At 38.7% G+C, this 72,089-nt stretch overlaps 2 protein-coding genes across 2 annotated transcripts; both read left to right on the top strand.

The window, feature by feature from the left end:
* The first annotated feature begins 53,940 nt into the window (after positions 1–53,940).
* On the top strand, positions 53,941–58,907 carry LOC113304590 (polygalacturonate 4-alpha-galacturonosyltransferase-like). Its single transcript, XM_026553731.1, has 10 exons — positions 53,941–54,476; positions 55,412–55,440; positions 55,531–55,590; positions 55,675–55,809; positions 55,973–56,042; positions 56,134–56,180; positions 56,337–56,671; positions 56,787–57,144; positions 57,297–57,884; positions 58,316–58,907. Exons 1-10 carry the CDS (start codon positions 54,335–54,337, stop codon positions 58,589–58,591), a joined length of 2,040 nt encoding a protein of 679 aa, XP_026409516.1. The 5' UTR covers positions 53,941–54,334; the 3' UTR covers positions 58,592–58,907.
* An 809-nt stretch (positions 58,908–59,716) lies between these two features.
* Positions 59,717–61,341, top strand: LOC113304591 (leucoanthocyanidin dioxygenase-like). Its single transcript, XM_026553732.1, has 2 exons — positions 59,717–60,546; positions 60,630–61,341. The coding sequence occupies exons 1-2, from the start codon at positions 59,816–59,818 to the stop codon at positions 61,201–61,203; spliced, it is 1,305 nt and encodes a 434-aa protein (XP_026409517.1). The 5' UTR covers positions 59,717–59,815; the 3' UTR covers positions 61,204–61,341.
* Positions 61,342–72,089: the final 10,748 nt, after the last annotated feature.

Genomic DNA, 72,089 nt, shown 5'->3' with positions numbered 1-72,089 from the left:
CTCGATGAAGGAGTCCTTCGTCATTTGGAGGACCGTCTGTTTCAGCTCCAACTCTTTGGACAGCCTTTCGACCTCCGCTTCTTGTTGTTTGACCACGTCTGCAGAAGGACCTTCGGTCACCTTGGCCTGCAACTTTTGGATCTCAGAGAAACCCTAACGCCTAGTTCCTCGTGGAATCAGTCACCTACCCGTACGTACCTACTTTGTATAATAACGATTACCAGTCACTATTCATGAGGTAGACGACACTACTACAGTGATATTCGAAGAGAAGAACAATATTTCTACAGATTCATGGAAGGAATACCTATGGCTAGGATTTTCCCCAAAACAAGAAAACAATTTGAAAGAGAAACGCTGGAGTACATAGCTGGAATACGTTTGCCCACTTTATTGCTATCGCGCTACCGCAAACACCAGGACATGAGAACGAAGATACGAGATAAAAAGGAGAGCCAACCCCTTTCATACGCATAACACTTTTGGAATTTGAATAAGGAAATGATTTCCTATTTGATCTACGTATGGAAAGAGGCAACTGGGCCCGCAAGAACAAGTCTGCGCCATGCCAAACAAGCGTCGTGCGAAGCCAACGCCGTGCCAAGCCAACAGTCCGCGCCATGCCCAGCCAACAGTCTGCACCATACCAAATCCAATCCAACGCCCATTCCAAGCCGATCCAGCGCTAACATCTTGCAACTTTCCAGCGCCAGCAACTCGCATCCTTTCAGCGTTTCCTTTTGAACGCCCAGTAGAAGGGAATCAGCAACCTAATTTTATCACACGTAAAGATCAGGAACGACTTCTCCAAAATCGAAGCAAAGAAAATCAGCAACCCCCCTGAGTTCACAAAGACTCTCTTCCTGTCAGGAGCTGCATGATTTCCGGGGACTTCGCCCACAAAATCGTGCAGTCTATGATGAAACACTTATGTGAGATTTTGTAGGCGCAACGTCAAGACATATTCGCAGCCCTCAACCGCACTGCATCAGGGAAGCAACTGTTTCCAACCAGAGAAGCCGTTCTCAAACCCCAACCTCTCCTGGAAAGCACGATTGATAGATAAAACTGGGGACTCTTAACCATTGTTCGCTTGAAGGGTGTCCAGTTTGACAGCATACTGATTAAAGTAGCCGCTCCACTTCAACGTCCTCCATTAGTGACTCCGCTTTAACATTCACTCCGACAGCCGCTCCGCTTCAACGCTCGCTCAAGCAGCCGCTCCGCTTCAGCGTTCTCTCCATAAGCTGCTCCAGAATCCGAAGCCGAAGCTTCAGCGATTATCTCCTTAAGTTTCAACATCCTTTCCAAGAGCCGAAGCTGCTTCAACGCCGTTTCTTCCTGCAAAGGGTCGTACCACCGCGCTCCCCATGTCAAGGATCATGATCACAGCCAGCCAACCTTCGTAGTCATGACCGCCTTTTGATCCATCTCGCCAAAACTCGTGATCATGGACAGTTTGCTCGCTTACGCGTCCAGCCAATCCTTTTACTTCCATGGATGCCCATACAATTCCAGCCAACCTACTTTGTTACCACGACAATGTAGTCTCTTCTGATTACATCAGCTACCAAGAATTGTTGCCGCTCATTTGTTGATACCAGCCAGAGCTTCACCACAGCAGTAATCACTACAAAAGTAACCTATACTCCTCCATATTTTAAGTTCCACGTGGAAGAAGTAACAAAATCACCAGTACGAACGCACGATGGTGATGTCTTTATCATGGTCAACCCACTGACCATACAAGATGGAAACATGTAAACATACTTGGGGATTGAGGATATACACAGAATCCCTTCACTGTGAAAGCTCAGAAGACACGTTCAACCAAAAGGTCATAGCCACAACAAGGTCATCTACTCTTCAAGGGTGCAGCGCAAGAAAATCATCAGATATCTATCCAGAAGACGCCTTCAACACTTTACAAGGCCGCGGAGGATCCCAAGCCTGCTCAGAGGAAAACAACTTCAGAAACTGAAGAAAAATGTGGCTGGGGACTGCTCATCGCAGTCCATCCCAACGACCATCAAAGACTCATGAGATAACTCCAGAGACGCGGATGAAACATTTTCTTGAAGAAACAGAGGGAGCCATGATAAACAACATAACTCTCTCATTCCTACCACTTCACTATCCAGGATATTTCATCATGTGATATTCTGATCACCCCAGCGTCACATCCAGAAGAGTACGATAAGCTTATATCAAATCTCGTGGACGTGGATTCAAGGAGATGCAATGAAAATAGGCTAAACATGGGGACTACCAACATGGGACGCTTTCACTCCCCTCAACCAGGTTATTTCTGATTTCAACATCATCACTGTCGAAGTTTTACGAGCCGCGGGAATTTCTCAGCATGAAGCCGTACATGTGCATCGAAGACTCCAAATGCACGCCACAAAGATACATTCATATATTCGGCTAAGCCATCGGATCTAACAGAAGCATAACTGGGGACTGCTAACCACATCCCATTCCACACGATAGTCCAAGATTCGGAAGATGGTTCGAAGGATGCCACTTGGAACCAAGTCCTTGAAGACTTGATAGTAGCACATCGCCAACGAAAAGTCTCCCTACTCATCTATTTCATCCAGTGTCTCCGGAAGATTCGACCAATGCAAGCATCCACAACATATTTCCATCACGATCAGAGGGTCCAGGCACTGAACAACCTAAAATCAAGGATGGACCAAAAACGCAACCACATCCATCCGTCCCAAGAATGCAATGGAGTTTGATAAATTTTGGAATCCACTGGAGAGACACTGCAGACGAAAGCACGGATCCGGACGAGCAACAGAAAGCAGAAGAAGGTCAATAACTCTTTTCATGCGGAAGGAGTTTCTAGAGTTTGAACAAAATAAAGATTCCTTCTTGCTCCATGAAACGGATGACTGGGCACGACTATGCCACCTCGGGCCCGCAACATCCCTACTGAGTTCTTCCTGAATTTTAATGGCGATCTGTTTTCACCTCCCGAACGAGATCAAAACCTAAATATTCCCGCGTTAGGAGATAGGAAATTCTTTTCCGTTCATAATGGAGGGTCGGACCGTCAAAATCCGAGTTCGTACGAGAATTCTACAGCGATTCTAGTAAGGGGCACTAATTAGGGTTGCAGCATGCTAAAATCAGAAGCAAGTTGTTACTTTCCCGAAGCCAGTCGTCACCTTCCCAGGGAACTGAAGCAAGTTGTTATCTTCCTGAAGCCAGTAGTCACCTTCCCAGGGAACTGAAGCAGGTTGTTACCTTCTCGAAGCCTGTCATCACCTTCCCAGGGAACTAAAGCAAGTTGTTATCTTCCCGAAGCCAGTCGTCACCTTCCCAAGGGACTGAAGCAAGTTGTTATCTTCCTAAATCAAGTCATCATCTTCCCACGAAACTAAAGCAAGCTTCCATCATTCCACGGGCCCGCAATTCTTCCTGAATTTTACTGTCGAGCTGTTTTCACCTCCCTAACGAGCTCAAAACCTAAATATTCCCGCGAGGGGAGATAGGAAATTCATTTTTGTTCAGAATAGAGTGGAGGACCATCAAAATACGAGTTCGTACGAGAATTCTACAACGATTCTAGTAAAGGACGCTAATTAGGGTTTCGGCATGCCAAACCCTAATTCAGACAAAGTTTCCATCATCCCATGGAAATGAAGCCGGTCTTCATCCTTCGACGGAACTGAAGCCAGTCGTCATCCTTACAAGGAACTCAAGCTAGCTCCACTCCAATCCGAGCAACGCAAGCAGCTCCATTTCAAGATGACCAATGCTGACGGCTCCCATTCCAACCCGACAAACGCCTGCGGCTCCCATTCCAAGCCGACCAACGCCCGCGGCTCCCATTCCAAGACGACCAATGCATGCGGCTCCCATTCAAAGCCGACCAACGCCTGCGACTCCCATTCCAATCCGACCAACGCCTGCGGCTCCCATTCCAAGCCGACCAATGCCTACGGCTCCCATTCCAAGCCGACCAACACCAGCGGCTCCGATCAAGCCGCACCAACACCGACAACTCGTTAATCCAGCACCTCCGCGTTCCCTAGCCCAACCAAGATGATGCGTGACCAATCCAAGCCGACCTCTCAACCAGCAACCGCCTCTATCAAGGTCTAACCAGCAACACCACGAGTAGAATTTACGCAAGGCCGCCAACACAAGAATCACGAATTCTCCTTACCTCTCGAAAAAGGTTAGTCGGTTCTTCCTGACCATCTTTTCATGACTTGCCATTTCTATTTTGTCCTGGCCTGTCACCATCTTATGCTTACCTCGATACAATGCTCCTGTTCCGAGCTAAGCAGGGGACTTAATGTTGATGGTGGTTTTTAGATTAGGGTTAAAATCGTAAAACCATACATCTGACATGATGTCACTACAACCACTAGCGCATTTATTGAATCATTCAACATACCTACGTAAGAATTACCAGGGTACCTTTTTTTATACATGTGTCATGTTCCACGGCAGAACCCTTAGTATTGACCGACATCATCTTCGTACATACCAAACCCTAATTCTCATGCTACCGTGCCAAGGCATGCCAACCATGCCAGCCGCACCACTGTGCCAATGGAAAACCATGCCAGCCACATCTCCGCGCCAAAGCATGCCAACCATGCCAGCTGCACCACTGTGCCAATGGCAAACCATGCCATCCACATCTCCGCGCCAAGGCATGCCAACCATGCCAGCCGCACCACTGTGATAATGGAAAACCACGCCATCAACATCTCCGCGCCAAGGCATGCTAACCATGCCATCCGCACCACTGTGCCAATGGCAAACCATGCCAGCCACATCTCCGTGCCAAGGCATGCCAACCATGCCAGCCACATCTCCGCGCCAAGGCATGCCAACCATGACAGCCACACCACTGTGCCAATGGAAAACCATGCCAGCCACGTCTACCGCGCCAAGGAATCCCAACCATGATAACCGCACCATGCGCCAATGGCATGCCAAACCCTTGGCCCCACCATGCCAAGCCAACCACACCTTTCCTTGGCCCAACCATGCTATCCGCACCATGCGCCAATGGCATGACAAACTCGTGGCCCCACCATGCCAAGCCAATCGCACCTTGCCTTGTCCCCAACCATGCTAGCCGCACCATACGCCAATGGCATGCCAAACCCTTGGCTCCACCATGCCAAGCCAATCGCGCCTTGCCTTGGCCCCAACCATGCTAGCCGCACCATGCGCCAATGGCATGCCAAAACCTCGGCCCCACCATGCCAAGCCAACCGCACCTTTCCTTGGCCCCACCATGCCAAGCCGTCCGTACCAAACCCTTGGCCCCACTATGCCAAGCCATCCGCGCCATTGGCCTTGGCCCCACCATGTCGTCCTTCCCTATGCGGCTACCAAAACTAAGGAGCGCGACGATCAACAGCCACCCTTCCATCATAGATGCAAATCCTAGCCATCCAAGATCGCCAAACAGTGCATGGTAACCTTTGGCCGAAAACCCTAGTTTTGGCCACGCCAAACCGCGCCAAGGCATGCCAACCACCTTGTCGCGCCATACCATGCCGGCCTTCCCCATGCGGCTACCAAAACGAAGGCGTGAGACGATCAACGGCTACCCTTCCATCCTGGATGCAAATCCTAGCCGTCCAAGGTCGCCAAACAACGCATGGTAACCTTTGGCCCAAAACCCTAATTTTGGCCACGCCAAACCGCGCCAAGGCATGCCACGCCACATGTGCCACTGGCATGCCAAGCACCTTGTCGCGCCATACCATGCCGTCCTTCCCCATGCGGATACCAAAATGAAGGCGTGCGACGATCAACGACCACCCTTCCATCCTAGATGCAAATCCTAGCCGTCCAAGGTCGCCAAACAACACATGGTAACCTTTGTCCTCAAACCCTAGTTTTAGCCATGCCAAACGGCCAAGGAATGCCATGCCACATGTGCCAATGGCATGCCAACCACCTTGCCACGCCATACCATGCCGACCTTCCCTATGCTGCTACCAAAATGAAGGCCTGCAACAATCAACGACCACTTTTTCATCTATGATGTAGATCTTAGCCGTCCAAAGTTACCAGCTAACGCATGGCAACCTTTGGCCCTAGTTTGGTCGCGCCTAAACAAAGCCGAAACCCTAACTTTTGGTCGTGCCTAAACTGGGCCATATTAAAGCCATACTGATCATACTTCCATGCCACTGGATACCAAACGAAAGGTTGCAATAATCAACGGATACCTTCCTCTTAAGATGCAAAATCTCGACGGTTGAATGTCACCACCGAGCCGGAAAGTCTCCCAAGCTCAACTTGCCAGATAACAACAACATGCTACATGTTTTCCACGAAAACACGCGAGACATGAACACATGTCACAAACTGGGGTATGCTCATTGGGTATTGGTTTGGTGGTTTACAACATGCGGTGTACACTATGCTCGTTATTAGAAAGTGGCATAAGGATGAGGTGGTTAGTAAATACAGGGAGTAATGGTGAAACGCTTTCTTTTATGGAACATCAATTCCAAGCGTTACCGGTTACCACCTCCTCCCATTTACTCACCCGTTTTCCATTTCTTAATGAGATCAGAGTACGTTTCACTTCCACTTGTATAAATAGGCATTACCTATTTCCACCGAACAACAAGTTCTGGTCAGGAGCATACAACACTCAGAAAACCAACCCATTTGTTAGCTTCCCACTTTCTGATACAAGTCACAAAACAACTACTCTTCCAGAATCAACTATTCTGGTCTCAACACTCTCTTCGCTTCCCTCCCCAAAACCAACCCTTCTCCTCCACTTTATGACCGAAGCAAGTCTGGAACGACCATTTCTTGGTTTAGGCCGGACTTGTACAGATTGATCTCTCGAATCTAAAGTACTCCCTTGTAATACATTTTTTAGGGTTTAGATTTGTTTCCCACCCACATCACACCAAATTACCGAAACCAGCAGAAACTGTTTTCACCCTCAAACACCTGGTTGGAAGGCTTGGATTATTCAATGGGTTATTAGTGAAGTGCTAGCGCGCCCACAGACGGGCCCACCAGTCATCTAATTGATCGAATCCCATGTTGCTCATTCACGAGCGCTTCAAACGCTGACCCAAACATGAGCGATTGCGCAGCATAAAACCAAGCTCAAACGAGCTAAGACCGTAAAAAGCGGTCTCAAAAGCTATCGTATCTGTCCAACTTCGCCAGCCTAGTTGGACGGCTTAGATCTTCATGCAAACGATTTAAGAAGTGTCAACATGATCATTAACGACCCCACTTTCCACTTGAAAAACGACTTGCCAGCGGAAGGCATATAGGGCACTAAGTCGATCGCCCAAACTCGAGTAAACGCGTCATGAACAAAGCCCTAGTTTGGGTTGCGACAACACATAGCTGTCGCAGATCGATCGTGACCGTCCAACTTTGCCGGCCTAGTCGGACGGCTTAAATCGAATCTTAAGCATATCATCATCGCAATCAGAAAGAGAAAGATGACTGAAATAAATCATCAAGCAGCCAATACATGCTTCTTAGGGCAAGCGTCATTTCTACCCTGAAGTGCAGCTGCTTCAATGACGAAACAACCTCTCAATCAACATCCCATTGTGCCTAGATCCCAGAAAGAAGTTTCGGCATCTGTAATTTTCATATTTTGGGAAATCCCTTCACGGAATCAGGAAGCAGCGAGCTAGTGCACGCGGTACTCCCAGATTGTGATTACTTCTTCAGACGTGTCTAACCACATCACACGCACTCTGAATTTGAGATAGAGCCTCCACACCTAACAAATACGACTCCTGGATCTCCTATTCACGGGAGCACAACACACGTGATACAACAAATGGAAGTTACAGCATGAATGAGGGATTATTATTCGATCAAGCCCTGGCTCCAGCCACATGAAGCAAAGACTATTAAACATCAAATAAGTGTCGTCAACGCCAGGGCCAATGGTGCCTTCACTAGAGTCCTTTACAGAAGCCACTTCGACGCCCTTCTCGGAAGCTAGATCTCCTATTCACAGAAGCTGCATCAACGTTCTCTTTGGGAGATGCTTCAACATCTTTTTTCAGAAATTGCTTCAACAGCCTTTTAAGGATATTCCTCATGATAGGGCTCGTTCATATCAGAGTCGAGGATTACGATATCATCATGAATAGTTTGAGATCCCAACCAACCATATGCCTAATCTACCTGAGGCCAACCGACATCATGCTAGGGGAACTCTCACCTGGACGCCTCTTGAATGTGACATGTTCCAAAGACAGGACGACCCATCTCTCCTGGTAACATCTAACTTTGTCTGAAAAGTTTTATCTTTATTTGTAACCATCAAGTGCTTACCCCACAATAGTGTATCTATTACGTGCTAAGCAGGGGACTTACTGTTGATGGTGGATTTTAGTTCAGCGCTAAAATTATAAATACAGTATTTAATGCGTTGTCACCCTGCAAAGGGAAAATCCGTTTAAGAAGTGATGAGTGAAGAAAACATCTTCGCTTTATCTGAAGCAATTTAATATATATATGAAACTCAGAATGGTGCGTGCAACAGTAATCCCAAATATTCTGTGAATTTTGTTAGCATTACCAATTAGTGCATGGCTTTCCTAGTGTTTTCCTATGTTATGTTCCCCAGCGAACTCTCAATATTGGCATGACATGATGATTAAATGATCGCTCGCAACAGAGTATCATGAATCTCCCGAAATGTCAGTATTAAGACCTGCATGAAAACACTCAATAGGATACACCACCCTCTGACAAAGAGATCAGCGTGTTCGCACACCTTTTAATTAAAAGTTGCGTGATTGAACATGTTTAATTTCCTTAAGGGAAATCTAGACTATCCATATCAGTCTCAGAAACGATCATGGCCACACAATTTGGCCGCGCGATTCAACAAGCCTGGCCAGGCTTTGGAGGAAATAGGCAACCATCATGATGACCATCAACGGGCCCACCAATGCCCCAACTGATCGTACCTTGCCTAAACGCATCCCAGAGTTGTCGAACGCCAACCCTAAGTAGGGTGGTTGCGTTGTGGAAAGAAGCTCGAACGAGCATAGACTATCCAAAAGTCTTAAAAGCGTCACAACCGTCCAACTTTGCCAACCTGGTTGGACGACTTGGATTATTCCATGGGTTATTAGTGAAGTGCTAGCGCGCCCACCGGCGGTCCCACTAGTCATATAGTTGATCGAATCCCATGTTGCTCATTCACGAGTGCTTCAAACACTGACCCAAATATGAGCGATTGCGCTGCGTAAAACCAAGCTCAAACGAGCCAAGACCGTAAAAAGCGGTCTCAAAAGCTATCGTATCCTTCCAACTTCGCCATCCTAGTTGGACGACTTAGATATTCTTGCAAACGATTGAATAAGTGTCAGCATGATCATTGGCGGCCCCACTTTCCCCTTAAAAAACGACTTGCCAGCTGCAAGCCTATAGGACACTAAATTTATTGCCCAAACTCGAGTAAACGCGTCATGAAAAAATCCCTAGTTTGGGTTGCGGCAATACATAGTTGTCGCAGATCGATCATGACCGTCCAACTTTTCCGGCCTAGTTGGACGGCTTGGATTGCATCTCAAGCAACCAAAGAAGTACCAACGTGTTCACCGTCGGCCCAACTTCTTCTTTGGGCGATCGACCTCTCCATGGCAAAACCGGAACACACCAAATCGTTTGCCCAAAGTAGTTTGAACGCGCTACTTTGAAAAAACCTAAATTACATTTGCGGCAGAAAATCGATCACAACCATCCAATTTCGCCAGCCGAATTGAGTGGTTTAGATTTAATCTTAAGTGGCCCCGAAGATGTCAACGTGATCACTGCGGACCCACCTTTACACATGATTGACCGGCCTATGCAAACTAGGGCTCAATGCCTCGAAACGCACGCCCAAAGAGGGATGAGCCACATTGCTCCCTAAACCCTAAAGTTGCGTCAACGGCAGTATGAAACTGCCGCAAACGATCATGACCATCCAACTTCGCCAGCCTAGTTGGATGGTATAGATTCATTTTTAGAAAATGAGCAAAGCAACATTGTGAATACTAGCCATCCTTCTTTCATATAAGGTGATCGACCAAGTGATGACTTGACCGTGGGGCCCTCAAACGATCACCCAAAGGTGGTCGATCATGCTTCCTCCTTTAAGACGCCTATCCGCGACTTATTCAATCAGGCTCTAAAACAATGATGATTCATACACATCGATTAGTTTGAGCTGCTTAAATGCGATGCTTCACATGCATCGAATACGTACAATATTTTATATTGGCCTCATAAACAACTTAGTTGTTTCACCTAGTATCACCATGATATTCTCCGCGGTGGGTCCCACTACTTGACCCACTTATTCGAGACATCAAACATGTCACAAACTGGGGGATACTTACTGGGGTATTAGTCTGGCGGTTTACAGCGTGCGGAGTGCAACGCGTATATTACGAGAACGTGTCAGGAAAGATGGGCGGTTAACAGTAGTGAGAGTGGTGGAAGAACGTGGGATCAGTTTTCCCTTATAACGGAAACGCGATGATCACTACCTTCCGCACAAACCCACTCCTCAATTACTTCATTTTCCTCAACTTTCTAAGAGATCAGAGTGCGTGCGCTCAATGACTTGTATAAGATTTTCAATCTGTTTCAAAAAAAAACCAAGTGTTGTTAACACAGTATCCAGAAAACACCCATAACTGATAGCTTGCATTATGAAAGCCAGTTCCACATTCTGATACAAGTCATAAATAGCCACATCTTCAAAAATTCAACATTTTTGATCTCAACACCTTCTTCTCTTCCCTACCTAAGATCAACCCTTCTCCTTCACTTTGTGACCGAAGCAAGTCTGGAACGGCCATTTCTTGGTTTAGGCCAGAATTGTACAGATTGATTTCTCGAATCTAAAGTACTCCCGTGCAGTGCATTTGTTTAGGGTTTAGATTCGTTTCTCATCAATACACCCAAATTTACCAAAAATAGCAGAATTAGTTTTTACCCTCAACCAGTGTTGATGGTGGATATTTAACCAAAGAGAAAATTGTGAAATCGCCTTTATCCGGCTTTAGAAACATAGAAATATCGGAATATTGGTATGTCTCTGACCCGACATCAAAAGTATAAAATTCGTATTTTATATTCCGTAAGAGAATTAAAATACAAAACTCTTGTTGCATGCATCTCGTGTTAATCCTGTATCCTCTTTACAAGAAAATTGCACAGGTCATAGATTTACAAGAAACCTTTAGTATTTTGGACAACAAGGAATTTCTAAATCAGAAAATACTAAAGATATGCAATAAATGTCTATTTTCGGTTTCGTTCTAACTGTGGTCCAACTAACATACCGAAATCTCTTTTGGATGACAACTCAATATTAGCTAGCATATAAAATATACTTTACTAATATCAACCAGTAATCCACTGGGATATGAACGAGCTTCTGCATTCTCCAAAGCAAATTAACAACGTGTCTCTAATTGTTTTTTTTTTTTTATTTTCCGATGCAATGATTAACTGTTATCTTATGCATAAGTGCACAAGGTAACAAAACCCCTCTCATAATAATCTATAATGGTGATTTTATTGGGGGTACACAACAATTGATATCTTTGACGGGATAATAAGATTAATTCAATGGGTATAAGGATAAAGGGGCACTGTTACTGTTCTTATGTAATTTAATCACAAAATTGGTCAATTAGCACTAAAACTACAATTCCTATGTGAAAAAGACATACACAACTTGATAGTGTTTAAATGGACTGGAATTGAAAAGATACTTTTCTATTAACCATTCTGGGTAATTTTCCCAGAATCATTAGAAAATTTTAATTGTAACTGACGTAAATGTCCCGGAATAAGTTTATATGTACGCTCAATTTTTCTAAAACAAAAAAATTTGGTTTCTCTATGAATAGAAAAGGAGCTTCTGTTTTGAGATATAGACTGAAGAATATGAGCTTTAATTTTTTGTTTCAATCGTCGTTCGACTTACTATTAGACTTATCTCTAACCTTTGTACAAATCGGTAAGTTTGATTCAAGTATTTTAAATAAATTTTGATACATAGTTGGATCGAACCAATCGAATTTGATTTCTTCCAATTTTGATTATTTTTCCTTTTCGTTTATTGTAAGTTTGGTACATATTGTATTTCTATTACTTCTTTGATTCATAATTTGAAGTTACAGTATGTATCTTTATGTTGTTTTTGTTAATTTGGGTTTTTTTTGTGATTATCTAGGGTTGTCTAAATTAAATACTCGATCAATAATATTAAAAAATCTCTTAGTGTAGCTTAGTTTCGAATCAACTTTCGTTTTAATAACACTTGAGTTTTCAACTGTCCATTTGTTCTTTGTGAACTAATGTATTTTATTTTTTTTCAGTTTTTAAAGCATAAGTATATCCTCATTCATCCATTGTAGCTCTTGATGTTTGTATGTTTTGGCTTTGTTTTGTTTTGTGTTTCAACTGTGTGATAGGAGTCCAAAATTTGATTTTTGTGGGTATATATAGTGTGTGGTGAATGGTTAGGGATGAGTGTTGTTTGTGGTGCATCATTTAATATTGGGTTTGAGTGGCAAACACTGGTGATCTGTGGTGGGGTGTGAAGGTAATGGGGGTGGTGGATTGTGTTGGTGGTTAGCGGTGAAGGTGGTTGAGGTGTTGGTGCCTGTACATGACATTCACAGTATAAATTGCAGTTGGTGGTTATGCGAAAGTGTAAGGGAAGAAGTGGCTTAATGGTGAAGATAGAACTGGGGTTTGCTATATTAACTGAGTTGAATTAGTTGGAACAGTTGAGGTCCGGGTGATGATTGAACATGAACTGAAAATGGGTTTTGAATGTGTTAGAGCATTGCTCGGTCGAACTCGCATGCGTTGATATCTTAAGCTTGTTTGTCAATATTAGTGATCAAAACTATTGTCTTGATTTCAAGTTTACTTATGACTAAGTCTCAGTCTAGGATAGTCAAGTGTAGTTGAAGCTCCATACTCCATGGCGATCATCTTACGAAGACGAAGAACTACTCAAGGAACCGGTGGAACTTCATCCGACTAAAAGGTATGTGGAGACTTGAACTTATCTGTCACTCAAAAGTCTATTTTATCTCCTACTCTTGAGACAAAGTCGTATAAGTATGATAGTTTTCATATATACACATTTGCTATTTCGAGCCGAGTTTACTCGCCTATCTTTTTCTCGAAATATGTGTTGGTAAGATTTTGCTTTAACCATTTTCATCTTTACCCGTGACGAAATTCTTGATGACGTTTCAATCTTGAAAATAGCTTTGATGTCAATAGTCGTCAATAACGATTGTTACAATATTATAGAAGAATCTTTCAATGATTGAAATGTAGAGTTGAGATTACCATCTATGGATATAAGCATATATAGTGTGTTGGCACATTAGTGTATAAATCCATGTGCCGGAAGTCAAGTGCGTGCATATGTGTGCATGCGGTATTGGTGAAGGAGACAGGTTGAGTACGCGTACCCACAGAAGTTTTCATTCCGAAAATTTCTGATGGAGTTTGTATGTTTGCAAACTAGTAAACCAGTCACCTTAGGCACGCACAAAAGTTTTCGAACCGAAAATTTCTGCTGAGTTTGTAAACTCAAATCCGGTAGCTATGGTACGCATACTCGTACGCGTGCTCAAGCTGGTGATATCTCAAATCGGTAGTTCATGAACTTAAAACAATAAATTATAAGTAATGCAATCTTTGCAAACCGTGGCTATATTGTTCCGATTTTGCTTCAATTGTGTCTAGGAATAAAAACGTAAGCAATTGAACAACTCTTCAACTAGTTCTTATGAGTCGTTTGAACTAGTTATGAGAAAGATGAATACGGTTAATATGAAAGTGCTCATATGGCTAATCATTGGTTAACTATTTGTGAACCAACTAAGTGGACACGTTTAGGTACGGTTACTCAAACCTAAATGAATGCATTTCATTTGTATGTGTGACAAGCTAAGTTTCGATCTAACGGTTGAAAGATATTAGCTTGATTGAATCAGGTTTTTCATCTAACGGTGAATATTGAATGCTTTGTTACCAAGGTAACTTAGACTGCAAACCCTGATTTGAAAACTATATAAAGGAGACATCTAGCATCTGGAAAAAACTAATCCCTACACCTCCTTTGTGATACTAGTTGGTTTGCTAGAGTCGATTCTCCTTTAACCTTAGGTTTCTTCTCGAGACCCTGTAGGTTAACGACTGAAAGACTTCATTAGGATTGTGAAGCCAGACGAAACTACTTTTCTTTGTAGTTGAGCGATCTGATCTTGCCATTTTCTATCGTACGAGTTCAATTGAATAATTGGCTTGAGATTATATCTCCGATAGGGAAAGATAAAAAGAAATCACAAACATCTTCGTCTCATCGTTTGTGATTCCATAATATCTAGTTTCGCTACCATATGATTTAGATTATTGTGAGGTGATTGATAATACTAGGCTGTTCTTCGGGAATATAAGTCTGGTTTATCAATTAGTTCCTGTTCACCTTGATTTATCAAAAGACGGAACAAAAAATCTTGGGTATTTCTGTGGAAGACAGATTTATTCAATTCTATATACGTTTCTGTGTGAGACAGATTTGTTTATCAAGTCTTCGACTTTTGGGTCGTAGCAACTCTTAGTTGTGGGTAAGATCAACTAAGGGAATCAAGGTGTAGTATACTGCTGGGATCAGATATGTAAGGAGCGCAATTGTACCTTGAATCAGTGTGAGATTGATTAGGGTTCAACTACAGTCCAGACTGAAGTTAGTTTGTAGTAGGCTAGTGTATGTAGCGGCTTAATACAGTGTGGTGTTCAATCTGGACTAGGTCCCGGTGTTTTTTCTGCATTTGCGGTTTCCTCGTTAACAAAACTTCTGGTGTCTGTGTTATTTATGTTCCGCAGTATATTTTGTTATATAATTGAAAATATCACAGGTTTTGCGTTGTATCGATCAATTGCGAAATCCAACCTTTGGTTGTTAATTGGAAATTGATTGATCCTTGGATATTGGTCTTTTGTACCATCCAATTTTTTATCCTTGTATTTGATAAAGACTCGCAGATTTCTATTTGCTTGAGTAGAGATCAAATCAAGAGATTGAGATATTAACTCCTCGATATAATTTTCTCTAGATTGAGTCTGACTGTCTAGTTGATTGCATTCCTTATTAATAAATGTTTAAGTTCATGTACACTACCTATTTTAGAAAGTAACCACTCAAGTATGCGTACTTAAGTAACCAGATTTGAGTTTGGTTTGGTTTTCAAACTCAACAGAAATTCACGGACGTGAACTCTCCGCCAGTACGCGTACTTAGGTAACTGAATGAGTTGGTTTTGAAATTCCAACATCAACAGAAATTCATGGACGTGAACTTCCGCCAGTATGCGTACGGGTACGTATACTTATCCAGTCTCCTTCAACCATTTTGTATACACACAAGTATGCATACTTTAGGTTCCCGGTTTTGGACTTATACAAAAATTTGCGAACACACTCCATGCTTATATCCAAAGAAGGTTGAACGATTCTAAACTCTTTATTTCAATCATTGAAACATTGTTCTATAATGACAATAGCCGTTTTCACACACTATTAGCATCAAAGTAATTTTCAAGATATTAAAATAATCATTATTGAAACATTCCAAGTCTTACGCCAAATGATTGTATCACACAAACCATGTAAGATGTTACTCGGCAATTTTCTCATGATATAAGATGAACTTGGTCGAAGCGAAAGCTTACCAACACATATTTCGAGAAATATGTAAGCGAGATATACTCAGCTCGAAATCTCAAATGTGTATATTGAAAACTATATCATAATACGACTAATGTCTCAATATAGGAGATAGAGTAGAAATAGACTTTCCAAGTGATCGATGAGTTTAAGTCTCCACATACCTTTTATCTATGAAGTTCCAAAAGCTCTCCTTAGTAGTTCTTCATCTTCAAGTGATAAACGTTGTGAAGTCTAAGCTCAGCTACACAAACTATGTCCTAGTCCGAGACATCTATAAATAGGCTAGAAATCAAGAGTTATAGTTTTGATCACTAACATTGACAAACATGCTTGAGATAGCAATGCATGCGATTTTGACCGAGCAGTGCTCTAATAACCTCCTCCTTTTTCAATTTTAGTGACAAACTATCAATACATATGGATTACAAAATAAATAAAAATTGTATCTTTTCATCCAAATGCTTTATCTCCTTGGCATCTTCAACATGACTCGAAATCTTTGTCACTTCCAAGTACTACAATCATTCCAAATGTTGTAAGTTTAGCACCATCGTTAGTTGAAGATCCGTAACGATAACAATGAGAAAAAAAATGCTCTCAATTATTGTTATACATTGTCATAGTATTATTACATAGCATAAAAGTTCAATTGTATCACAACTTTGACAATTACACTATGGTGATATGTATCATTCCCCCTTAGCCAATACTTCATCTTAACATGAAAACCACTCCCCCATACATAATGATCCGTAAACCATATGTATTTGTAGTATCATAGTACACATTAATTCCCCCCCCCCCTTTTTGTCAATATAAATTGGCAAAGGTACGAAAACTAGTGGGATCCTCATGAAATTTTCATAAAAATACTTCATGACCAAAAGAGAATACCATATCAACTTATTTAGATGCAATCACAAAGTCGAAGATAAATGTATTCATCAAGGAGTTTATAAATATACAAGATAACCCCTATAATATTCCACAGCCGCACTCCCCACAAAGATTTTCAATTAAGAACAAGTTCAAAAAAGAACTCTCCTCCATAAAATGTCATTACCGAAAGAACAACAAAGGCGACCTTACTTTCACAAGACAAGAAGGATTTCTTTGGACATACCCAAATCACATGAAAACATGAATTTGAATCCAAAGTATTCAATTGAATTAACCACAAAAGAATCCATAATTAATCAAATCGAAATTACACAACTAAATTAACCACAAGAAAGTGATCAATTCAATTGGTCATGCTCATCGTAAGAGAACTTATAGAGCAACAGCTAAACTGATCACAAGAGAATGATCAATTCAATTGGTCATGCTCAAACATAAGAAAACTTATGGAGAAACACAGTATATGCACAAAAATGTGGATCAGAGATTGACCAATACTGTGGAATAGACAAGGATTCATTCTATTTTTCATCACTATTTGCACAATGACATGTAATAGACTTAATCCTCGTAAGCAAAAGCTTTATCCTTTCTTCCATCAATATAATGACATAAAAGTATTTAACTTTTGTAATGTCAAAAGTTCATTCTATCTTCAATCGATACTTTCATACCGACATAATAGAGATAACTTTTGAACAAATATGGGACAGTTACAGGTTCACGGACGTAAACAACATATCCCATAACAATTTTAAATATATGAAATCATAAAGATTAAAATTGCAAAAATCATCTTCCAAAAAAAAACTTTAGAATTTAAATAAATAAATCTAAAAACATTGAAGATGAATATCGTTGGACATAGCTATGTGTACTCACAATAATGGCTATTCCAAACCCTAGTTATTCTTCTAAAAACATAAAAAATAAATTCTCAAAAGAAGATTTACTAGACATTGAGACCTCTGAAGAATTCTTTATCGTCCCCGAACTCCTTGTCGTCAAAAGCCATGGGAACATAAGGTTCATGGAGAAAGGAGTCAATTCCAACAAACTTTCTAGGCTGATGATGTCGAAGCAGGGCCTTCTGAATTTTGAGAGTTCTCATAACAAAAGCCTTTATTTGCTGAATCTCCTTGCTTCCTTCAACTCTTCAAGAACATTAGAAAACTTCTGAGAATTTGAAGGAACAACTCTTGGCTTCCTCACATTCCTTATTTTTCTTTTCAAAGTTGGAGGTAGAGGAGATTTTTCTTTTTCCTTCATGATTGATGGCTTACCAATCATATTAACATCCTTTCCATCAACACATGATGCTTGGAGTATCCATACGTGTATGGGTTTGTGAGAGAAAATCACAATTTAAACTCAACAGGCAGTCTCAAGATGAAAAGAGTTTCAGAGAAGGGAAAAGAAATGTAGGGTTACAGAACTTTTTAACCGCACAGGTTCACGCACACACAATTCACGACCCTAAAGAGAGTAGAATTGTCGAGAATAACCCTCTTTTATTGAATACACAGGGAAGTGTCTTCCAATATCAATTAAAAATAACGAATTCCAAATTTGCAAACCAAAGAAAAAAATTTTATTTTCTTAAAGCCCGAGGTGTGCACAATATTGTCTCTTTTGATCAGGCACATGAGACAAGATGCACCAAAGCAACATATTTAAGTTGTGCTGCGGTGAACAACAATTTGTCCACCATAACCTTTTTGAAAGGAATTCATAGAACCCTGTCTATCAAAATGTTTAGACCAAACTCTCTTTTCTAATGGTCTTGTATTATCTTTGGAAACTAACTTCTTCGAAGAGGATAAAATCTTACACACCCCAGTGTAGAGCTGGAAAACGGGCGGGACGGGGCTGGCTTGCGACCAACCCGCGGGTTACGGGTTAATACAAACCTAAGCTTACGGGTTGAAATTCTTCACGGGTGGTCATTTATCCGACCCGCGCCCGTCCCGGGTAAAGCTTGCGGGTTCACGGGTGATCACGGGTTAACTGGTTTTTGGTGAGTCAACTCGCCAGAAATCGAAAATTACATAAACAGAAATTGAAAAATACATATACATCCAACAAAACTATTATAGTACATGCATTTCAAACAACAGCAAACCCCGATTCCATGTTCATTTTCGTCTGCAGATCTGTAGACAACCACCGGTAGCAACAGCTTCACTGATTAACTGGCTGTGGACGAGGCAATGAAACTTTCCTAGAATTCAGCCAGACTCGAGTTTAAATCAGTACACTTGAAAGTTCTCAAACACACACTACTAACCTGTAGAAACGAGTCTAAACATCAGCTACCATCAAAATTACAGTAGGGAATTCAACAAACACAACCATAAATCTAAAACAAAATGAATTCAATCACTACAAAATTTCATGATTTCATCACATTAAACCCTATTATAATTCTATCACAAAACCCAGAATTAACACAAACTATAAAGAATGATCATAATGTCTCTTTGGGGAATTTAAACAAACAGTTATCATCAACATACAAGAAGTTATGGAAACACACAGAATATTATCAAATAAAGAATAACAAAACCATGAACAATCTAAGAATTCAATCCATACTTTTTTTTCCAATTCACAAGATTCAAGATAAACCCCTACTTCTATTAATTCAAAGAACATTTTTACTCAAAAAGAAATTAAATTTAACAGAGAAACTCAAAAAATTATGTGATGAATACAAGAAGAAAATGACAATTAAAATGGAATTGCTCACCGTAAATTTGTTTGTGAATCTTGATTTTATTCCAAATATTATAGTAGGAAATTGGGAAAACTCTTAGTAGTTGAATAATACCCTCAGAAAAGAAGCATTTTATTACTGAGAGATGAACCCTAAAACCTAAAGAGTAATGGAGGTTAAGCGGTTTTAGGGATTTGATGGATAGGAGAAATGGGATTTCCTGTGAAAGAATGGATTTAAGGGTTTTTGAGATTCTTGATATTCTGAGAGAGGGACAGAGTCCGGTTCTCCGTTTGAGCGAACAAACAGTATGTGCCTTGATTTTTCCAAAGATTCAACTTAGTTCTCAGTATCCAAAGATTATCCAACTTCCAGAGAATCGTGCCAAATGATTCATTGTTTATATGAGATTCAATTCACAACTGAAGAACGCAGAAGAAGGGAAGGAGCGACAAGGAGGAGCAGAAGAAGAAAAGAGAGAGATAAAAAAGAAAGATATCTCTTCATTTAGTTTTAGGGTTTCGCCTTTTATACCTTAATCGTGTGGATGTGATTAACCCTAGATAATCCGACGGACATGATTATATAAAAATTACTAATTAGTTATTGTGGACGGGTCTACGGGTTGTACCCGCGGTTTCACGGGCCGGGACGGGTTAACCCGTTTATTCACAAGCCGACATTTCTCTAACCCGAACCCGGCTTGTTTAGAAACCAGCCGAGCCGGGTTCGGGTTTTTACGGGACGGGCACGGGTTAACCCGCGGGTTTTAGCTTGTTTGCCAGCTCTACCCCAGTGGTTTTTTGAACAAGTTTAAGCTTGTTTCCTAGGAGATTTGCTCTTCGTTGAAGTTTCTTGACATGTCTCATCTTGTGTTTATACTTGAAACACTTTGAAAGTTTATGACCCTTGAGTGAACAATAAGAGCATGTCAATGGATAAGATGATTCAGATGCCTGAGATATGCAAGCTGCTAGGCACATAATGGAACCTGAAAAATCAGACAAAGAGTTTCCAATATGAAGGTCAATTTTTTCTTCCAGATTAGTTGAGTTTTCTTCTAGAAGAATATCAATATTGATGTATGTATTGCTACAATTATCAAAATCGATATCTTCACAAAGAAGTGCCACACACGATTTTTCGTCTTCATTGGAATCATAATGATCAGACATTTCATTAAGAGTTGCAACAAGACCTTTGTTTCCAGTGTATTTTCTACGATCCGGACACTCATTTGCAAAATGACCAAAACCTTTACACTTAAAGCACTGTGGCATATCCTCGTCAGCATCCCAGATTTAGGAGGAATGCGATTGTGAGGTTTAACTGACGACCTAGGTTTGTCTCTGGAAAATCGTTTACTTTTATTCAATAGAAGATCCCTAAACTCTCTTGTGATCATAGAGACTGATTTTTCAAGATCTTCATATGATGAATCAGTCTTAGAAAGATCATCCTCAGAGACATAAACACTTTTACTTTTGTCAAGTAATTTAGTGTTCCTTTGTCCTTTGAAGGCAACATCCTTTCCAATTTTGGATGTACGCTCATGATCAAAAATCTTTAGCTTCCCAACCAACGTATTTCTCGAGAGAGCATCAAGGTTATTTCCTTCAACGATGGCATGCTTCTTAGAATCGTATCTAGATGGCAGCGATCTGAGAATTTTCATAACAATTGAAAAAGCGGGGGTCTAACAACACCACCCAATATTTCGCTTAGCAATCCGTATGGACTAACTCCAATATACTTTGCTAGAGAATCAACTAGATAGTCAGACTCAATCTAGATTAAAGTATATCGAGGATTTAATATCTCTCTCTTGTTTTGATTAACTCGAGCTAACAGAAATCAGCGAGTCCTTAATCAAACACAAGGAATAACTTGGATGGTACCTGATGTTTTTTCAAAAGTTGTTGTAGATAGTGGTGAAAACTGGTTCTTTTCGATCTTGTGAAGGTAACTTTTTTTTTTTAGATTTAAATAAAATTAAAGCAAATTAATTTTCAAAGAGTGATGCCAAGATTTAAAATGGACTAAGGCTCCGGATTCACTATTACTTCAAGTTGATTGGTTACAAAAATATTTCATAATTATTATCTAGCTATTTTTCCATTAAATCACTTATTAATCTATAAGGTGTCCAAATATTAAATTGTAATCCTTAAGCATGATTTATCAAAGAATTAATTCTAAGCATAAAACATCAAACTGATTCACAACTAATTAAGAAAACCATTTTTATCTCTTTTTTTTATTGATCCAAGTGAATTAAATAAAATAAATAATTAAGAAATTATGAAAAGAATTTACCAATCAAACATGAGTGAATAGCTCCTCCGTCGCCTCAGTCACCAGGTATTTTAGCCGCTCATCATGTTGGAAAACCTCTCAAAATATTTCATTGATGCTCACAAGTGTTTTACAAATGATGAAAAGGAAAATAATTGAGTAATTCGGGTGTTTGCAACACTTATAAATGTTGCAGAACACTGTTACAGAAACGATAGAAATAAACTGCTGCTGATAGTAATTCTAAGACCCTCAGTGTTAGTCGTTATCGTTGTTGAAGAACGACTGCCCTGGTCTGTCCGTTCTTCGTGTTCTTCAATGCCAGCAGCAGCAGAAACTTTCCTGTAACTTGATTTTCTCGCTCTGTTAATGCTATATACTTCTCCCAAACTCTCCATAAACTTGCTAACCCCTTCTGCTCGACACTAGGGACCTATTTATACACAACAGGTCACTCCAATCCTTGTAATAACTCCAAGAATATCCGGCCATAAAAAGAATATTTTCCGAAATATTTTTGATTTATTTCTCTGATTTGTTACGGATTGTTTCCTGGTTTATCTCTTTCACGCATCATCTATGAGATGTAGGAGAAGTTTCCACCCAATAGAGTTAACCCATGCACGTCTCTTCCATCCAACAATTCCAAGAATAGAATATCTTCCCTATTTGAGAATATCTTCCCTGTTTTGATTCCCACAGATTATCTAACCAAATTGACCGAATCCAACACCCATACCAGCTCTGTCTAGGCCCTAGGAACAAACCCATTTAATTTGGGCCGTTGAATCTCACTGGAACACCTTCAAATCCTCAACCCTAGTCACGGCAGTTCAAGAACAATTTTTTCCCGCCAAAATTTGAATTTCAAAAGGTTGAAGATGATATGCCCCATATCCTGGACTGGGGTGCGAATATCAGATGCCTTGGGGGTGACCTAGGGGTGCCCCTTAGTAATTAGGTTACCCCTTATCCAAAAGCGAGAGTCCGAATAACACTTGTCTTCCGGGTGCCAAAATCAACTTTTCGAGCCGAATTTTCCAAAAATGTTTATTTCCTAAAAATACATAAAAACACAATATTAGTACAAAAATAGAGTTCCAACAATACAGACATTGAGGACAAATTAGACACAAAAATGTGTCTATTAAATACCCCCAAACCTATTATTTTCTAGTCCTCGAGCAAATATAATAAAATGACTACACTTAGCACGTGCAGCAAGCGGTTAAACCACTAGGTGGCCCTAGTGGCGGAGTGTTGTCTCCGAAGGGTTTACCAGAGGTGTACCCACAAAACCTTTATACTCCAGACCCTAACTATCTACAACGAACCTTGGAAGGCACTAAAGAATCTCCTTGGTTGGCATACTTATTGACTACAAGAGGAAGTACCCTGATGCGAAATTCCAATTGATGTACACGAGTTTCCACTCAAGCATACTAAAATTCATATATAAGTGACAGAGCTCTACTCAGATAGTTGCACTATGGACATCATATTCGGAGTCAAACTAATCACATGGAAAGATTAAGAGATGGATATAGAAAAACATAGATGGTTTTGATGTTTACTAAGTGAACGGCGTTTCCCATATCTGTCTGAAGGCCTCCGCCAAAATGAACCTATCCTAATGGATTGAGATATTAGTCTGACTAATATCAACACACTGGCATATACAAGGGAACCAGTGGTCGATAACCTAACTCTATGTCAACACAACTGGCATATATAAGGGTACCAGTGGTCGACTTTATTGAATTTATTCCTTTTGGTCAAATGGTCTGGTCTCAATTTTTTTTTATATCTCAATCACTTTAATTCACCCTAGCATTGGTAACAACTTGAATCGTGAGCCCCACCTGATCACTTAGAGTACATAGTTTAAAAACAAAATAAAATAAAAATAGAAGTGAAAAGGACTCTACGAGATATGGTGAAACTATCATGTTATTTCTAACACCTGAGCTCTGTGCTTTTATGAATAGACTTTTTAGATGTTTCCATCTATTCAGATTTGTTCCTCAACTCCTATAACCAAGATGCTTCCATCCACTTAGATTAGTTAGTGCCATCCTGAATACGCATAAATTTCTAGGCTCTGGAGTTTATTTATTGCAACTAAAAGCTAACAAAAAGTTTCTTCCCCACCCCCAAACTTAAATCTAACATTGTCCTCAATGTTTCTAATTAAAGAGCAGTACCAAAAGTAAAATAACACGAGGAGAAGTTGGAAAGATAGTACCTGGGTGAAGGAAATCAAAAACTAATATACAACATACAACTGCCTCGATGGTCAATCAAGGGTAAACAGGGTCCTCCAGAGGGACCTCCTCAACATCACCTGTAGGAAAGGGCTCTAAAAAGGGTTTCAATCTCTGACCGTTAACCTTCGAAGAACTACTACCATCCGATGTCTCGATCTCAACAGCTCCATGAGGAAAAACAGTGCGAACTATAAAAAGGACCCGTCCACCGAGAACGTAACTTCCCAAGGAAAAGATGCAAGCAGGTATCATACAGAAGAACTTTTTGACCTGGAAAAAATAACTTCTGTAAAATGTTTCTATCATGCACAAGTTTCATTTTTTTCTTATACTCCTTCGCACTATCGTAAGAATCTATACGAATCTCGTCCAACTCATTGAGCTGGAGTTTCCTATGGGCTCCTGCCTCGTCAAGTGAAAAATTTAGCTGCTTAACAGCCCAATAAGCTCTATGTTCTAACTCAACAGGTAAGTGACATGCCTTGCCATAAACAAGCCGATAAGGCGACATTCCAATGGGGGTCTTAAACGCACTACGGTAAGCCCATAAGGCATCAGTAAGCCTAGACGACCAGTGTTTCCGATTAGGATTAACTGTTTTCTCTAATATACGTTTTATCTCCCTATTGGAAACCTCTACCTGACCACTAGTATGTGGATGATACGGGGTAGCTACCTTATGTGTAATACCATATTTCTTCATCAGAAGCCTAAAAGGCCCATTACAAAAGTGCGACCCTCCATCACTAATTATAGCTCGCGGTGTACCAAAACGTGTAAGTATATTATTTTTCAAGAACTCAATCACAACCCTATGGTCATTGGTTTTACACGCAACCGCCTCAATCCACTTGGAGACATAGTCTACGGAGACAAGGATGTATAGGTTACCAAAAGAATTAGGAAACGGACCCATAAAGTCAATACCCCACACATCAAAGACCTCAACAATTAAAATAGGGTTCAAGGGCATCATGTTCCTACGGGAAATGGTTCCTAATTTCTGGCATCGTTCACAAGTAACGCAGTAACTGTGAGAGTCTTTAAACAACGAAGGCCAATAGAATCCACACTGCAATATCTTAGCAGCAGTTTTCTTAGCACTAAAGTGACCCCCACAAGCATGATCATGACAAAAGGAACAATACTGGACTGTTCACTCTCAGGTATACATCTCCTAATAATCTGGTCTGGACAATACTTAAACAAATAAGGATCATCCCAAAAGAAGTGCTTAACCTCAGCTAAAAATCTAGAACGATCTTGTTTACCCCAATGTTGGGGCATTCGACCAGTAACAAGATAGTTCACTATATTCGCATACCAAGGTAATTGGGTAACAAAGAACAATTGTTCATCAGGAAAGCTATCCCTTATAGGAAGGGAATCATCTGGGGAACTAACAACTAGCCTAGACAAGTGATCTGCTACAACATTTTCGGCACCCTTTTTGTCTCTAATGTCTGGAGAAAACTCTTGCAACAACAGAATCCACCTAATCAATCTAGGTTTAGTATCCTTCTTAGACAAAATATTTTAAAGCAGCATGATCAGTATATATGATGATCTTAGAACCTAAGAGATAGGGTCTAAACTTGTCTAAGGCAAACACAATGGCTAATAGTTCCTTCTCGGTAGTGGTATAGTTCAACTGGGCATCATTCAGAGTTTTAGCATAGTAAATCACATGAAGTAACTTATTTTCTCGCTGACCTAGCACAACACCAATAGCATAATCTGAAGCATCACACATGATCTCAAAGGGTAGGTTCCAGTTGGGTGCCTGGACTATGGGGGCGGTAGTGAGTAATGACTTAAGCTTCTCAAAGCCTCTAAACAAGCATCATCAAAGACAAACTTAACATCTTTTGCAAGCAAATTGCAAAGAGGTCTAGACATCAAGCTAAAATCCTTAATGAAACGACGATAAAAACCAGCATGCCCTAAGAATGACCTAATATCTCTTACGGTTTTTGGGACCGGTAAAGTTTTAATAAGGTCAACTTTGGCTCTATCTACCTCTATACCCTTTGAAGATACAATATGCCCTAGAACAATTCCTGAACGAACCATAAAGTGACATTTCTCCCAATTAAGCACTAAATTCTTTTCCTTACACCTAGTCAAAACTAATGACAAATGATGCAAGCACTCATCGAAAGACCCAAACACTGAAAAACACGAAAATCATCCATAAAGACCTCTAAGAACCGTTCTACCATGTCAGAAAATATGCTCATCATGCAACGCTGAAAAGTCGCAGGGGCATTACATAGCCCGAAAGGCATGCGTCTATACGCAAAGGTACCAAAGGGACAGGTAAAATGGTTTTCTCCTGGTCTTCTGGGGCAATAACGATCTGATTATATCCAGAGTAGCCATCTAAAAAGCAGTAGTGACTATGTCCAGCTAATCTCTCTAGCATCTGGTCGATGAAGGGAAGGGGAAAGTGGTCCTTCCTAGTGACCTTGTTCAATTTCCTATAGTCAATACAAACACGCCAACCCGTGGTCACTCGGGTCGGGATTAACTCATTGTTATCATTCTGGACTACAGTAATACCAGATTTCTTGGGAACAACCTGAACGGGGCTACCCACTTACTGTCTGAGATAGGGTAGATAATGCCTGCATCTAGTAGCTTAAGAACCTCAGTTCGAACTACTTCTTTCATATTGGGGTTTAGTCGACGTTGCATCTCCCTAGAAGGTTTGGTGTCTTCTCTAAATAGATCTGATGCATACAAAGTAGGACTTATACCCTTAATGTCTGCTATGGTCCACCCTAAAGCTTCCTTGTTGTTTTGAAGGACGGTTACTAGCCTACTTTCCTGATCTCTATCCAAGTCGGAAGAAACAATCACAGGTAAAGTCTCAGACGGGCCTAAAAACACATACTTCAGGGTATCTGGCAATGGTTTTAGGTCCAACTTAGGAGGCTCTTCTAAAGAAGGAACTAGGGTAGACTTAGAAACTGGTAGTGGTTCGAACTTAGGTTTCCATCCATTACTAGTATCTAACAAAGGGGTTGAATCTAACAAAGCATTCACCTCATTAATCACATTATCATCATCAAAATCAATCCCAAAGTGAGCTAGGCATTTCTCTAATGGATCTTCTAACAAAGTGTTTGGTAATGACTCCTCGACTAATGTTCCTATCATGTTCACCTCTTCTATATTCGAGTCATCTAGTTCAGAGGGTAGCTTACTAATATTAAAAATGTTCAGCTCAATAGTCATATTACCAAAAGACAAATTCATAATACCATTTCGACAGTTAATGATCGCATTGGATGTAGCTAAAAACGGGCGACCTAAAATCACTGGTATTTGGTTCTCTGGGTCAGGGACAGGTTGGGTATCTAGGATAACAAAATCCACCGGATATATAAACTTGTCGACCTCTATGAGAACATCCTCGATCACACCACGAGGAATTTTAACGGACCTATCAGCTAACTGAAGTGTCATCTGGGTAGGTTTCATCTCACCAAGTCCTAGCTTAAGGTACACATGGTATGGCAGTAAGTTCACACTGGCTCCTAAGTCAAGCAATGCTTTCTCAACACGGTACTTACCTATTGTACAAGCAATGGTAGGGGACCCTGGGTCTTTATACTTAGGAGTAGTGGTATTCTGAATAATAGAACTCACGTGACTAGCTATGAAGGCTTTCTTCTGGACACTGAGCTTACGCTTTCGCGTACACAAGTCCTTAAGGAACTTGGCATAAGAGGGAATCTGCCTAATTGCATCTAATAATGGAAGGTTGATATTAACCTGCTTAAAAACCTCCAATATATCATTAAAGTTGGACTCCCTCTTAGTCGGAACTAGCAGTGTGGGAATGGGGCTCTGGGAACAAAATTAGACTCACATGACCCTCATTGGTCTCTTTGAGACTCTATCAGTCTCTCATTTCTGGTTCAGACGGGTGAACTACAACATGTTCACTTTCAGGTATGTCGACCTTATTATCAACTTTCCTTCCACTCCTAAGGGTCGTAACAGAGTTAACATGACTGTACGATTTCTCTCCTCTAGGGTTAGGATCAGTATGACTAGGGAACCTTCCTTCCTCTCTCATTAATATACTTAGCTATTTGGCCGACTTGAAGTTCTAATTTAGCAAAAGACTGGGCACTATTCTTAAAATTCTGTTTGGTTTCCTCTTGAAAATTACCCTGGCTTTTTACTAACATTTCCTGGCTTTGTGATAGCATTTCCTGGCTCTTCCTTAATATACTAAGGGTTTCCTCTAAGCTAGTTATTCTATTCTCAGATGGGTTCTGGGTCTGTCCTGAAGGGTTCTTAGTATAACCAAAACCTGGGGGAGGCTGAGAATTACTAGACTGGCCTTGATTCTGTCCCTTAGACCAAGAGAAATTAGGATGGTTTCTCCAACCAGGGTTGTAGGTCTCTGAGTAGGGGTCAAACTTCTGACGGTTCTCAAACCTAGCATTGTTATAGACACCATGAGCTTGCTCTTCACTAACCTGACCTTTCCAAAATGAGTTATCGGGCTCTATTCCACAACTAGAGATTTGAGAGGCTCTATTAGGTTCAACAAGGGACTTATTTTTAGGTTGACCCATTTCCAACGCTTCTAACCTTCTAGATAAAACAGCAAACTTGGCATCTGACGCAAAACTTGTATCTACCATATTGGTGCTACTTCTATTAACTAAGATTCTTTTAGGCGGTTCCACACAAGACTCCCACTGTTTGTATTTCTCAGCGACAACTCCTAAGAAGGTAAAAGCATCATCAACATTTTTACTAGTGAACTCACCAGCGCACATAAACTCGACCATGGCTTTGGTCGAATAGTCTAAACCATTATAAATAATCTCTACAAGTTTCATCTTATCAAATCCATGGTGAGGACACTGGGATAGGAGATCATTGAATCTCTCTAAAAACCTATAAAGAGACTCTCCCTCTTGTTGCACACTAGTACTAATGTTCTGCCTAACAGCTGCAGTTTTATGCTAAGGGTAGAACTTCATATAGAAGGCAGCGCTAAGTTCCTGCCATGTTTCTATGGATTCAGATGGTAGGTTGTTCAGCCAGGTCTTGGCTTTATCTCTTAAGGAAAAGGGAAACATCTTAAGTTTCAAGACTTCATCAGTAAGGTCTTTTATTCTAATTTTCCCGCAAATTTCCTCAAAGTCCCTAATATGGAAATAAGGGTTCTCATCATCTTTTCCTAAGAATATAAGGATCATCTGAAGAATACTAGGTTTTATCTCGAAATTAGCCGTAGTGGCTGGAAATTTAATGCACGAAGCTCGGTTGGACCTAGTTGGGAACATGTAATCTTTCAAAGTTGCCATCGCTGGCACAACAGAAGTACTAGGGGTACTTTCCTCACGAAGAGACAGATTCTTAAAACTGAAGTTTCCAAAAACAGGGCTCTCAAAAGAACAATCTTCGAGCTCCCTGCTTATATCAGAAGAACTACTAGGTTTTTCGCTAATCAATCGACCTAGAGTATCTCTTTTCCAAGCCCTATTAACAAAATCGGGCATACACTAAAAAAAAATCAAAAAAAAATCAAAATCCTAACAGGAAGGTTCTAGCAATCACACAGCAGGCTGACTCGACTTTACCACAGCAAACCTAGAAATTTCTAGCAAACAACAAGCATGATGGCTCACTTAGATTGTTTCTAGACTAGCTTCTATATCTCGGAAGGGAATTCGTTACAATTTAAGAAAACCCCTTTGGAATCAATCCGAGTCAAAGTAAGTTGAATCGAGGCGACGGAAGCTTAGTGGAGCTTTGATACCCAAGGCCTCACCGCAGTACAAGGCGGCGGAATCACGCATTCAACTCACAGAAACCGTCATGAACTTCGAAGTATGCTAAAATAATAACCAATATCCTTCGAAATTTTTTCCTAACAAGCTCGATACCCTATAGGTCTCTTTCTAATCAGATTTTAAAGCTTGGGTTCGAAGTTAGGTTTTGTTCTCCTAAAGCGGGCAAGAAGGGAGCGGTGATGAAATCCGAACCCTTATCTTGTTTAGGCCAGGCCTTGCCCTTTACTAGGAAAATAAAGACAGTCTGGTTCGTCCTCAAACAATTAGCACCTTAAGGAGTACAGTAACTCGCTTGCAGGGGATTCGCGAGTGTTTCGATTGGACTTACCTCCCGTACCAGACGGGGGATGAACCGTTGTCGTCGACTCGGCCACGACTCCTATGCCGTGTGCGAACCCGAGGGGCCGAGGTGATATTGTAATCACCGTCCTTCCCTGCACACAGTTTGTATTTAAGAGTACCCTTCCGTAGGGTTTAAAAATTAAAGTCCAAATGTCCAGTCCAATTTAAAGTTCAAAAAGAAAAAATAAAAAAAAATTTACAGTTTTCCTCACACACTCAAAAAGAATTAAAAATTAAATCCTAAAATTGTCCTCTTTTCTTCAATTTTCGCTTTTCGCTTTAAGCTTTTTCCTCTCCAAGTCCTTAGTTTTCACTTTGAACCTGCAAAATAAAGACAAAAAGAAACGTAAAAAGGAACAAACAATTCTAAAAAAAAATAATAAACCTAAAAAAAAAATTCTACCTAAGCACAGGTCCGCGTCGGCGGCGCCAAAAATTTAATGTTTTTTCAAAAGTTGTTGTAGATAGTGGTGAAAACTGGTTCTTTTCGAACTTGTGAAGGTAACTTTTTTTTAGATTTAAATAAAAGTAAAGCAAATTAATTTTCAAAGAGTGATGTCAAGATTTAAAATGAACTAAGGCTCTGGATTCACTATTACTTCAAGTTGATTGGTTACAAAAATATTTCATAATTATTATCTAGCTCTTTTTCCATTAAATCACTTATTAATCTATAAGATGTCCAAATATTAAATTGTAATCCTTAAGCATGATTTATCAAAGAATTAATTCTAAGCATAAAACATCAAACTGATTCACAACTAATTAAGAAAACCATTTTTATCTCTTTTTTTTTATTGATCCAAGTGAATTAAATAAAATAAATAACTAAGAAATTATAAAAAGAATTTACCAATCAAACGTGAGTGAATAGCTCCTCCGTCGCCTCAGTCACCAGGTATTTTAGCCGCTCATCATGTTGGAAAACCTCTCAAAATATTTCATTGATGCTCACAAGTGTTTTACAAATGATGAAAAGGAAAATAATTGAGTAATTCGGGTGTTTGCAACACTTATAAATGTTGCAGAACACTGTTACAGAAACGATATAAATAAACTGCTGCTGACGGTAATTCTAAGACCCTCAGTGTTAGTCGTTATCGCTGTTGAAGAACAACTGCCCTGGTCTGTCCGTTCTTCATGTTCTTCAATGGCAGCAGCAGCAGAAACTTTCCTGTAACTTGATTTTCTCGCTCTGTTAATGTTATATACTTCTCCAAAACTCTCCATAAACTTGCTAACCCCTTCTGCTCGACACTAGGGACCTATTTATACACAACAGGTCACTCCAATCCTTGTAATAACTCCAAGAATATCCGGCCATAAAAAGAATATTTTCCGAAATATTTTTGATTTATTTCTCTGATTTGTTACGGATTGTTTCCTGGTTTATCTCTTTCACGCATCATCTATGAGATGTAGGAGAAGTTTCCACCCAATAGAGTTAACCCATGCACGTCTCTTCCATCCAACAATTCCAAGAATATAATATCTTCCCTATTTGAGAATATCTTCCCTGTTTTGATTCCCACAGATTATCTAACCAAATTTGACCGAATCCAACACCCATACCAGCTCTGTCTAGGCCCTAGGAACAAACCCATTTAATTTGGGCCGTTGAATCTCACTGGAACACCTTCAAATCCTCAACCCTAGTCACGGCAGTTGAAGAACAATTTTTTCCCGCCAAAATTTGAATTTCAAAAGGTTGAAGATGATATGCCCCCTATCCTGGACTGGGGTGCGAATAGCAGATGCCTTGGGGGTGACCTAGGGGTGCCCCTTAGTAATTAGGTTACCCCTTATCCAAAAGCGAGAGTCTGAATAACACTTGTCTTCCGGGTGCCAAAATCAACTTTTCGAGTCGAATTTTCCAAAAATGTTTATTTCCAAAAAATACATAAAAACACAATATTAGTACAAAAATAGAGTTCCAACAATACACACATTGAGGACAAATTAGACACAAAAATGTGTCTATCAGTACCAAAGACCAATATCCAAGGATCAATCAATGACAATCAACAACCAAAGGTTGGATTACTCTAATTGATGATCTAACACACAACCTGTATTATTTCAATTATAATGATAAAACAATATAATGCGGAAATTGAAATAACACAGACACCAGAAATTTTGTTAACGAGGAAACCGCAAATGCAGAAAAACCCCGGGACCTAGTCCAGATTGAACACACACTGTATTAAGCCGCTACAGACACTATCCCACTCCAAGCTAACTTCGGACTGGACTGTAGTTGAACCCCAATCAGTCTCCCACTGATCCAAGGTACAGTTGTATTCCCTACGCCAATGATCCTAGCAGGATACTGCGCACTTGATTCCCTTAGATGATCTCACCCACAACTAAGAGTAGCTACGACCCAAAGTCGAAGACTTGACAATAAACAAATCTGTCTCACACAGACAAGTCTATCAAAGGATCAATCTGTCTCCCACAGATAAACCCTAAAAGGTTTTGTTCTGTCTTTTGATAATAATCAAGGTGAACAGGAACCAATTGATAATCCGATCTTATATTCCCGAAGAACAACCTAGAGTTATCAATCACCTCACAACAATCTTAATCGTATGGTAGCGAAACAAGATGTTGCGGAATCACAAACAATGAGACGAAGATGTTTGTGATTACTTTTTATATCTTGCTTATCGGAGATATCAATCTCAAGCCAATCAATCTGATTGTACTCGTACGATAGAAGATGCAAGATCAGATCACACAACTATGATAAAAGTAGTATCGGTCTGGCTTCTCCAAAGGTTAAAGGAGAACCGACTCTAGTATGCAAACTAGTATCACGCGTGAGGTATGGGGATTAGTTTTGCACAGATACTAGACTTCCCCTTATATTGTCTTTCAAACCAGGGTTTGCAATTAAGTTACCTTGGTAAGAAAGCAATCAATATCCACCGTTAGATGAAAACCTGATTTAGATTCAAGCTAATATTTTTCAACCGTTAGATCGAAAACTTAGCTTGTTACACACACTTGACAATACACGCTTCTAGGTTTATTAACCGTACCCAAACGTATGCACTTGTTGGTTCAACAGTAGTTAACCAAATGGTTAGCCATATGAGCATTCCATATCAACCACGTTCTTCTTCACCATAACTAGTTCAAATGATTTCAAATGAACTAGTTAGAGAGTTGTTCAATTGCAAGGAAATCTCATGTACCACACAAGATACAATTGAAGCAAAGATGATTTTGATTCAATCGAATTGGTTCATGAAATTTTATAGCCACGGTTTGCAAACTGCATTCCTTAGTCTTTTTAAGTTTAAGTTCAGAAATCATCTTCAGATATATAACCTTCTCAAGTTCGCAGACTAGGTTCGCGGACTTAAGTTACTGAACAGAGTTTACAAACTCCAGCAGAAATTCTCGGGTATGAGAACTTCGCCGGTTCGCGGACTGAGTTCACGGACTTAGTTTCACGCAAGTAGTTTGTCAACTCTAGCAGAAATTCCCGGGTTTGAGAACTTCGGCAGTTCGCGGACTGAGTTCGCGGACTTGGCTCACGCCATTCTTCCGGTTCTCTTAATCAACAAAGTTCGCAAACTTTGGTTCAAGGAATAAGAATTATACATAAATGTGTTTCCACAACAATGCTTATATCCACCTTTGGTTATGTAATCTAAACTCTCATTTCAATCATTAAAACATTCTTAGAGGACGTTATATAGTTGTTACACCATTTCTTGTCAAAACAATTTTCAAGATGATTGAAACATATCATGACTTTCGTCACATGGTAAAGATAAACTTGGTTAAAGCGAAAATCTTACCAACTCATATTTCGAGATATAGATAGGCGAGGTATACTCGGCTCGAAATACCAAATGTGTATAATTAAAGTATATATATATAGCATACGACTTCTTGTCTCAAAGAGTAGGAGATAGAGTAGATAGACTTCTGAGTGATAGATAAGTTCAAGTCTTCGCATACCTTTTTGTCGAGAAGTTCCACCGGTTCCTTGAGTAGTTCTTCTACTTGTATGATGAATCGCCATGAAGTCCTTGAGCTCAACTACACTTTCTATCTTAGTCCGAGGCTTACTTATAATAGAATAGAAATCAAGACTTATATTTTTGATCACTAACATTGACAAAGATGCTTGAGATAGCCCGAGAAATGCTCAAACAATCTCCCCCTTTGTCAATTTAGTGACAAAACTATCAATACATATGGAATACAAAAAAGATAAAGAAAATTTAGTAGCTCCTATTCCACATGTCTAATCTTCAACATTCCTCGAAATCTTCGTCACTTCCAAGTACTCCAATGATCCCGAAGGTTATAAATTTAACATCACCTTTGTTGAAGATCTGTAGCTATAACAATGAGAAAACATAGTTCTCGATCATTGTTATACAGTGTCATAGTATTATTACACAGCATCAAAGTTCAATTATATCATAACTTCAACAATAATACTATGGTGATATGTATCACTCCCCCTTAGTCAATACTCCATCTCACATGGAAACCACTCCCCCTTACACAATGATCCGAAAACCATATGTATTTGTAGTGTAAACTACATATTAATTCCCCCCCTTTTTGTCAATAAAATTGGCAAAGGTACAAGAACGGGATCATAACGAAATTTCCGAGAGAGACATTTCATGACAAAAGGAAAAATACATACCAACTAATTTAGATGCAATCATAAAGCCGAAGCTAAATGCATTCATCAAGGAGTTTAAAGATACAAGATAACCCCTCTGAAATTCCGCAGCCGCACACCCCTCAAGATATGATCATTAAGCACAAGTTCAAAAGAATTCTCCCCCATTTGGTGTCATTCCCGAAGGAACAACAAGATCGACCTTAATTTCGAAAGAAAAGAAGGATTTTTGTTGGACACAAAAACCATGAGAATGATTTCCTATATCCAAAAACTCAATCAAATTAATCACAAGTAAACCCATGATTAATTTAATCGGAATATGCAATCAAATTAAATACAAAAACTGATCAATTTAATTGAGTATGCTCAACATAAGAGAACTTATGGAGACATGAAAATACTCAACTAGATTAATTACAAGAGAACCCATAATTAATCTAATTGGAATACACAACCAAACTAATCACAAAAATAATCAATTTAATTGTCATTTGTTTTGCTCGACATAAGAAAACTTACGGAGCAATAACTAAATAATCAAACAAGATGATTAATTTAGTTCAATATGATCGACATAACATATCTCACGGAACAACAATTAAGCTAAAAAATCAACTTGGTTGTATAGTGCTCAACATAAGATACATTACGGAGCCTCACATAATACATAGAATATGGATCAGGGATGATCAATACTGCAGAATACACAAGGATTCATTCTATTTTCCATCACTATTTGCATAACGATATTTAATAGACATAATCCTTGAAAACAAAAGATTTTAAACTATCTTCCATCAACTATTTGACAATATAGGTTTAACTTTTGTATTTGTCAAAATTCCATTCATTCTTTTATCAATACGTGAATACCGATCACGAACGACTTTACTTTTGACAAAGTATGGGACAAACATAGTTCACGGTCGTAAACCCTAATATCCCATAAGAAATTGCAATATAAAAAATCATAAAGATTAATACTGCAAAAACATCATCTTCCAAATAGTTTTTAGAATTTAAACCAATAAACCTAAAAAAAAGAACAAGAAGATGAAAAATAATAGCTATGTGTAGTCACAATCACTGCTATTCAAAGCACTAGTTATTCTTCCAACTAAATCAAAAAGAAGGCATACTAGGCAAATAAACAAAACTCAGTTTTCCTTGATGATTTCATACCTCTGGAATGGTCCATCGAAATAGGAATCACTGATATCCTTGATCTTGTTGACCGTAGAGACCCCATGTTCATGAGTGAGAACATTAGTTTTTCGATCAATAATGCGAGCAAAATGTCGAGCCTTAGCGCAGTCAAGAATAACTTTCTTCTGATTCCTAATCAAGATGTTCTGAGTACCAAGGATTTTTGCATGTCCATCAATAAGCTGGTTTATCTGCAATTGAAGGTTAGCAAGTTCGTTCTTTACTTCATTCTAAACGAGACTTAAATCCTTGACAGATTCTCCAATCCAAGAGTTATACTCTTTCCTTTAAAGCATCTTCTTCAGAATAAACTCTTGAGCAGGATCACTTCCTTTGAGACCATCCTTTACAGTAGGGTTAACTTCTTATTTGGGAACAGTTTCCGTCGAGTTCCTTTTTGAAGATTAATGAACGCATATATGAGATATATATATGTTCAAGTGTACACCCTAGATAGAAACCCTAGAGTTCCTTGAGGAGATATGGACGTTCATGGACTAAGCCATACGCAAAAAAAAAAAAAAATGGACCCAACCAGGAAAACTGCATACTGTGTCGCTTTCAAAATTTCTCCAGCCGTTCTGGAAGGTTCAAGAAAAGAGGCTTTCTGATTACTGAGTCTAGGACCTCTTGGGATCGGTTCTAGAGGATTTTCTGAAATGGGTCTTCATACTCTAGATTTAGATTTACCAGAGTTATTCTTATAAGCACAGGACATGCTTTCATTAGCAGCACAAGGATTTATGCCACTAGGATGCACAAGCGTCCTGTAATGATTTCTAGGGAAGATATCATTTTTATAAGATGTTTGGTTTCCTGTGGACATAAGGTTCACTGCTGTAGTCGACTGATTGTTTGTTCCATTGACAGTGAAACGAAGAAAAATTGTGAAGTTTAGCTATTTGTTTCCTCCTGGCAAAACAATGGATAGCATAGTGATTCCTTTTTCCACAGAAAGTACAGGTTCATGGAGGAGAAGCAAAAACGACATCTATTTTAACTTCACAGCCTTGTGAGAAGATGGTAAGTTATGAAAACTTTTCTCGACACAATCTTCTCCTGGAGAGTATTTCTTCATGTAATGTATGTCAGGAACAGTTTGAACAGAAGAATTTCTCCTTAGGAGAGAGTTATCCTTTTCCAAGGACTTGAACTGTTCATGGGCTAGTGAGAGGGATGCTTCTAGTTTCTCTTTTTCAACACGAAGTCTGTCAAGATCAGATGAATCCGTCTTGATCAAACGTTTTTCTCTAATTGAGACTTCTTTGACCATCTTTTCGAGAACAATAATTTTTTTCACGTTGTAAATTAATTTCTTGAAGAAGTTTCTCAATATCCTTAGAGAATGACTCAATAATGTTATAGAGTACACGTTCCCGATCAATAAACTTTTCAAATTCATCGATGAGTTGATCATGATTCTGAAGATCAACAAACTCAGTAGAATTTTTTGCGATTCTGGTGAGCTCCATTTCAGCTTTTTCCATTGTATCCAATATCTCATTAGAGGAAGAATGGTAAACACAAGATGAGACAATCTTCCTACCTCGGGGTTCAGAAGAATCAACTTATGAGCAATCCTTTGAGGTATTCCCGAGACAATTGTCATAGTTGAAAGCTTTAGGAGGCATCTTGGTATGCATAAGAGATTCTGTCCTCAGACTCAGATTGCTACAAACACAGACTTGTAAGGTCTTGAACGTGTTTGCCTGCTTTGATACCAATTGAAAAAGCGGGGGTCTAACAACACCAACCAATATTTCTCTTAGCAATCCGTATGGACTAACTCCAATATACTTTGCTAGAGAATCAACTAGACAGTCAGACTCAATATAGGTAAAAGTATCTCAAGGAGTTAATATCTCTCTCTTGTTTTGATTTACTCGAGCTAACAGAAATCAGCGAGTCCTTAATCAAACACAAGGAATAACTTGGATGGTACCAAAGACCAATATCCAAGGATCAATCAATGACAATCAACAACCAAAGGTTGGATTACTCTAATTCATGATCTAACGCACAACCTGTATTATTTCAATTATAAAGATAAAACAATATAATGCGGAAATTGAAATAACAAAGACACCAAAATTTTTGTTAACGAGGAAACCGCAAATGAAGAAAAACCCCGGGACCTAGTCCAGACACTAACCTACTCTAAGCTAACTTCGGACTGGACTGTAGTTGAACCCCAATCAGTCTCCCACTGATCCAAGGTACAGTTATACTCTCTACGCCTCTGATCACAGCAGGATGCTGCACACTTGATTAGCTGATCTCACCCAAAACTAAGAGTTTCTACGACCCAAAATCGCAGGCTTTAACGATAAACAAATCTGTCTCACACAGACAAATCTATCAAAGGATCAATCTGTCTCTCACAGAAAAACCCTAAAAATTTTGTTCCGTCTTTTGATAATAATCAAGGTGAACATGAACCAATTGATAATCCGGTCTTATATTCCCGAAGAACAGCCTAGATAAATCAACCACCTCACAACAATCTTAATCGTATGGTGGCGAAACAAGATTTTGCGTAACCACAAACAATAAGATGAAGATGTTTGTGACTACTTTTTATATCTTGCCTATCGGAGATATTAATATCAATCCAATCAATCTGATTATACTCGTACTGTAGAAGATGCAATATCAGATCACAAAACTACGATAAAAGTAGTATCGGTCTGGCTTCACAATCCCAATGAAGTCTTTAAGTCGTTAACCTGGTTTTAGAAGAAGAAAACCAAAGGTTAAAGGAGAAACGACTCTAGCACGGAAACTAGTATCGCACATAAGGTGTGGGGATTAGTTTTGCATAGTTGATAGATGTCCCTTTATATAGTCTTTTCAAATCAGGGTTTCACCTTGGTCACAAAGCAAACAATATCCACCGTTAGATGAAAACCTTATTTAGATTCAAGCTAGTATTTCTCAATTGTTAGATCGAAAACTTAACTTGTTATACACAAATGAACTGCACGCTTCTAGGTTTGTTAACCGTACCCAAACGTGTACATTGTTGGTTCAACAATAGTCAACCAAAAGGTTAGCCATATGAGCATTTCATACCAACCATATTCTTCTTTACTATAACTAGTTCAAATGAACTAGTTAGAGAGTTGTTCAATTGCAAGGAAATTTTATGTACTACACAAGACACAATTGAAGCAAAGATGATTTGATTCACTCGAATCGGTTCATGAACTTTATAGCCACGGTTTGCAAATTACATTCCTTAGTCTTTATAAGTTTAAGTTCAGAAATCATCTTCAGATATATAACCTTCTTAAGTTCGCACACTAGGTTCGCGGACTTAAGCAACCGTGCAGAGTTTACAAACTCCAGCAGAAAATCTCGGCAAAGACTTTCCGTCGGTTCGTGGACTGGGTTCGCGGAACAAGTTTGTCAACTCCAGTAGAATTTCTCGGGATGAGAAGTCGGCAGTATGCGGACTGAGTTCGCGGACTTGGCAACAAGCCATTCTTCCGGTTTCTCTTGATCAATTAAGTTCACAAACTTTGGTTCAAGGGATAGGACTTATGCACATATGTGTTTCCACAACAATACTTATGTCCATCATAGGTTATGTAATCTAAACTCTCATTCCAACCATTGAAACATTCTTAGAGGACGTTATATAGTTGTTACACCATTTCTCGTCAAAGCAATTTTCAAAGTAATTGAAACATATCATGACTTACGTCACTAGGTAAAGATAAACATGGTCGAAGAGAAACGCTGACCAACACATATTTCGAGATATAGATAGGCGAGGTATACTCGGCTCGAAATACCAAATGTGTATAATGTAAGTCTATATATAGCATATGACTTTTTGTCTCAAGAAGTAGGAGATAAAGTAGATAGACTTTTGAGTGACATATAAGTTCAAGTCTTCACATACCTTTTTGTCGAGAAGTTCCACCGGTTCTGTGAGTAGTTCTTCTTCTTGTATGATGAATCTCCATGAAGTCCTTGAGCTCAACTACACTATTTATCCTAGTCCGGGACTTAGCTATAGTAGACTAGAAATCAAGACTTATAGTTTTGATCACTAACATTGACAAACATTCTTGAGATAACAACGCATGCGAGTTCGACCGAGCAATGCTCTAACAATCTCCCCCTTTGTAAATTTTAGTGACAAAACTATCAATACATATGGAATATAAAAAAGATAAATAAACTTTAGTAGCTCCTATTCCACATGTCTAATCTTCAACATTCCTAGAAATCTTCGTCACTTCCAAGTACTCCAATGATCCCAAAGGTTGTAAGTTTAGCATCACCGTTGTTGAATATCCTTAGCTATAACAATGAGAAAGCATCGGCCTCGATCATTGTTATACAGTGTCATAATATTATTACACAGTTTCAAAGTCCAATTGTATCACAACTTCAACAATAATACTATGGTGATATGTATCACTCCCCCTTAGTCAATACTCCATCTCACATGGAAACCACTCCCCCTTACACAATGATCCGAAAACCATATGTATTTGTAGTGTGAACTACATATTAATTCTCCCCCTTTTTGTCAATAAAATTGGAAAAGGTACAAGAACGGGATCATAATGAAAATTCCGTAAGAGACATTTCATGACTAAAAAAAATAAAATACATACCATCTAATTTAGAAGCAACCATATAGCCGAAGCTAATAGCATTCATCAAGGAGTTTAAAGATACAAGATAACCCCTTTAAAATTCCACAGCCGCACACCCTCAAGATATGACCATTAAGCACAAGTTCAAAAGAACCCTCCCCCATTTGATGTCATTCCCAAGGGAACAACAAGAGCGACCTTAATTTCAAAAGAAAAGAAGGATTTTTATTGGACACCAAAAATCATGAGAATGATTTTCTAATTCCAAAAGCCAATCAAATAACCACAAGTAAACCCACGATTAATTTAATCGGAATACGCAATCAAATTAAACACAAAAGTGATCAACTTAATTATTTATGCTTGACATAAGAGAACTTACAGAGCATACGACTAACATAACCATTAGAAAATGAATAGGATAGTCGTTCATATACTCAACATAATAGGAATCTTACGGAGTATGAAAATACTCAACTAGATTAACTACAAGAGCACCCATAATTAATCTAATTGGAATACACAACCAAACGAATTACAAAAGTAATCAATTTAATTTTCATTTGTTTTGCTCGACATAAAAAGACTTATGGAGCAATAACTAAATAACCAAATAAGATGATTAATTTAGTTCACGAATGCTCAACATAAAGTACCTTACGGAACAACCAACAAAGCTAATTAAAAATTAATCAACTTGGTTGTATCGTGCTCAACATAAGACACATTACGGAGCCTCACAATATTACATAAAATATGGATCAGTGAAGATCAATACTGCGGAATACACAAGGATTCTAACTATCTTCCATCACTATTTGCATAACGATATTTAATAGATATAATCCTTGAACAAAAAAGATTTTAACCTATCTTGCATCAAGGAATTGACAATATAGGCTTAAATTTTGTATATGTCAAAAGTCTATTCATACTTAAAATACATGAATACCGATCATTAACGACTTTACTTTTGACAAAATATGGGACAACATAATTCACGGACGTAAACACCAATATCCCATAACAAATTGGAATATAACAAATCATAAAGATTAAATACTGAAAACCATCATCCTCCAAATATTTTTAGAATTTAAACCAAATAAACCTAAAAAACAAGAAGTGAAAATAATAGCTATGTGTAGTCTCAATCATTGTTATTCGAGCACTAGTTATTCTTCCAACTAAATCAAAAAAAAGACTTACTAGGCATTGTAGATCTTTCTCAGAGCATCTACATAAAATTCCTTCTCATTATTGAAAAACCCATTAATTATGGGATCGTTCAATTCCTCTAGATCTTCAGAAATATCAATTAGCTCACTAAGTTCTCTTTTTAGATCACGCAGGGTATTCTTGGTCAGATACAACCTTTGTTCATAGTGATTTATCTCTACCAAAGAGGAAATGATTCGAGATTTTAAATCATTTCGCTTGTTGATGGAAACTTTCACCATATCTCTAGCACGACAAACAGAAAAGAGACAGTTAGAGGAAGAACCTTCTGCATTGATTGTTGACTTCTTCTTTATCATTCTCGAGGAAGTGATTCCTTTGCACAGATGTACATTGACTGCTTCTACTACATCTCTTTTGGTAGTACCTCTAGTTACAGGAGCCATGAGAACGTAATTGAAAGAAGGAGAAAACAAACAATAAAAGGAGATTTATAAGTGTCAAACCCTAGACCATTTTGACACAGTCTTCTAAGAATCAAAAAAAAAATATTACCTACACAAATTGAAATTCACGAATATTGACTTGAGCCACTTCTCAGACACTTCTCATCTTTCCCAAGTTAAAGATGGGAATGCAAACATCACCATTCAGTTGGTGACCGGACGGGACAAATGCCCACTTCCCTTGTTTTTTCGTGGCTTGTCACTGTTGGTTGTTGATGTATTTTCAAATTTGTTGTAGTAGTATGATTCGTTCAAGACTTATGAAAGCAGATTTTTAGATTTTTCTTTAATAAATAAAAATAGCAAACTAAATTAAAAAGATGTTGTGAGAATTATGGAGAGACTGGGCTAGGATTCCGCCATTGGTTGATATTAGTGATTTAATAAAATAATAATTATGCAACTCAACATTCAAATTGATTCTAATAGCATTGCCTAGACATGTAGATTTCCAAAAGAATAGATGTTAACCCAAGCATAGAATATCAAAACCCTAAAGCAAGCATATTCTATCAAGAGAAAATACACCTAACTAATCAAAATCATATAAACAATTTTTAGTTCAATGCAAAAATCATAATAGAGTTGTTATAATTAATTAATAGAAATATATCACTTTTACCGAAACAACGACTTCCTCCATAGCCCCAAGGATTGGGTTTAGCTCATCATGATGTTGGAAACACGCTCAAAAGTTGATTTCATTGCTCAAAGTGTTTACAAATGATGAATTGGAGAAAAAATATTAAAAATCGGGTGTTTGCAACGTTTTTAATTGTTGCAAAACACTATTACATAAAACGATAAAAGCCAACTGTCGTTGTTCAGCTTCTACGACCCCCGCCTCTGTGTCGTTATCACTGTTGATAAACGACTGTCTTTGTGAGTCTGTTCTTCGTGTTCTTCAGTTCTGCAGCAGCAGAAATGGTGTTCTCTGCAACTCGATTTTTCGGCTCTGTGATGCTCTGTAACTCTCCCAAACTCTCTATCTTCTTCTGATACTCACACCACCTATTTATACTCTTCACAGGGTCAAGAATATCGTGTAATAACTCCCGAAATCTTCATTTGCTCCCTGCCAGTTCACGAGAATATCTTCTTTCCTGTTTCTTCTCCTGCACGCGATAATCTTCAGCAGATACGCTCCAAACATGCTGTAAACCATCTATGACTGGGTCACACTGATGCAACAACAAATCTTCAAGTATCTTCCATAATTAATCCACTGAGAACCCGAGAAAAATGCATGCCCCCTGTTTTCTCCAATTCCACGTAGCTTTCCTTATTTCTCAAACCTAACAGCATTAACGACCCTGTTACATCGTTACAGATCAGTACCAATCAAATCTTAGAGAATCCCCACGAGAATATCTCCAAAATTACTGCCTGAAAATTTCGTAGGTTTAAAAGAATTTCTTCCCGCCAAAAACTGTTTGAACGTGAAGAAGAAGGGGGTTCCCTTATCGATTGTGCGGGTGCCTTTAAAACAATGATGTTATGGGGTGTGAATAGCAGGTAGGTGCTGAGGATAAATTTGGGTGCTGAGGATGAATTTGGGCTACGCATAACCTTGGGTGTTTCTTAGTCAAATCTGGGGTCCGTATAGCAAATGTTCTCCAGGGGTCCAAATAGCACTTTTTGAGCAACTTTTTCCGCACAAGTGTATTTCTCCAAAAACACCTACACAAACATAAAAACACCATAATAAGTACAAAATCAAGCACTAGCAATAGAGACACTGAGGACAATTCAGACACAAAAATGTGTCTGTCAAATACCCCCAAACTTATTATTTTCTATTCCTCGAGCAAATCTAATATAAAATGACTACACTTAGCACCTGCAGAAAGCCGTTAAACCGCTAGGTGGCCCTAGTGGAGGAGTGTTGTCTCCGGAGGGTTTACCAGAGGTGTACCCACAAAACCATTACTCCAGACCCTAGCTATCTATGCAGAACCTTGGAAGGCACTAAAGAATCTCCTTGGTTGTCATACAAACATTGACTATAGGAGGAAGTACCCTGATGCGAATTTCCAATTGTTGTACACAAGTTTGCACTCAACATACTAAAATTCATACATAAGTGACAGAGCTCTACTCAGATAGTTTCTGGACATCATAACCGGAGTCAACCAACCACATGGAAAGATTAAGAAGATAGATAAAGAAAAAGATGGTTTAAAGTGAACGGTGTTTCCCATATCTGTCTGAAGGCCTCTGCCAGGATGAACCTATCCTAATGGACTGAGATACCGGTCAGACTAATATCAACACAACTGGCATATACAAGGGGACCAGTGGTCGATAAACCTAACTCTAGGTCAACAAAACTGATATTACCGTGTTGCATGAGCATGGGTTACCTCTCAGGAAGTGCTAAGTTTAAAGTCTTCAGCCAGACTAAGAAAGGATTAGTCACCGCGAAGAATCATATAGCATCAACCGAAATAATTGCGGGTCATCTGAATCAAAAAGTGTTACCCAAACGAAGAGAAAATCGCAACAGACCATGAAGATACCAAACATACTCTTACTTAACTTTATGATAACAATATCTAGTTGTGGTTCAGGTTCGGGTTCTATAACTGGGTCTAGATAAAAGGTTTTCATCGGCTGGACTTCCTCAAAGGCAGGATCCTGAAGGTCAGGTTGTAGAGTCTGGAAATACTCAACTAAGAATTAGAAGCACATAAAAGTAACCTGAATAACTAGGGATCCTCTAAGTCAATAAAATTTGACTTACATAGCTGACCATAATGAACATGATGGTCTTCCTTAAACAAATGTGTCGACCCTAATCTCCTAAAGTAATTAGGTTTAGTCTCAAAACTCAATAATTGACACATCTGAAATTTATACGTTCCCACAATTGGTTGAAAAATATTTGGTGGGAAAACAAAGTCAATTTGGGTACTATCGCCTGGGTAAACCACATCAACCAGAGGATGGGTTTCTAACAACTGAACTTCTTCCTGGAAATTATTAGGTTCAGGAGATCTAGTATGAAGGTATTCTGGCACAATGGTTGAGGAACATATATCAAGTCCTAAGTGAGGGGACTTTCTGAGAGTTAAAGGTAAGGCACTAGGAAAGTGATAATCACCCCCAAACTTAGAGTTTTCAGTGTCTCTAAATAGACTAGTCACAATCTCCCTAATTTCTAGATCATCAGATTCTTGAAAATAGTCAATTGATTCTTCTAAGTTACAATTAGCATCCTCACTTACCTCTACGAGTTTATCTTCTTCTAAGACTAGCGTTTTTAACTCGCTAGACTCTAAAACAATATTCTCAGGGTAAACTCTTTCCTCTAAACCATTATTGGCTTCGCAAAAAGGAGATACTACATCGTCTAAAACGGGGATACTTCTAGTCAAATCCTCGTCCTTTTGAATAGGTGAATAATTACTAAAATTATTTGGATTTGAACTAGAAATAATATTATTATTGTAAAGCTCAATTGGGGTAACAAATTCCTGATCACTATGCATATATGTGTCCGATTCTTCATCAACACTATCCTCATCATAATCATCATTATAATAATATGAAAATGGTTGAACCTCATCTAAACTAATAGTGTTACCAATTCTAACCTCGTCATCTTGATTATGTGAATAAAAACTATCCTTATTTTCAAGGGTGGTATTGGGAACACTATATTGGAAGTTAAGACTATCTTGAGCAAATTTTTCCATAATCCTATTTGTACTCTCATTAAACTGCTTGAGGGACTCTTCTAGAGACATCTTAGTTGACTGCTCTACGGACTCTTCTGGATGCGGAATATTATAAGTCTCTTTCATAAATAAGTGAAACTTCTGTGTTGACTCACTGAAACTCTTGAAAGACTCTTCTAGAGAAATAGGAGGATCGTTTTTCTCGTATGACCTGTGGGTGTGTGAATAGTAATTAGGCTCATCATGGTATGACCCATAACCTTCAAAAGGTGGATGTTCCCAACCACTATTCACACTATGGTCAAAGTAGTAATGTCCATTTTGTTCAATTGGATATTCGTTGTATTGGCTATTGTACCAGTTTGACATTCTCAAAATAAACCCACTGACAAGGCTGACTCTACCATAGCTAACCTACTGATTTCTAACAAACAAAAAACATGATGGCTCCACTTAAATTGTTTCTAGACCAGCTTCTAATCCTTCGAAAGGGAATTCGTTACAATTTAAGCAAACCCCTCTGGAATCAATCTGAGTTAAAGTAAGTTGAATAGAGGCGAGGGAAGCTCGGTGGAGCTTTGATACCCAAGGCCGCACCGGTATTACAAGGCGGCGCAGTCACGCATTCAACTTACAGAAACCTTCAAGAACTTCGAAGTATGCTTAAAAGAGTAACCAATATTTTTCTAATGACTTTCATGTTAAGCTCGTTACCCTATCGGTCTCGTTCTAGTCAAAATTTTAGGCTTAGGTTCGCGTTTGGTGTCGTTTTCCTAAGGCGGGCAAGAAGAGAACGGTGATGAAATCCGAACTCTTATCTTGTATGGCCAGTCCTTGCCCTTTACTAGGAAATTAAAGCAGCCGTTTTCAAGTCCTCAACATATATGCATACGAAGGAAGACAGTAACTCGCTGACAGGGGATTCGCGAGTGTTTCGACAAACTTACCTCCCGTACCAGACGGGGGATGAACCTTTGTAGTCGACTCGGGCCACGACTACTATGTCATGTACGAACCCGAGGGGCCGAGGTGATATCGTAATCACCGTCCTTCTCTGCAAACAGTTTATATATAAACTATCCTTCTGTAGGGTTTAAAAAATAATGTCCCAAAACTTAAAATCCAAAGTCCAAAAATATAAAGTGCAAAAGAAAAAAAAAGTCTAAAAAAAATAAAAATCTATAGAAATAAAAATATCTCTCTTTTTTTTTTTCTCTCTTTTTTATAAAAAGAAAATCTTCTTCTTTCGCTCCTTTCGCTTTGCCTTTTACTCCAGTCTTTAAGTATTCACCAAAAGCTTTGGCAAAATTTTCTTTCGCTCCAAATTCCAAAATCTGAAAGAAAAAAGACAAAAACCCAAAAACGTAAAGAAGAACAAATAAAAATAAAAACCTAAAAAAAATATAAAAAACTCTAGCCTAAAGACAAGTCCGCGTCGGCGGCGCCAAAAATTTGATGTATTTTCAAAGTTGTTGTAGTAGTATGATTCGTTCAAGACTTGTGAAAGCAGATTTTTAGATATTTTTTAATGAATAAAAATAGGAAACTAAATTAAAAAGATGTTGTGAGAATTATGGAGAGACTGGGGCTAGGATTTAATAAAATAATAATTATGCAACTCAACATTCAAATTGATTCTAATAGTATTGCCTAGACATGTAGATTTCCAAAAGAATAGATGTTAATCCAAGCATAGAATATCAAAACCCTAAAGCAAGCATATTCTATCAAGAGAAAATACACCTAACTAATCAAAATCATATAAAATTTTTTTAGTTCAATGCAAAAATCATAATAGAGTTGTTGTAATTAATTAATAGAAATATATCACTTTTACCGAAACAACGACTTCCTCCATAGCCCCAAGGATTGGGTTTAGCTCATCATGATGTTGGAAACACGCTCAAAAGTTGATTTCATTGCTCAAAGTGTTTACAAATGATGAATTGGAGAAAAACTATTAAAAATCGGGTGTTTGCAACGTTTTTAATTAAAACACTATTACATAAAACGATAAAAGCCAACTGTCGCTGTTCAGCTTCTACGACCCCCGCCTCTGTGTCGTTATCACTGTTGATAAATGGATGTCTTCGTGAGTCTGTTCTTCGTGTTCTTCAGTTCTGCAGCAGCAGAAATGGTGTTCTCTGCAACTCGATTTTTCGGCTCTGTGATGCTCTGTAACTCTCCCAAACTCTCTATCTTCTTCTGATACTCACACCACCTATTTATACTCTTCACAGGGTCAAGAATATTGTGTAATAACTCCCGAAATCTTCATTTGCTCCCTGCCAGTTCACGAGAATATCTTCTTTCCTGTTTCTTCTCCTGCACGCGATAATCTTCAGCAGATACGCTCCAAACATGCTGTAAACCATCTATGACTGGGTCACACTGATGCAACAACAAATCTTCACGTATCTTCCATAATTAATCCACAGAGAACCCGAGAAAAATGCATGCCCCCTGTTTTCTCCAATTCCACGTAGTTTTCCTTATTTCTCAAAACTAACAGCATTACCGGCCCTGTTACATCGTTACAGATCAGTACCAATCAAATCTTAGATAATACCCACGAGAGTATCTCCTAAATTTACTGCCTGAAAATTTCGTAGGTTTAAAAGAATTTCTTCCCGCCAAAAAATGTTTTAACGTGAAGAAGAAGGGGGTGCCCTTATCGACTGTGCGGGTGCCTTTAAAACAAGGATGCTATGGGGTGTGAATAGCAGGTAGGTGCTGAGGACAAATTTGGGTGCTGAGGATGAATTTGGGCTACGCATGACCTTGGGTGTCCCTTAGCCAAATATGGGGTCCGTATAGCAAATGTCCTCCAGGGGTCCAAATAGCACTTTTTGAGCAAATTTTTCTGCACAAGTGTATTTCTCCAAAAACACCTACACAAACATAAAAACACCATAATAAGTACAAAATCAAGCACTAGCAATAGAGACACTGAGAACAATTCAGACACAAAAATGTGTCTATCAGTTGTGCTAACAGATTTCTTACTTCTTCTGGAATATTTACCTTGTTTATCTTTATCCAGACTCACTATTTGCATGTTCTTTTGAAGTTTGGTGACTCTTTTGTTGCTTTTCTTGAATCTCCAACAGGTATCTTTATCATTCCTTGAGTGCCCACAGAAGGAGCATATCAATGTGGATTTTTCATCTCCATGTAATTTTTCCTGTTTGACACAACACCCAACCATTGTTTCCTGATTTGCAGAATCCATCACTTTTGTTGTTTTTCTTTTGAATCTGAAACCATGATTGTTCCCAAAGGATCTCTGACCAAACAACATTGCTGCAATTTTGTCAGAGCTTCCAGACATCCTTTGCAGGTCATCTCTGAGAAAATTAATCTCTTCTTCCTTTAGAGACATGGTTTTGACGAATTTAATATGAAGATGCTCTATCTCAATATTTTTCGTCTGGAGTGATGATTCAAAATTCCTCAAGGAGGCTTTAAGACGAAGGTTCTCTTGAAGAATGTTTTTATTCAGGAGATCAACTAACTCAGTGTCAAATTTAAGTTCCGAATCAGAATTTGAAGTTGAAAGAGAATCTGAAGTAAGGGCAGTAAATCCATTGCACTAGTTAGACTCATCTGAGTTATATAGAGAAGTATTGTCTTCTGTTGAATTATTTTCAGCAACCAGAGAAGATGGAAAACCTGCAAATCTATTCTTCCTTTTTATTAGATTCTTGACCTCTTTGACTACTAGTGAATGACCACATTCATCAGCCCAGGACAAGTGAGAGGAAGACATCTCAGGTTTGTTCACAGCGTTGAGTGCGAACGTTTTTCCTATCTCTTGATCAAGAATTCTTAACTTTCCAATTAGTGAATTCTTGGAAAGTGTATCAGGGTTATTTCCCTCAATGATGGCATGCTTCTTAGAATCGTATTTTGATGTCAGCGATCTGAGGATTTTCATCACAATGTCCTTTTCAGGAATGGTCTTACCCAATGAAAATGATGCATTAATAATTCAGACACTTTGTGGTAAAAATCATCAATCGATTCATTATCTTCCATACGAAGATTTTCCCATTTGGAATTCAGATTTTGAAGTCTGGCTTCCTTTTCACTGGTATTTCCTTCAAATACGTTTTCTAAGATATCCCAAGCATCTTTAGACCTAGTGAAATTTGACACATGGTGCCGAAGGTGCGGGGTAATGGCATGTATGATGGCATTCAAACCGTCGGAGTTTTGCTTTGCAACAAGTAGCTCGGCAGGACTATATTCATCAATATTCTTGGGAACGTTTATATCTCCAACTGACATGAAAGGAGCATCATAGCCATAAACAACATATACCCATGATTGAAAATCACGCGCTTGAAGAAAAGCTCGCATAGAAATTTTCCACCACAAGTAATTAGAGCCATCAAAAACTGGTGGTACGTTAATAGAGATAATACATCTGTCCATAGAGTCAGATCGCTACAAACACAGACTTATGAGGTCTTGAACGTGTTTGCCTGCTCTGATACCAATTGAAAAAGCGGAGGTCTAACAACACCACCCAATATTTCGCTTAGCAATCTGTATGGACTAACTTCGAAATACTTTCTAGAGAATCAACTAGACAGTCAGACTCAATATAGGTAAAAGTATCTCAAGGAGTTAATATCTCTCTCTTGTTTTGATTTACTCGAGCTAATAGAAATCAGCGAGTCTTTAATCAAACACAAGGAATAACTTGGATGGTACCAAAGACCAATATCCAAGGATCAATCAATGACAATCAACAACCAAAGGTTGGATTACTCTAATTGATGATCTAACGCACAACCTATATTATTTCAATTATAAAGATAAAACAATATAATGCGAAAATTGAAATAACAAAGACACCAGAAATTTTGTTAACGAGGAAACCGAAAATGCAGAAAAACCTCGGGACCTAGTCCATATTGAACACACGATATTAAGCCGCTACAGACACTATCCTACTCCAAGCTAACTTCGGACTGGACTGTAGTTGAACCCCAATCAGTCTCCCACTGATCCAAGGTACAATTGTACTCCCTACGCCTCTGATCCGAGAAGGATACTGCGCACTTGATTCCCTTAGCTGATCTCACCCACAACTAAGAGTTTCTACGAACTAAAATCGCGGGCTTTAACAATAAACAGATCTGTCTCACACATACAAGTCTATCAAAGGATCAATCTGTCTCCCACAGAAAAACCCTAAAGTTTTTGTTCCGTCTTTTGATAATAATCAAGGTAAACATGAAACAATTGATAATACGGTCTTATATTCCCGAAGAACAGCCTAGATAAATCAATCACCTCACAACAATGTTAATTATATGGTAGCGAAACAAGATGTTGCGGAATCACAAACAATGAGACGAAGATGTTTGTGACTACTTTTTATATCTTGCCTATCGGAGACATTAATCTCAAGCCAATCAATCTGATTGTACTCGTACGATAGAAGATGCAAGATCAGATCACACAAATACGATAAAAGTAGTATCGGTCTGGCTTCACAATCCCAATGAAGTCTTTAAGTCGTTAACCTGGTTTTAGAAGAAGAAAACCAAAGGTTAAAGGAGAAACGACTCTAGCACGCAAACTAGTATCACACGGGAGGTGTGGGGATTAGTTTTGTAGAGTTGATAAATGTCCTCTTATATAGTCTTTCAAATCAGGGTTTCACCTTGGTCACAAAGAAAACAATATTCACCGTTAGATGAAAACCGGATTTAGATTCAAGCTAATATTTCTCAACCGTTAGATCGAAAACTTAGCTAGTTATACACAAATGAACTACACGCTTCTAGATTTGTTAACCGTACCCAAACGTGTACATTGTTAGTTCAACAATAGTTAACCAAAAGGTTAGCCATATGAGCATTTCATACCAACCATATTCTTCTTCACCATAACTAGTTCAAATGACTCAAATGAACTATTTAGAGAGTTGTTCAATTGCAAGGAAATCTTATGTACTACACAAGACACAATTGAAGCAAAGATTTTTTGATTCACTCGAATCGGTTCATGAACTTTATAGCCACGATTTGCAAATTGCATTCCTTAGTCTTTATAAGATTAAGTTCAGGAATCATCTTCAGATATATAACCTTCTTAAGTTCGCACACTAGGTTCGCGGACTTAAGCAACCGGGCAGAGTTTACAAACTCCAGCAGAAAATCTCGGCAAAGACTTTCCGCCGGTTCGTGGAACAAGTTTTTCAACTCCAGCAGAATTTCTCGGGATGAGAAGTTCGGCAGTTCTCGGACTGAGTTCGCGGACTTGGCAACAAGCCATTCTTCTGGTTTCTCTTGATCAACAAAGTTCGCAAACTTTGGTTCAAAGGATATGACTTATGCATATATGTGTTTCCACAACAATACTTATGTCCATCATTGGTTATGTAATCTAAACTCTCATTCCAACCATTGAAACATTCTTAGAGGATGTTATACAGTTGTTACACCATTTCTCGTCAAAGCAATTTTCAAAGTGATTGAAACATATCATGACTTACGTCACTAGGTAAAGATAAACATGGTCGAAGCGAAGCGCTTACCAACACATATTTCGAGATATAGATAGGTGAGGTATACTCGGCTCGAAATACCAAATGTGTATAATCTAAGTCTATATATAGCATATGACTTTTTGTCTCAAAGAGTAGGAGATAGAGTAGATAGACTTTTGAGTGACAGATAAGTTCAAGTCTTCACATACCTTTTTGTCGAGACGTTCCACCGGTTCCTTGAGTAGTTCTTCTTCTTGTATGATGAATCGCCATGAAGTCCTTGAGCTCAACTACACTTTCTATCCTAGTCCGAGACTTAGCTATAGTAGACTAGAAATTAAGACTAATAGTTTTGATCACTAACATTGACAAACATGCTTGAGATAGCAATGCATGCGAGTTCGACCGAGCAATGCTCTAACACCTCCAAATATAGAGCGGCCCAAAAAACAGAATTTGGAAAAAAAAACTCAAATTTTCGAATTTTGTACGAGTCATAATCGGTAGTATATTGTGTTACGTTAATTTCCAAATATATTCGATTTTGAAATGTTCTAGTTTCACAATCGGTAGTAAATGGTGTTCGTTATCTACCGATTGTGCTTAACTTTTAGTACAGAGAAATTGAATTTTTCGAATCAAGAATAATCGGTAGATAACAATCAATTTGGAAACAGAATTTGGAAATGAAGAACATCGACCATAATCGGTAGGTAAAATAAATTGTTATCTACCGATTATGTTTCTGCTACTGTAAATCCAAGAACATCAGCCATAATCGGTAGGTAAAATAGATTGTTACCTACCGATTATGTTTTGCTATTGTAATTCCAAGAAAAATTTCGGATCAAAATTTTGATTTCAAGTAATCAAATCCTAATTTTGGATCATAATTACTATCATTTATTCGTTTTGTTTGTTTAACTTTTTTTTTTATGTTCTAAGTTTCAACTTTAAGGTATTGAATTTTGAGTTTTAATTTTAAACAGTCAATCATAAAATTTGTTTGATCGACGATCTTTGGTTTCAATCAAAATTAAAACGATGAAAAAAAAAATTCAGTGGGTAGAAATGAGAAGAAGAAGATGAATGATATGATTATGAAAATAAAGAATATAAGTTTAGATTTAGTATAAAGATGAAGGACAATATAGACAATTCTCTATTTTTTAAGAAATCCCTTAACCCTCTTCAATGATTGAGAATAAAAAAATGGCCCCTAATTTCTTTTGAGTGACCCTTAAAAATGTTAAGAAAATCTAACCCTAGGTCCCCAATTTGTGAGAGTATCTCAAGTGGCACTTTGTTCTAAACCATACCAGCAGAATAGCAGAGTGATCTAGCCCAAAATCAAAGAACACGCGTCACCACGTCTTTCACATTTTACTAAACCTAATCAACGGCTAAAAAAACACAAACATCATACACATCTAAGATACCAACACACTTTACACAAATTTCCTCAGACAAATAACCAGAAAGGAACTAATATCAAATCAACAGAGAAGAAGAATAGAGAAGAAAAAGAGAAGTCACTTTGATCACAGAAGAGATAAGAGATCTTCTTCTTCTACTTCTACTATTTCCACACAAAAATCATTCTCAAAGACACAAATTCCATCCACACAGATTCATACTACCTTATTATGTTCTTCTCTTCTATCACTTACTACTTTCACACTCTCAAAATTTCATCCCCAAATTTATCGGGCCCAAATTTTGATCTCTTCTTCTTCTTGACTTTCATCTTGATTTGAATTGATTCGTCATGTAAATTCATTGTAAATTTCTTTACAAGACTAAACGAACAAATTTTATTGGATCTGGTGATTGGTTTTTTCACTCTGTTAGGGTTATCTAGGTTTTTTTCTTTGGTTGATAATGGCTGTGAAAAGGGGAGCTGGAAGGAATAATGGTGGTTTTTGTGGATTAAGGCTACCAGTGATACTTCTATTGTTTTTCTCAGTTCTTGCTCCTTTGCTTTTTCTTACTGGGCGTGGAATTCATTTTAGGGATTCAACTGGTTAGTCATTCAACTTTAAATTTGGTTTGATTTTTGTTCTTAGTTTTATTCAGATCTCATATCCTAATTATACTCTGATTTTTGATAAACTCAAGTATGATTTTTGAGGTAGTGAATGTTTTTGTTCAGTTTGTTATACAATTTGGTAATGCAATTTTGTTATTATGCATCGGTAATCTGTGCAAATTTTCTAGGCATTTCTTTGATGAGTAGTCGAGTGTATTACGTTCTAGTTAAACAATGATATGGTTATTTAGTGTAAGACACTAGGTTTAGAAAGACAGATGCAGAACTCTTTAAGCTTTGTTATTTGAGTACAAATGGATGTCTATTGATAGGCTATACTTACCAACAACCCTAGTAAACTTTAGTGTTCTCTCCTTAGAAACCTAAACATCTTCCGATGTAATTTCACCTCCTTTATTGGATCTCATAGCCACTCTCTTTATTTTTCAGAAAGGGCTTCAATTTTCTTGAAATTGGAGTGACTTCGGCATTTCATGTTACTCATTTGCTCCAAGGAAGGAAACAAATTAATAAATAAAAGGAGATTGATAGCTGTTGTCTTTTCTGTCTTTGGGAAATAGTGTACATGTTTGTGAACTTGCTATTTTAGATGGCAGTAGATGAGACAGACTATCAAAGCATAAATTTGATGTTTCAGCGCATTGATACAAGTTTCGGTTGGATTCTGTTTGAAAGGATAAATTGGAAGTATGATCAATTTAGAAAGACGAAAGTAATTGTCTTAAGCAATAATGGAGATATTTCAAGTGTTCCGATACTGTGCTAAACGTCTAGACAGTTGCATATTTTGTGTTTGATTTGCTGAACTGAACCTAGCATTGGTTTGATAGATGGTTTTATTGATTTTCTCAATTTTAGATTACTTCTACTACAGCTGATTTGATAGTTTTTCTTGATTCTATATGCAGATCAAAAGGATGTTACAAGTGGTAGTCAGGTACAGTTTTCATCTTTGCCCTTCTGCTTTTAGATTCCTGTGGCGCGTGCTGCTGTTAGGCGGAGGACTGAATTTTTTTAGTTGGTGCAGATTTCAAACTGGAGAGAGCGTTTGGCCATGCAACACTTAAAACCCCTCTTCTCAAAGGAGGCAAGTGGACATTGATGAAACTTAACTTGTTACAGGCAATTATTTCATGGACCTCCATTATCTTATATGAAACTTTTGTTATAGGTCCTTGAGACCATCACAGCAAATACACAGGACTTGGAACCATGGAGTCTTGATAATATGAGGAAGCATCCTTTGTCTTCTTCATGGGAAGTTGCTGGTTTGGAAGCTGACCAGAACAAAAACACTTTGAATGAGGTACTACTTCCTTGTCAACCCTAAAAGTACAATGTCTGTAAACTAAAGGGTACAAACTGTAGATTTGATTTATTTGAGTTGATGTGCTTGACTATCCGCATTTCATATGTTAAACAAGTTATCTTGACTATCCACATTTCATTTTTTTCATTGAATCTCTAAGCCAAAAGACACAGCTTCAGATGCAGCTAAAGTTAATTCTCAAAATAAAGAGGAAAATGTTGCAAAGGCTGGTGAGTTTACGCAAGGATCATTTTCAGTGATGGTTATTTGTCTCTGCATCTATTATCTGGCCTGTATTCTAAGAATTCTATTTCAACACAGGTGATCATTCTATACTTGCTGACACACCAGCAAAACAACAAAGACGGGTAATTATCTCTGTGGTGTTTTCCTACGGTTGGATATCGAGATTTGATGGAGAATGGAAGGAATTTTTTTTTTATATATACAATTATTTCGATGGTTTTAATTCATTTCATTTATATTTAGGAGTTGGTTATATCTTATTTTTATGATTCATGTAGCGATTGAGAGAGCAAAGGCGTGAAAAACGGGCCAACCAGTTGGTTCACCAAGATGATGAGGCGATTATTAAACTAGAAAATGCAGCCATTGAACGCTCCAAAGGCGTGGATTCTGCAGTTTTGGGAAAATACAGCATTTGGAGGAGAGATTTTGAGAATGAAAACTCTGATTCAACAGTGCGTTTAATGCGTGATCAAATGATAATGGCTAGGGTGTATTCAAGCATTGCAAAGATGAAAAACAAACTTGACTTGTACCAGGAACTATTAACTAGGTTAAAAGAAAGCCAACGTTCTCTGGGAGAGGTGACTACTGATGCAGACTTACCTAAGAGGTACTTTGCATTTACATCCTGCTGTTTCTCTTAATGTTGTAAACATATGCTTGCTTCTTTAAACTTGTTTCTTGTTCTGCCACATCACTCCCTACACTGGTGTTTCATTTTCTAGTGCACCCGAGAAAATCAAAGCTATGGGTCAAGTTTTATCAAAATCAAGAGAACAACTCTATGACTGCAAGCTGGTAACTATGAAGCTAAGAGCAATGCTTCAATCTGCAGATGAACAAGTGAGGAGCTTGAAGAAGCAAAGCACATTTCTGAGCCAGTTAGCAGCCAAGACTGTTCCAAATGGGATCCATTGCCTATCTATGCGTTTAACAATTGGCTACTACCTCTTACCTCTTGAAAAAAGAAGGTTTCCTAGGAGTGAAAATTTGGAAAACCCGAGTCTTTACCATTATGCTCTTTTCTCTGATAATGTCTTAGCTGCATCCGTTGTGGTCAACTCAACCATCAGAAATGCCAAGGTGAAGTAAATAACTCTAGTACTTGAATAACTCTTCTATCTCTGTAGTATTGCTGAAATTTGGAAATGTCTGCACTGGTAGCCGTTTGTGCTGGAAAAAAAAAACTTTTTTGGTTCCTTCTATTCATATTAAACTGTTTGGCTGAATTTCAGGAGCCGGAGAAGCATGTGTTCCATCTTGTAACTGATAAATTGAACTTTGGAGCCATGAATATGTGGTTTTTGTTGAATCCACCTGGGAAAGCCACCATTCATGTTGAAAACGTCGATGAATTTAAATGGCTGAACTCCTCCTACTGCCCGGTTCTGAGGCAACTTGAATCTGCTGCTATGAAAGAGTACTATTTCAAGGCAGATCATCCCACGACGCTCTCTGCTGGTTCTTCCAATTTGAAATACAGGAATCCAAAATATCTTTCTATGTTGAACCATCTGAGGTTCTATCTCCCACAAGTATATCCTAAGTTGAATAAAATCTTGTTTCTTGATGATGATATTGTGGTCCAGAAAGACTTGACTGGATTGTGGGCAGTTGATCTCCATGGAAAAGTAAATGGTGCAGTGGAGACCTGTGGGGAAAGCTTCCACCGTTTCGACAAATATCTGAACTTCTCTAACCCCAAAATTGCGAGGAACTTCGATCCCAATGCTTGTGGGTGGGCATATGGTATGAATATGTTTGATCTTGTAGAGTGGAAGAAGAAGGACATTACTGGAATCTATCACAAGTGGCAGAACATGGTAAGTGGTTATGCTTCAGAAGCTTGATTATCTTGTTTTCAGTTTTTTTATATTGTTTTGTCAGAGCAGACAACCGACACCATAGAGTGTACATAGGGACAAGGCATAATAACTAGGATTGAGAAATTAATAAAAGAAACCATGTAGTCAAATGAAATTATAAGAAGCATGGGTGGTTTCTTTTACTAACTTGACCAGCTTGTTAATCTTTAATCAACTCTATCTCGTACAGCACTAGCATATATTGAGATAATATAAACTCTGCAATTGCCCATGAATGGAACCCTACGATTATTTATGCATGGATGCTTCTAGTTTGTTTCGAATAAATTCTGCACACTTAGCTATGCAAAATTAGACGAGTGTGTACGAGTGTTTAATGTAAATAAATGATGCTTATGATGTTTTCCACTTTTTCATCATTCTTACAGAATGAAGAAAGGACGCTTTGGAAGTTGGGAACTTTGCCTCCTGGACTTATTACATTCTATGGGCTGACACATCCACTGGAGAAGACTTGGCACGTGCTCGGATTGGGATATAACCCTAGCATCGATCGCGCAGACATAGATAATGCAGCCGTTATCCACTATAATGGGAACATGAAACCTTGGCTGGAGATTGCAATGACCAAATACAGGCCATACTGGACTAAGTATATCAAGTATAATCATCCTTACCTTCACAATTGCAACCTAAATGAATAAATACACAACAACTGTCTACTGACTTCTGCGCGACACGGAACAGATATTCTCTCTTCCATTACATTGGTTGTATCAAAAATGAAAATACATGTCATCTTCCACATTAGTTATTCTTCCCCCCATGTGCATTCAGCATTCTTGCGATTGAACAGGTGAATGAGTTGTTATTAACAGATTGTTTTGTGAGGTCAATTTTTTGTAGTTTTAATTTGTAATATGCCATGTTCAGCCATTACAGAAAAAATATCCATATTCCTTGTACTACGAAACATTAATGAAGTTCGAATTAATATAGAACTGTCACATGTGATAAGAATTGAGTGGCCTACGGTCTACCTCCATAATAAGTTGCTCACGCAACTTATTATGTTCTACAAAAAGGTGTACTTGGATATTCAATGCTTAATGAATAGGTCCTAAAACAGAGGTCAATCTAGCCACCGCAGCCGTGGACAGATAAAGAAAGAAAAAGTTCTGGAAGCTGATATTTTGGGAAAGACTTATTTGGCAAGTAGAAGAAGAATGGAAGATGGATGATGGCAGAAACGAATGGTAGCTACAACGTGTAGAGCTTATTTGGTTAGGCAATTGGTACAAGCACAAGTCCATATCTCCCTTCCAAACCTGTCGTTACTGATGCGATAAGGTGATAGCAGTGAAATCCCAACAGACAGATGTTGATTTGGCTTTGCGCTTTGTCCTTTAAAACTTTCTTTATTTTTATGGTTTTCTAGAATTTACCCTTGTTCCCATACTGGCAAGTCCATGAGGTCTCTGACAAATGAATAGTCTGTTTGGTCCTTCGACATATGGGTCGTATGATAGAATGTTTTCGGTCGTGTCTGCTCAGGTGGGTAAATACACTATTTATTTTTGAATTAATTTTTGGCCGGATTAGTAGTACTGGTTGCTGATCTTTAACTAAGTCTTAATTAATGGGCACCTGCCACGAGCTGTTCAGTTGGCTTAGTTATTATGCATACGCCAAATCCCGTTATGGCAACTATAAGATAATTATGCCAAGCCTAACGGTTGGTGAAGCTCGTGCCATATCCCTCTGGTAAGTGTACCTTTCACACTCTCTGCTACTCATCTCCCATTTATCTTTTCTAGTTGCTATAAAAACCTTAGTAATATCTACAACAATTAACACCAATTTTCCGGTGAGAAAGCAGTAGAGAGAAGAGAAAAAAAGAAAAAGAGTGACAATTTAATTTCAAATTCATGGCTCCCACACTACAAGCATCATCAATTCAGCCAGCGGAAGTTCAAACCAGTTTTACTCCAAACAAAGTATCAAATGATTTCTGCAACAAAGTTGAAAACTTAGCAAGCAGCACTGATCACATTCAGTTGATTCCGCAAGAAGAACAGAAAGAAAATATCAAACCCCTCCAGACCCTCCAAGATGAAAAGAAATGTGATGAAATCCAAACACCTCCAGACGAACCAAACGAGTCCAGCAGCAGAGTTGAGACTTTATCAAGCAGTGGTATTGAATTCATTCCCAAGGAATACATCCGTCCCGAAGAAGAACGGAAGAGTATTAGTGATGTATTGGGAGATTATGAAAAGAAATGCGACATGGGGCCTCAAATTCCTGTTATAGATTTAAAAAATATGCATTCCGAGGATAAAATCGTGAGGGAGAAATGCGTAGAGGAGTTGAAGATAGCCTCAGTTGAATGGGGAGTCATGCATCTGGTTAACCATGGAATTTCTTTGGATCTTCTTAATCGCGTTAAGGACGCTGGTAAGGCATTTTTTGATCTTCCTATAAAAGAAAAAGAAGTTTATGCTAATGACCAGGCCTCGGGTAAAATCTCTGGGTATGGTAGTAAGCTCGCGAATAATGCTAGCGGGCAGCTTGAATGGGAGGATTATTTCTTTCATCTTGTTTTCCCGGAAGATAAGCGGGATATGTCAGATTGGCCTAAGACGCCTAGTGATTATATGTAAGTTGTTCACAGTTTCTTGCTTCTTTTTTTAACCATTACAGTATGTATATTTGTGCTAATTGAATGGCTCCTCCATGTAGCGAGGTGACAAGCGAATACGCAAAGCAACTTCGCGTACTTGCAACGAAGATTTTCTCGATGCTCTCGCTTGGTCTAGGACTCGAAGAAGGCAGATTCGAAAAGGAAGTGGGTGGATTGGAAGAACTATTGATGCAGTTGAAGATAAACTACTACCCAAAATGCCCACAACCAGAACTTGCCTTAGGGGTTGAAGCTCATACAGATATCAGTGCACTGACTTTCATTATTCACAACATGGTTCCTGGTTTGCAAGTTTTCTATGAAGAAAAATGGGTAACCGCAAAATGCGTACCGGATTCGATAATCTTACACATCGGCGACACCTTAGAAATACTCAGCAATGGTAAGTACAAAAGCATACTTCACAGGGGACTTGTAAACAAGGAGAAAGTTCGGATTTCTTGGGCTGTTTTTTGTGAACCACCTAAAGATAAGATTGTTCTACAACCATTGCCTGAACTTGTTACTGATTCGGAACCAGCATTGTTTACTCCTCGTACTTTTGCTCAGCATATTCAGCATAAGCTCTTCAAGAAGACCCAAGAAGCTTTGCTCACCACCCCCCAAAAGTAATCAAGTCTGAAGTCTGGTTAATTGCTTATTAATAATCAGTTGATTATATGTATTCATATAATAATAATTCTTATTATCTTTGTTTCAACTGGTAATATTTTCATAATGAAATTGGATTTGTTTGTGTTCATTTATCAATTTTTACTCCATGATATATTTTTCTTCCCTATATATACAAGGCTCAAATGATGTTCTCTCGATTATATTATTATTATTATCAGAACCGATCGTGGGTCTAGAAGCGCTCGGTGCGAAAAAAATTTCGCACGGCTTTTTATAGTGTTGAATATTTTGTAACGATAGTAAACAAAAAATATCAATAGTTTATATCTAATTTGTAAACTTATAAGTATTAGTGCACTAAAGGAAAAGTTATACCAAACGGGGCGGTAATGCATATTTTTAGGCTAAAATAAAAAAATGACATTATTTCTGTTTTAAAAATGGAGGGAGTACTGTTAAAAAAGAATTTTTTCCCGCCGATCAGAATAAAAATATAATAGAGTACACAACCATTGTTTATATATATATATATATTTTCATAGCCAGCGGCCTTCAAGAAGGCTAATGATCCCCCTCAACTGTTGGTAAGAGCCAAACAGGAGGAACAAACCAGTACATAGAGGCTTTGTTTGTCTTTACCTATTGAGCTAACTCATGAGCAACATAATTACAAGTACGAGATTAGAAATTAAAAATGCAAGCTACTAATTTAGAAGAGAACAACTGAATATCCTTGAAAATAGCATCAGTGCGCGAGTCTCCATCGAACTTGCCAGCTGAAAATTGATCAATGAGGGACTTCGCATCACTTTCAACGATGAGATGAGTTAACTGCTGCTCCCAGGCTTTCTTCAAGACTGCCCAGATAGCTCTGGCTTCAGATTCTTCAGCAGATTGAACATCAAAGATCAGGGAGGCACAAAAGGTAGCTTTCTTAGAGAAGTCTCTCATCACATACCCTGCACCATTAGCTCCAGAAGTGTCATCAAAAGAAAAATCAGTATTACATTTAATCCATCCAAAGGAGGGGAGTATCCATTTATCACAAATACTGACAGGCGTAGTGGTGGAAACAATAATGCTAGTTTTCCTAGTGAGGAGCATAGCTCTAGCTAAGACAGTAGTATGGTTTTCATTTAGGTTTTGGAAATGAGATTGTTTATACTAGTCCAAATAGACCACAAGATGGCTACAAAAAGACTTTGAGCTTCATCAGCAAGTTTTGACAGAGGATCAGTTAACCAGAACATAAGCCAATCCATGAAAGAGTTATTTTGGAAAAACTGAGTGTTTATGTTGAAATCAGAAATAAACCAGATTCTGCTAGCAAAGGGGCAGAGAACCAAAGCATGCATAATTAATGGTTTCATGAGGGTCATTACACCTAGGATAAACAACACCATGCATAGACATTCTAGTGTGTAAAACAGTTCTAGAAGGGAGAGCATTTCTAGCTGCTCTCCAGGCAAGGGGAGGGCCTAAGACCTCTGAGCCCCATGTATGCAGATTTTGAGGAAAACTTGCCATCCTTTGAAAGATCCAAAACCCTCCTGTCAGGAGTGCAAATATGGCTTAAGGGAATAGTGATAATATTCTTTACAGAAGCATTATCAAAGTGGGTGTTAAGTCTGGACAAATTCCATGTTCTGGTATGAGTGTCAATAAAATAAGAAACTTTAATTCTACGATCAGGTGGGAATAGAGAGTTGGGTGTAGTAGAACCCAAGGCTTGGATCCATTTATCACACCAGGAGTCAATAAATTGACCATCCCCTATAATCCAGGAGATAAAATGCTTGATGATCTCTTTTATGGCATGCAAGCACTTCCAAGTCCAAGAGCATTTACTAGTGCGCTTAGCATTCAAGAAATCAGTTTTAGGAAAATACTTAGCTTTGAGCACAGTAGATAGCATGCAAGTAGGATTTTCAAGAATTATCCATGCATTTCTAGCTAGCATAGCCAGGTTATTGAGCTCAGCCTTTCTAAATCCTATACCACCTCCAGCCTTAGGGGAACAAAGAATATTCCATCCTAAAAGATGCAGTTTCATGTCTTTAGGATCCAAGGTTTCTCCCCACCAGAATTTACAAAGATGGGAGTCCATCTGTTTACACAGATGTTTAGGAATAAAAAAGGCACCCATTTAAAAAATGGGGATAACCTGGCCAATGTGTTTAATCAAAGTAGTTCTAGCAGCTTGAGATACGATCTTATGTAGCCAGATAGTGATTCTAGCATCCACAGCTTGGAGAATACCCTTATGGGTTTGAATTTTAGAGGCTTGAAACACAGTAAGAGTGCCAAGATATTATTCTCCCAAATCTCTGCTACTAATCTGTAGAATATTAGCTAAAAGAGCTTTCCTATGTTCAGGAATTTTCCTACTAAAAAAGGATACCAGACTTATCAAAATTGATTTCTTGCCCAGAGGCTAAACAGTATTTTTTGAAGATAATCTTTGATAACTTGAAAATTTTGGGTAGTGGCTTTAGAAAACAAAAGAGAATCATCAGAAAATAACAGATGTGTCATTTCAGGAGCATCTTTACAAACATTGATACCTTCTAAGATTCCTTTCTTTTGAAGACTATCAATGTAAGAAGAAAGGGCTTCATAGCACATGATGTATAGATAGGGGCAAAGAGGGTCCCCCCCTGTCTGGGGCCTCTTTCAGGTTGGAAATAACCTGTTGTGCTACCATTGATAAGAACAGAATAGGAAACTGTGGAAACACACTGGTTAATGAGATTGATCCAGTGGTTAGAGAGACCTATTATAGTCAGAACCCTTTCAAGAAAAAACCACTCAAGCTTATCATAAGCTTTGGACATGTCAAGTTTAATGGCAGCAATGCCTTCAATTTTTTCACAGTGATTGACAACAAATATAACCTCATTAGCTAGAAGGATATTATCAGAAATACTCCTCTTAGGAATAAAGGCACTTTGGTTTTGAGAAATAATGTTATTCATACAAGGTTTGAGTCTATTAGTCAGAGTTTTGGAAAGAATTTTGTAAATGAAGTTGTCAAGCCCTATAGGCCTATACTGGGAAACAAGTTCAGCTAGGGGGACTTTAGGAATGAGAGCTATATTTATAGATGGTGGATTTTCGACAAGGGTTAAAATCGTAAAATCATAATTATACATGTTCCTGATCCGGAAATCAAATGAGTATTGAGGCTCATGTCTTTCGTTGAAGCACGAAATCTCATGCCATAAAATCTCTGATTGAGAAGGCTGTCTCTCAGAGTATAGGTAGATGTGTAGTCTCCAAGTTGAGGCAATGGCACATCTCATGAATACTGAGCAATATCAGTAATTATTTCTATATAGAATCGAAAGATTGGACGGCTCCTAGACAGCGTGCCTGCTAGTATAGAGCAACAATGTCTTCAGGATACAACAAGGTTTTCCCTGACTATATAAAGGAAATATGACGTTTCGACAAGCTAATGTTTCTCAATTCTCAGATAATTAATGCTCCTAGACAGCATGCCAGCTAGTATAGAGCCGTCAATTAATTATCTATAATCGTTAACTGAATATTCAACAATATTCTATGATTCTTAGTAATTTTTCATCACTTCAATTTGTGGTTCTTCCCAGCAGAATTCCATGGGTTGGTGATAAATATTCAACGTGCATGCATCTGAGCAGTTATCGAGTAAGCCCCGACCAAAATGGTGTTAGTGTACTCAGCAATAATGCACGAACGAGCACCCGAATGCGCAAACGAGCATTCCAAAACAGAAAGGAGCGACAAACCTATACAAAATAGGAAAAAATAATAAATAATAAAATATTAATCAAGGCGCTGGGGACTGGGCCCACCGTCCGGCCGGTCGTGCCGTGACCAGTCCCACGTCCAATTTTATATTTTATCATATTTTTTTTATTATTTTCCCTGATCTCATGAAAATCCCTTCATTTGAAAAAATCTCCTTCGTCTCAAGGAAACTACCCAGTCTCATGGTGTTCCCTCGTATCAAAGAAAGAATAAAATTTAGGAAAGGTGTCGCGGGACCGGGTCCACTAGCCGATCGGCCATGTCCGAGCCGTGGCCAGTCCCACACCTCATGGCTCCTTATTATTTTATTATTTCCCCCATCCCATGAAAATTCCCTGATTTCATGATATTTCCCTCAATTCATGAAATATTATAAATAAGGGAGAAAACGCACGGGACCCGGGCTCATTGGCCGGCCGGCCATGCCCTAGCCGTGGCCGGTCCCACACGCCCATGTCTTATTATTTTAATAATATTTGTTTCCTCATATTATGGAAACTCCTTCACTTCAAGAAAATTCCCTAGTTTCAGCAAACTCCTTGGATTCATGAAATTTCACTCAAGTTCATGAAAAATAATATAAAATTAGGGAAACCCATGGGACCGGGCCATAGCCGGCCGCTCACGCCCTAGACGGTCCCATACGCCCCTTATTTTATCATTATTATTTTTTATGTTTTACTCATCTCATGGAAACTCCTTGATTTCAACAAATTCCTTGGTTTCAACAAACTTCTTGATTTTATGATATTTCCCTAAAATCATGAAAATATTATAAATTAGAAAAAAGTTCCTTGGGACCGGCTCCTTGGCCTAGACGGTCCCACACCTCATGATTCCTTCATTATTTTATAATTTTATTCCTTCATCTCATGAAGTTTCACGGTTTCAACAAAATCCCTGATTTCTTCATATTTTCTCAAAATGTTGCTCAAACGCGCACCAGAAAATTTCGAAACTCTCAGGGCAGAGACACGGAAATTATGGTGATGCAGGCATGTCTCCTTGACCGACCAAGTATGGCCTTGAGGCTTGCAAATAGCCGGTCCCACGTGTTTTAATAATTTTGACCTAATTTGCTCAATTGCGCATACTGGGTCCAAACCCTTCTCAAACAGCTGGGAGTTTGTTAAAACGACCATCAGCTGATCCCATGACCACCAAGGGCCGGTATCATGATACCTTGGTCAGTCCCTCATCTCTCCATAATCAGGTTCTACCACCTGACGCTCACATGAGCACTATTCAAAAAATGATTTAACCAGCATTTAATCATCCTTTCACGAACTGGTCTTCAAGAGAATTTGGCATTATGCTCACTGGAGCATCTGGGCTCTACATGGTCAGTTCATCATCCCATGTAGCCGGTCCCTTCTCCATTAAATGAATTACTTTCAACAAATCATCAATTTATCATAAATTCAGCAGTTGATCAAAATTAGGGTTTCAAATCCAGAGCTCTGCAAAACGTAATTCTGAGTAAATTCAAACACCAATAATTTTTATGTTGATCCCATGATCAACACCCTAATTAATTATACTAGGCTCAACTGCCAGTATTTTAGTTAATAATTATTTTGGTCATGTCACCCATGATTCCTCAAATGAGCAACATTCGCTCAAATGAACAATATCTGTTCACGTTAAGAATATTGGTTCAACTGTCAATATTCGATAATTCGAGCAACATTTTCTCATACGAGCAATATTTGTTCAAATCATGAATATTGGTTCGACTACCAATATTCAAATTCATTAGAGCAACATTTGCTCAGATGAGCAATATTTGCTCAAACTAAGGAATATTATTTCAACAATTAATATTCAATGATTCAGCAGTGTAGTTTGCTCAGGTTATCAACATTTATTTGACAATGACATTTTTTTGGTCTCAGCAGACACGTTCAATTCATGAGGCTCAGAACATTTACAAATTATGTTCAACTCAGCAATACAAGGACTCATCGTCCCATAAAGTCAGGAACTGACTAACTAAATACATGTTTGTCTTGAAGACTCCACAATCACGAGATGTCAATCACGTCACATGGGGGGATATTAACTAGGGTTTTGGTCAGGCGGCCTACGGCACGTGTGTTCATACACACGATGAGAATGTGAGCAAGTCGTGAAATCAGTTGGAGGAGTTATCAAAGTAGTGGGTGGAAAGTTAACCAAGTCTCCGCATGATGAGCAACTGGTTTCAACACGATTTTCCATTTCCCCACACTTTGACTCCACCAACGGTCACACTTCATGGGATCATGGTGTTTTCAATTCAGCAATATAAAAAGTCTCTGAATCCTGATTGAAACAGACAAGAATTTCTCAACAAATTCACACAGACAATCTTTCGTCTACACGAACTCATCGTCTGAGCAATCACTCTCAAATGAGTAAAATTCTATCATTCAGAAATTTCTTACGCAGAATACACAACACACCTACAATCTCGATCACCATTGATCTCACACATTTCTCAGCTTCCATCCTACAGATCAGCTCATCCTCTCTTGTGACCGAATTGACTCTGGAACGACCATTGTCTTCGTTTAGGCCGGAGTCCTATAGATTGATCTCTCAAACTTAAAGCACTCCCTTCTTGCAGTGCATCTGTGTGAGGTTGAGCATTTGCTCGGTTCAAGGAGTCTCCGCACGGTCATCTCCTCAATTCCGTAAAAACCAGCAAATTGTTTTTCCAGATTGGCGACCACAGTGGGAGATTAATCTCTCGGTTTCAATCTCACATTCTCACAAAGATGGCCGGTCTTTGGTCTGGGTTAGTTACAGGTTCCAACACAAGAGACTCTAGCACTAGCAACAATAACAATGAGGATATCCCGGAAACCATTGCGGCCTATAACACTGACGGTGGTAACGTTATTTCTCCTCACGCTAACATGGAAAGTCATCCCTTGTTCGGCCGACACCCTGAAGAAGTCAGGGGGAATCCACCACCTACCATGGATACTCCCCTTTGCATGAGCGTCCATATGTGCTATAACCTTGGAATCCCTCCACAAGAGGAGTTCCGAATCAGCAAAATGTATTCAAGGCGCGGACAAATAAACCTAACAAATTTTGTGAAGGAGATCTAGTTCTCAAAGCAACCTAGCGCAACCTCCACTCCGCAAGAAATTCCAATTGAGAAGGGCCATTTGTGGTTGCTAAGTCCATGACCGGGGGGTACTACAGGTTGATCAACACATATGGTAGGACCCTACCAGTAATCCATGAAAATTTGCTTAAGGCATTTGACACTTGAAGTTATTAGACGTCTGAAATACTAGGCGTTTGAGCATTCATGACGCCTGAGATTTGGCATTTAGGATTTTCTTTCATTGTATTTCTATTTCTCCAAAACGTTTGCAATACTTGCATTCAGTATTTGAATTCAACAATTTATCAAAATTCAGTTCATTTTACTTAAAGAAAATCTCTATCAAATCCAAAAGAAAATCCTCAATCATCTGCCAATCCAAAACCAATCAATATAAAAACCAAAATAAAACCTCACATCTCTCAGAAGTTTAGGAGTCCAGAAGTTCAAGAGATTATGAAAAGAAATAAAAGGAAGTCATCAAAGAAAGACTTTTGCTCCTCTGCATCCTTCAAGATTTGCAAAGCCGCCTTCTCCAGGTTCAGCGCCTCGGTCAGCTTAGCAATCTTTTCCTCCTTATCCATCACAACATTATTGGGAAAGGGTATGTTATTCTCACATGAATCCTTAATAACATTTATTTTCTTACGATGCCACTTCACGCTGAAGCCAAGTATTTCAGAATTCTCCAAATTGAACTCCCAATCAAAGAGTACATCTGGAGTCACAGTATTTCTAGCCCTGACGCATATATCACTTACAACACGTAAGATGACACTTACTTTCATTGTTAAAGCATAAGCACGTCCAGGATCTCTAGTAACGATGATGTGACCAAACTTCCTTCATATCTTCTCGTACAAGTCTGTATATCCCATAGGAACGCTGAATCCACCAACTAGTTCATGATATGTGAGTGATGCATAAAATGGAGGATCAAAATAAACTCATGCACTCGGATATTCATGCACCACTATGCGATTCTCAATTACTGGAGCAACTTCTACGGTCATGGCAACAGTTTCTTCAGCCTCCTCTACTTGTGGCTCGGTTTCTTCTACTACTGGAGTAGCAATAATCGAGGTTTACATAACTTCAGTGAAAACCCTCTCATGGCCTTGAAGTGCAGGGATGGTTATCTCTTCATCAATAACTCCAGGGCTGCTCGCGTTATCATTATTGATTTCAGTATCCTCAACTGCGGTATTTGGTACCTAATACGAAGATTACATGAGGTTAGAGCAATCTATACATGGAAACCAAATAGGATCATAAACTACAGCATACAAGCAGTCCAAAATCATCAAGTTTCATCATTATGCACTCAATACGCGAGCAAATAGCGTGAAATTCATAAAAACACGTTTTACGGCAAGCTCGTCTGAAGATATTTTACTCTTCCCTTTACAATACGGCAAACTGGGATAAATATATAAGGAATCTAAGGATTAGTTATATACCATTCTCTTCGTATGGATGTCCTCTACAACATATAAAAAATTCATAACAATCTTATGAACGAGCAAGGATATGTGGTCAAAACATTGGACAACATGCAGTCAGAAAAAGTTCTGAAAGTCTCCTGGAAGCTTACTGTTTCGCTGATTTCGACCTTTAAACGTGCTCAAAACTTAAAAATCTTCCTTGATGAAGCTTTGAAATTTTCCGGGATTGAAGATACACATGCAGACTTTGAAAATCTGACTTCAAATGAAGATTTTATGGCGTTTTCGCCGAAAGACTGAGTTCTGAATTTTCTGGTGACGTATTTCGGCAAAGTTTTCGTATATGCACATGGATTCTTGTTCACACATTCATAAATCAACAAGTTCATGCTTCCATGGATAAAACACAAGAGAAATACTTACTTGGGTGGGCTTTGGAGTGTTCAAAGAACCAGAATTGCTTGTATCAACGTCAACAACACCATTACTTTCATTTGGTTTCGAGTTCTGGGGGTCTTCCTTGTTGCTATCCTCAAAAAAAACATCACCAGTGCTCTCCACTTACACAGCGACATCCTCCTGGATATTTTTCAATAATCAGTATTTTATCTACGAAGCATCGTAATTTGTTATGCGAAGAAATACTTACTTCGGCCTCACTTTCAACACTTGAGTCAGAAATCGTCTGCCCAGCAGAGAATCGAAGACCGTCAATACATGATGGCGCAAAGTTCTACAACGGAATAAAAAATATTGGTTTCACGATCCTAATTATACGGAGGAAGAAGTCACAACAAAGGAATATTGATGACTCACTAAAGAAGCAATTGGGGATTTTATGGTGTTAGATAACAACTTATAATTCTTTCTCCTGCCCTCTCCGCCATGAATAATTGCTTCAGTTTCTGAGAAGTCTACACGGATTCGAGGTCTTACATTACGACCGTCCTGTGGAAAATTTTGATACAATGATCAAAATATAATTATCATAATCTTATGAAGATTATGAAAAGGGTTCATACCTGTGAACATCCTGGGGATGTCTTTCGTTTATCACCAGAAAGATACTTCAATCTTGGTCGAGCGGAAATCATCTCAGCAGAAGGAGCATTTTTCACCGGAGGTTGACCAGTCATTGCAAAATTATGTAGACGTTCAAGCTGTTGATCCCAGAAATCTACATAACCTGGAGTTACATAAGTAATCCTATCGGAGCAAGGAGACCAGTAAGCGCTTCCTTCCACATGTGTGCGGTCCAAATGGGTCCTAAGTTGCTCAACCAATGGCTTTCTCTTTCGAAAAGTCGGAACACACTGATCCATACCCATTTTCCGAGATGCCCTGTCAATGTTATATTCCTCCACTGAAAGCTCTCCATATATTGCTGATATCAAGTGACCAGGAGTGTAACCCATCATGAAATATCTCTCGGTGTCACTCAGGTCCGCACTAGATGATAAAACTATACTTTCTCCAGCATTGAAGGTTGCCGGCTGGGGAATACAAGAAGGAATTGACACCCATGGGCGAAAATTGAACTCGGATTCATCGTCTAAAACATCAATGAGACGTGTCTTGAACCGAGGCTGCTTTGTAGACCAACGCATAATCCTGGCATTATCTTTTTCAGAGAAGGCGTGACGGGCATCAACACTCGGTTCTGGAAGGATAGTACGTGGAATAGGAGCATAATTCTTAAAATGTTCCCGCAACAAAGCTTGGAGAAACATCGTATTGGCATAACACTCGATCTTCATGAAGCCATTTGATACACTGGAGTCTATAATCAGAGAATCCAAATTAGAGTACAAAGAACCCAAGAATAGACTACCTATCGGGAGTTGGTTACCTTGATCTATCTTGATAGCAAAGGGAATCACAAATGGTTTCAAAAAAGTTCCATTGTCTTCGAACACATCTCTGGACAACCATAAGCATAAGAAAGCAGCAATAGACAACGTACCGTCAACAGGGCAGTCAAGAACCTCATATCTTGGCCACCAACGCATTAACCAGTAAGCATAAAAATATTTGCCAGATGCCTTGTTGATCCCTCCATTTTCGCTGTCAAGATGTTAGAAATTGTTGTCTCTTCAGTTGAAGGACCTTCAGGAAGATTAACTGTGATTGGGAGATGCAACAAAGCCGCCACATCCTCTAAGGTAACAGTAAACTCTCCCCATCTGCATATGAAGGTACGGGTTGGAATGCACCAACGAGCAAGAAGAGCCACTATGCCTCGCTCATCATGAAAAATAAACAAATCTCCAAATGCTTGAATGACCCTTGTTACTTGTGCCTGGTTCAACATAGCTCTAACATGAGGAAATCCCAGCATGTGCCTCTCCCATCCAGAAAATTTCTCCAAAGGTCGTCGAGAAAGTTTAAACTCTATGATTGATGCAAGAAAAATTTCTCGTTCAAGGAAAAATCGAATTACTGTCTTGAGAGTCACCAATTTCTTTTGAGTAACACTCCTGGGATTTATCAGAAGATGATATGTTGGGGACTTAAGACGTTTTTTGGTCTCCTGCTGAACCTCAAAA

The sequence above is a fragment of the Papaver somniferum genome, chromosome 8, assembly GCF_003573695.1.
Source record: "Papaver somniferum cultivar HN1 chromosome 8, ASM357369v1, whole genome shotgun sequence".
Taxonomy (NCBI): Eukaryota; Viridiplantae; Streptophyta; class Magnoliopsida; order Ranunculales; family Papaveraceae; genus Papaver; species Papaver somniferum.
The sequence above is the reverse complement of the archived record's forward strand: the minus strand, read 5'-3'. Positions and strand labels throughout refer to the sequence as shown.

Excerpts from the sequence above, each read along its gene's own strand:
- LOC113304590 (XM_026553731.1), top strand. The coding sequence starts at position 54,335 with ATGGCTGTGAAAAGGGGAGCTGGAAGGAATAATGGTGGTTTTTGTGGA. Across the intron at positions 54,477-55,411 it reads TCATTTTAGGGATTCAACTG|ATCAAAAGGATGTTACAAGT; the intron begins GTTAGTCATTCA and ends TTCTATATGCAG. Across the intron at positions 55,810-55,972 it reads ACAAAAACACTTTGAATGAG|CCAAAAGACACAGCTTCAGA; the intron begins GTACTACTTCCT and ends TGAATCTCTAAG.
- LOC113304591 (XM_026553732.1), top strand. The coding sequence starts at position 59,816 with ATGGCTCCCACACTACAAGCATCATCAATTCAGCCAGCGGAAGTTCAA. Across the intron at positions 60,547-60,629 it reads AAGACGCCTAGTGATTATAT|CGAGGTGACAAGCGAATACG; the intron begins GTAAGTTGTTCA and ends TCCTCCATGTAG.